General features: G+C 40.9%; 2 protein-coding genes and 1 long non-coding RNA gene across 10 annotated transcripts; all 3 read right to left on the bottom strand.

Annotated features, from left to right (window-relative positions):
- Window positions 1-27493: 27493 nt before the first annotated feature.
- LOC122051147 lies at window positions 27494-41134 on the bottom strand. The gene is made up of 3 exons (XR_006131349.1): window positions 40471-41134; window positions 40311-40404; window positions 27494-28033 (listed from the first exon to the last, which is right to left on the bottom strand). It is a non-coding gene; the product is annotated as an uncharacterized LOC122051147 (long non-coding RNA).
- A 3291-nt stretch (window positions 41135-44425) lies between these two features.
- LOC122051146 lies at window positions 44426-46637 on the bottom strand. Of its 8 annotated transcripts, none has more exons than XR_006131343.1 (5): window positions 46266-46637; window positions 46106-46168; window positions 45919-46011; window positions 45761-45834; window positions 45616-45675 (listed from the first exon to the last, which is right to left on the bottom strand). XR_006131343.1 is itself a non-coding variant. In XM_042612106.1 (4 exons), exons 1-4 carry the CDS (start codon window positions 46393-46395, stop codon window positions 44619-44621), a joined length of 330 nt encoding a protein of 109 aa, XP_042468040.1. In that variant the 5' UTR covers window positions 46396-46637; the 3' UTR covers window positions 44426-44618. The 8 variants fall into 8 exon arrangements, 1 of the variants encoding a protein (XP_042468040.1); XR_006131342.1 differs by having other exon boundaries at window positions 45775-45834; XR_006131345.1 differs by having other exon boundaries at window positions 45761-45824.
- Window positions 46638-46903: 266 nt separating this feature from the next.
- Window positions 46904-47460, bottom strand: LOC122050187. The gene is made up of 2 exons (XM_042611118.1): window positions 46974-47460; window positions 46904-46914 (listed from the first exon to the last, which is right to left on the bottom strand). The coding sequence occupies exons 1-2, from the start codon at window positions 47458-47460 to the stop codon at window positions 46904-46906; spliced, it is 498 nt and encodes a 165-aa protein (XP_042467052.1).
- Between the last annotated feature and the right edge of the window lie 24629 nt (window positions 47461-72089).

Raw genomic sequence — 72089 nt, 5'->3', positions numbered from 1 at the left:
CCAAATACATAAGTATATTAAAAAGTTTTAAGTGAGCAAGCTTAAGTATATAAATTCAAATGAACGCCTAACTTAAGCTAACACTTAAACTTTTGTGAAGCTCCCCCTTAATACAGGGTTTCCTTTTTGAATTTTTACTTTTTTACTTTTGATTTTACCTTTTTACTTTTGAATTTTCTACTCTCCCCCTTTGCCATTTATCAAAAAATAGGCCAGTTGAAATTTTTTTTTCAATTTTTCTTTTTGAAAAGTAAATTAGGATATGAAAAAAACGGGATAAGTGCTAAGTTAAAAAATAAATTTTCACCTAAAATTTTGAAAGCACTGAATTAAAATTTTGCAAAACTATCTGAAAGGTAACTTAGAAAATATCTTAGCAAGAATTTATAAAGTTAGGTTTCAAGGTTGGCTAAGTTTGAAAAAAGTTTGAAAGTTGCTCTATGAATCACTTAGCTAAGCCTTTTGCAATCATTGAATTTTGAAAATATAGCTTAAGTGAAAAGGGACTTAGCTTAAAAAAAATAATACTTATTTTTGAAAAAAGAACTTGTTAATTTTTAGGTTGAAGAGAGAGAGTAACTAATATTTTAATTTAGGTTATTTATTTAGTTGGTCCTTAAGTTCAAGCATGAGTCAAGTTAAATAGCAATCAAATTTAATTTGATTAGGTATCAGAGCCCTAAAGTCATTGGATCAGGTATAGAGCCTTAAAGTACAAACACACTTAAACCAGACAACCTAGTATCCTTTACCAACTGTTTAACTTTTAGCTACTTGCTAATTGCCTATAAATATAAGTCTGAATGTCAAAATAGTAAATATATACCTTTGAGACATGTACGAAATAGCTGATTTGAAAAGTTTTTCAAAAGATATTTAATTAAATTTGAAAAGCTTTAGTTTGAAAAACTTAGCTAAGTTTGAAAAGATTTTCAAGAATTACTTAATAATTAGCTTGACTCCGCTTACTCCCCCTTAATTAATACCAAATTAAATCCTTAGGGTCTTAGAGTAAAAGCATAAGAAGAACTTTATATTATCCTAATTCCATTTCACCCATACTAGATTTTCAAACATGTTCAGTTTATGGAGTTCAAATAATGTTTAAAGAATTTTTAAAATGTTTTGAAATGATTCTTTAAAGAATTTTGAAATGATTTTCAAAGAATTTTTCAAATAATTTTTAAAGATATTTTCAAAATGATTTTTTAAATGAATTTTTCAAATAATTTTGAAATGATTTTTAAAGAATTTTTAAAATAAATTTTAAAGATATCTTCAAAAAAAAAATTTAAATGATTTTTAAAAATTTTCAAATAATTTTGAAATGATTTTGAAATTAAGAAGATTTTGAAATGATTTTGAAAAGATTTTTCAAATAAATTTTAAAAGAATTTTGAAATTAAGTTTTAAAGATTTTGAAATGATTTTGAAAAGATTTTTCAAATAAATTTGAAATGAATTTTGAAATTAAGTTTTAAAGATTTTGAAAAGATAAAAGAATTTTGAAATTAAGTTTTAAAGATTTTGAAATGATTTTGAAAAGATTTTTCAAATAAATTTTAAAAGAATTTTGAAATTAAGTTTTAAATATTTTGAAATGATTTTGAAAAGATTTTTCAAATAAATTTTAAAAGAATTTTGAAATTAAGTTTTAAAGATTTTGAAAATATTTTTCAAATAAATTTTAAAAGAATTTTGAAATTAAGTTTTAAAGATTTTGAAATTATTTTGAAAAGATTTTTCAAATAAATTTGAAATGATTTTGAAATTAAGTTTTAAAGATTTTGAAATGATTTTGAAAAGATTTTTCAAATAAATTTTAAAAGAATTTTGAAATTAAATTTTAAAGATTTTCAAATGATTTTGAAAAGATTTTTCAAATAATTTTGAAATTAAGTTTCAAAATAACTTTGAACTTATGTTTTAAAATAATTTTTAGGTTTTAAACTCATTTAAGTTAATTAATTTGATTTAAGTTCAAGTCAATTTTAATTTCTAATTTCTTCGTCATCTCACCCGATCTAAATTTGCAATCAGGGAACCCTATAATTGTTGTGAGATGAATTATGGTTGAATTTTAGGGTAAGGTTTAACTTTGTGTTAGATTCAGATTTAGCTTTTGGGTTCAACAAGTAAGCATTCTTTGGATAAACTTCTGGGCTATGGTGAGTCACAGCGAACTCATTAAAGTAACCAAGCCTTCGAGGTTTTGCAAATAGTCCTACCCATTGAACTTAATACTAAACCTTGGTCTAACTAGTTAGGATCCATTTAAGGGTAGCTTCGGTCAGTTCCACTTGGCCAAATGCACCAGGTCGAAGCCATATCTTCCTAGACATACGATGCCCAAGCTTCGCTAACGTACTATCATCCAAAAACTTCACCAGTACCGTGGGTCAAGTTAAACCTAGTCCTTTTAATCTATCCTTAATTACCCTACCGGGTAGTCTACTCTTGTTTACCCATTTTGGGTAGATTAAGTTCGGTTACCCAGTCGGGTAAGTAAATTTCGGAGGTGTCAGCTATTCTGGACCCTCCTTCCATTTTAAATTTTGAATTTTTTAATTTATAATTAATTTAGAATTTTCAATTTATAATTAATTTCGAATTTTTAATTTGAGTTATGTTCTTAATATTATTTTTCTATTAGCTCCCCCTGGATCATAGCCTCGATATGGTCTATCAAGGTAATAGACTTGATCCTTGGGGACCCAATATTGACCAAGTCCAACTTGATTGACCAAGTTGGACCTAGGTACCCATGCTTAGACTACCTTTCTATTATTTCTATTTACTAATGATAAATATGATTTGTATTTTCTTTTAGTTTTAAATCCAAGTCCGGATTTGTTGTAAACGGCTCGCTGTTTTCCAAGAATCAGATCCAGATTCTTGGAACCCAAGGTGAACCGTTCCAACGTGTCCTTGAGTTCTTTAACTTGAGTTTTCAAATTGAAATTTTCTTCCTCAAGTTGTTGAACTTGAGTTGAACTTCCAATTTGAACTGGCTCATTTAAAGGACCTGAGTCAGTTGCTTCCTTAAGGGCTATTACCTCCTTTTAGAGTGACTTGACCCAGACGTTGGATTTAGCCAATTTCTTTAATAAGTAAAGAATTAAGTTTTCCGTATCATCTAAGTTAATACTAGAAATTAAAGAACTTACAGTGTGTCTGGGTCCCTCGGAAATGGATATGGATCCGTGGCTTTTCTCGGACTCGGATCCGGATTCACTCTCGGTATCTGTCTCGTATTCGGACTCAGTTTCCGCCACAGATGCTAGTACCGGTAGTGCGAGGAAGCTTGGCGGTTCTTCTTCGTCAGTCTCAGATTCGTTTGAAGACTCGAACCATGTTGCCTTCATCATTTGTTTCTTTCTAGCTTCCTCTGTCTTGCTTGTACCTGCAACCGACATAATACCTTCCTCGGCCGAAGTAGTATCATACTGTTCATCTAATTCAAATAAATCATCTATTAAATTATTCTTACTTACTTGGCTACCTTCGTGTAACTGAATTAGATTCTCCCACAGCTCTTTTGTGCTTGAGAATGGGCTGGCGCGATTCAGCTCCTTATTCGTTAAGCCGCACTGAAGTGTATACATTGCTTTTGCGTCTGTTTCTACCTTTTTGATAAGGTTCGCTTCCCAGTTCTCGTACGGTAGTGGCATGCCGGCTTTGTCAGTTGGTATATCGAGCCCGGTCTTGGTGATCATCCAGACATCGAACTCGGTTTGTAAGTACGACTCCATTCGGTCTTTCCAGTAGCCAAAGTCTTCGCCGGAGAAGAGCGGTGGACGAGTAGTGCTATAGCCTTCTTGGAGAGCCATTGAATCTTGCACGAAAAAGTGAATGCAAAACTTGTCCCAGGACTTAATCCTGGATTAGTAGTGTGGTAGAAAAATAGAAATAGAAATTTACGAGTTTCGAGAAAAAATAATAAAATAATAATAAAATATTGTTAAAAAATATAAAAAAAGTATTATTTCAAATTTTGCCAAATTCGATATTTCATTAATCCCAACCAATTGTGAAAAGCTAAAAATGAATTTTTTGAAAACAGTTTTGGAGGGAAAAAAAACGAAAGGCGTAAGGTTTTATTTTTAGCCTAAATAGACGAAAAAGCCACAAAAGAAATGCTCTAATGGTGGTTTCACCTATTCGAAGCGACCCCGCTCTTATACCAATTGTTGGATCGAGACCGCACTAGAGGGGGGGTGAATAGCGCTCGTGGCTATTTCGTTCGTTTATCGGAGTTAAAAACAAAACGCAGCAGAATAGATAAAGAAAACAACACAAAGACACAGGTCGGTTTTACTTCGTTTGGAGCCTAAGACGACTTCTACTCGAAGACCCGCGATCCTTGATCGCTTACAGTGGGCAACAACTATAAGTTCGAAAGTTTACAAAGATGATTTACAATTAATGCATTAAATAATCTTATACCGACAATGGGAAATACTAAATTGAAGCTTCGGGTTGTCGGTATCGAGTTGCAGCACTTCGGGACGAGTTCGTTAGCAGCTAAATGCAGAAGGAAGACTTGGAATGCGTTGCACACAAGCTGCTGGTCGAATCCCCTTTTAAATAGTGTTCAAGGCGCCTTAAACAATCTCCAAGGCGCCTTGAATAGGCCGAGTCAGCCACGGAGATAAGGAGCGAACTGGTCGAACCTTATCACAGATTCAAGGCGCCTTCCACTGTTCACAAGGCGCCTTCATCTATTCAAGGCACCTTCCACTGTTCATCAAGGCGCCTTGAACAGCTTCTCGCAGCCAGCTCCAGCCTTGCACCCGAGGCGCCTCCAAGCTCCATGAAGGCGCCTCAGACACTGTTCATCCGAGGCTTTAGGTTGCTTCTTTGCACCTGCAAGATACGTTAGTCCCAAACACTAACCTGCAGCACAAAGTTAGCACATAATACAATAAATATGATAAATGAAGTATAGACAGTCTCCGGACTATCCGGGTCTGACTTCGGGTTTCCAACCGGAAACCCTAGGTCGACCTGACGCCTACTGTTCCCTCTACGGGGAACGCGTCCTCACCTACTCCACTCAGGAGATTTACCTGTTGCCAGTACGATCCTCCAGATCGACTGGACTTTTGCTCAGCCTTCGACGCTTCCGGACTTTCTGCTGGACATCCGCTTCCCGGCTAGTCCAGACTTTCACCTGGTTCGCGACACCAGGACTTTCCACCTAGGGTTACCTCCCCCTAGGACTTTTGCCTGAAGCCGTCGACCTGCCAAGACTTTCCGCATAGGGTTACCACCCCCTATAACCTAGAGTTACCACCCCCTAGGGTTTTCCCTTACCTAACCGCAGTTAGGACTTTTCTCCACCTAGGGTTACCACCCCCTAGGACCTAGGGTTACCACCCCCTAGGGTTTTCACCTACCTAACCGCAGTTAGGACTTTCCTGAAACACTTATTCAATATGTTAGATAACAACAACCCTTAACTTTGAATCCTTTGCCATTATCAAAACTCAGGTTCGATCGTCGGATGCTTTCTGCACCAACAGGTCGAATGTGGCCAAATACTAGGCATGGAGATCCAACAGGTCATGGTTGACTGAGAGTTGGGTTGGAGACCTTGGACTTGAGTTTGAGTCAAGTCCAGGTCGTTCAATTGATCGGGCGGTCAATTGAACAAGGCTCCAATCGATCGGTCGATCGATTGGAGTGTGCTGCGAGTGTGGGATAACTGCAATCGATCGGTTGATCGATTGGGAGCATCACTCGCGAGCACAGAAGGCATCCCAATCGATCGGGCGATCGATTAGGAGTCCCAATCGATCGGCCGATCGATTGTGAGTCCCAATCGATTAGTGGATCGATTGAGACCTGGAGTTCTCGCGCGAGGAGTCGCGAGAACAGCTAGATCGATCGGCCGATTGATCTAGCCATTTCCAGAGAGCACAGAATGGATCTGAATCGATCGGCCGATCGATTCAGATGGTCCCAATTGATCGGTCGATCGATTGGGAAGTGACCGTTGGGCAGGAAACGCGCGATGGATGGCTGCGATGGATTGATGCTGACTTGGCAATCGATTGGAGATGATTTGGATCGATTCGGTGCATTGTCTATAGCCGTTGCGGAGCGATTTCTTCGGCAGATCTTTGCGATTTCTCCTATAGTTTTTCTGCAATTCTTCACGCGAGCTTTTAGAGCTTCACTACCAGTTCTTGAAGGCACTTGTAGGTGTTTCTCCAAGGTTCAAGAGGCAACAACTAGCAACAAGTAAGCAAGAAGAAGTGTATTTCACTTGTGTTTCTGTATTCTCTTCTTGTAGTGGTGTTGTGTTGTTGTGTGAGTTTATACGAGGCTTCTCCGCCTCCGGCTGTGACCGAGAAGGAGGTTTCATAGTGGAGATTGTGTTGTATGTGTGGATCCTTGGATTAGTCACCTCATCTTGAGGTAGATACCAAGTAAATCCTAGGTGTTAGCATTGTTGAGTCTTGTATTTTATTTCCGCTGCATATTATCAAGATGAAGCAATCAACAAAGGGACGAGACGCTATACACCCCCCTCTAGCGGACATCACGGTCCCTACAAAGATGACTCAGCAGTTTAACTTGGTTACAACCAAGAAGGTTGTTAATCCAAGGCGGTTGAACAGGCGCACTAAGAGAGTCTCCTTCTCTGAAGGTAGAGAAGCCTTTTACACATTAAAAGCTCTTACAAGTTGCTAGGAATTGAATACTGAGTTGATTGATTAATTTCCTAGCTCCAGTGGACTTTATATAACTCTTGGAAAATCTATCCCGAGTGTTGAAGGCGCTTCCAAGAGGGTTGAGGGCGCCTCCAAGGGGTTTGAATGGATTAAACTTTATCCAGCTCATAAACAGCTATGAGACTGGGTCTGAGGCGCCTCCAACTAAGTTGAGGTGCCTCAGACAAGTGTTTAAGGTGCCTTAAAGGGAATGGAGGCACCTCCAAGCATGCAGGCAACGCAAGCGCCTTCAGCCCTTCGTTGAAGGTGCCTCCAGCTAGCTTTTCAGCTCCTTTTGACTTCCTTTCTCCTTCCGAAGCTCTGATTGATTGGGTGATTGCGGCCAACCGAAATAGGGCTCACTCGAACCTAATTTTCGGCCTTCTCCTTGAGCATACTTCCGACCCGGCTTCTCATCCCTCGAACGCCGCACACTTTTTTCTCGTCCACCGATGTACTCTTCCACATCTCTTTCGTCCTTCGGACGCACCGAGCCCGTCGCCTCCCTTCCCTTGTCATCCTTCTCGCTAGCTGCATCTTCCGCTCAACTTCCTGCGCTCCTAAGCTCCTGCACACTTAGACACAGGGATCAAATAACAAACAAGACCTAATCTAACTTGGTTGATCACATCAAAACAACCACAGGGTCCAACAATACGTAGCTTGGTTTTACTTGGTTCGGAGTCTGTGACGACTCCTACTCCAAGGCCCACATTCGTTGAGTGTTTACTTTGGGCAATTCACTATTAGTTCAGAAATCTTACAAAAGAGTATTAAAATTTAGAATGTTGTAAAGAAATTATACCGACTACAAAGGAATCGTAAATTCGAAGCTTCAGGCTGTCGGAATGTTGTTACAGTTTTGTCGGATCGTCTCATTAGTAGTGCGCAGTAAAAGATGTTCAGAATGTGTTGTTCTAAGATCCTACTCGAGACAGCTTTATAAAGCCCATTGAGGGCGCCTCCAACACCCTGGAGGGCGCCCTCAACCCCGCCTATTCTGCAGCGAAGATGAGATCTGACTCCTTCGCAGCTTATCCACCTGAGGGTGCCTTCAACCTCCATGAGGGCGCCCTCGCGCCAGTGTCCAGGGCTCCCTCAAGCTCCATGAGGGCGCCCTCACGCCTTGCAGCGAGGTTGCTTCTCCTGCAGGTTCACTTCTTGCAAAATATGTTAGTCTAACAAACTAACCATACTCTACAAAACAAAGTTAGGACAACAAAGATATGATAATTAACTCAAACAAAAGTATTTGACAGTCTCCGGACTGTCCGGTTCTGACTTCGGATTCCCGACTAGAAACCCTAGATTGAACCGACGCCTACTGTTCTCTCACTGGGAACGTGTCCTCACCTACTCTATTCAGGAGAATATACTTGTTGCCAGTCTGGTCCTCCACACCGATTGGACTTTTGCTCAGTGCTCGAGGCTTCCGATCTTCATGCTGGATGTCCGTTCCACGACCCACCCAGACTTCCACCTAGTTCACGACACCAAGACTTTCCACCTAGAGTCCTCGACTGTAGGACTTTTTTCCCGAAGCCCTCGACCCGCCAAGACTTTTCGCCTAGGGTTACCACCTCCTAGAACCTAGGGTTACCGTCCCCTAGGGTTTTCCCTTTTCCTAACCACAGCTAGGACTTTTCCTCACCTAGGGTTACCATCCCCTAGGACCTAGGGTTACCACCCCCTAGGGTTTTCCACCTATCTAACCACACCTAAGACTTTTGCCTAAGTACACTTAGGACTTTCCTGCAATCTCATTTAAACATGTTAGATAACAAATAACCTTAACTTTGAACCTTTTGTCATTATTAAAACTTAGGTTCGATCGTTGGATATTTTTTGCACCAACATGAATGACGTATGGAATGTCGAGCTGAGCGACGTAAGAAATAGTATAAAATACATGCCAAGTAAGCGATCGATCGAATGTCGAGTGATATCAAGAAGACGATCGGGCGATGCTAAGCAAAGGGATCGGGCGATTATGCAAATGCCGAGCGAGAAGTAAAGAAACAAGTGTCGACCGGGCGACGAATGTGGGGCAAAGTGATGAGTGAGACACGAACAGTAGGTGCCTAGTAGAGCGACAATGAGATGGGGGTGACAAGTGCAAGGCAGAATGACGAGCGAGTCATGAACTATGAATGTCGACCAGGCTATGAGTGTCGAATAGAACGACAACTGGGACCAACACCTGATCAAGGAGAGAATCCGGTTAGTTAGTCGTTGTGCCCGACCGATAGGTTGTTGGCCACTAGAACTTTACTTATAACTCACTTTCGGGCGAGTCTGACAAGCCGACCAAGAGAATTTGATCGGATGTCCGAATGGTACCTAGCGAATACCTATCGAAAGGAAGGATGCCGATCATGCGTATAAACGGAACAAAGTGAAAGACCAAGTAGTGCCAAGCAAGAGATAGAAGAAATGCCGACCGAGCACTCGGGAGAATGCCGAGCGAGTGGAAAGACAATGGGCGCATGGTATGGACCGTATGACCGAGAAAATGTCGACCGAGCGATAGAGAGAATGATGGACGAGCAAAGTCGTGAGTGCGACCGAGAAAAATGTTGATCGAGCGATAGGAAATCATGACTAGGCAATCAAAAAGCTACAGAACAGGCAACCGAGATAATGCCGAGCGAGTATACGAAGGAGGAGTGAGCAGAGCCGAGCGCGCAATTGAGAAAGTGCCGACTGAGTGACAATAAATCATGATCGGACAATCACACAATATCGATCGGGCAATAGGGAGAACCCCGAGCGAGCGGCAGGACGATGAATGAGCGGTGTCAAGGGCACGACCAGAAAAATGCCAGTTGGGCAATAGGGAGAATGTAGAACAAGTGGCACGACGATGGGCGAGCGGTGTCGAGGGCGCGACCAGAAAAATATTGATCGAGCGACAGTAAATCACGACCAAGCAATCAAAAAGCTGCAAAATAGGTGACCGAGATAATGTCGAGCGAGTAGACGAAGGACATGTGAGGAGAGTCGAGCGCGCGATCAAGAAAATGTCGACCAAGCACCATAGATAATGCCGATCGGGTAGAGAGATACTAGGCAAGCAGTGCCGAGTGTGCGATCGAGTGCCAACAAACCGCAATCAGCAGACAGTAAATCACAACCAGGTGATCGAGAATATTGAGTGGTGCAAAGCAAACAACCAAGCAGATGGCCAAGCGATACTGATCGGTCGAGTAGGAAAAGGCCGACCAGGTGATCGAAAGAATACCTAGTGGGGGCAGAGCCTGTGCGCTGGATAGATGATAACCATGATTTTACTACATTATTTTGATTCATTTATGCATGATTTTGATGTTGATTTCATAGGTTTAAATCATGGTTACATCATATTTCATGCATTGCCTTTATTTTGAGCTTAATTGCGAATTATCTTATTTTTGTGTTATTTTATGCTAATATTTGATTCTTATTTTATAGGCATCAAAGGATCTTGGATTTGGATATATTTGGACCGAAATTGGGCTCGAATCGGTGTTCAAACGAGAAGATCAAGCTTTGGAGCATTATGGATCGTTCATCAAGAATAGGAGAGATCTGAACCATCCGTTGAAGATCTGGCCAATCCAACTTAATGGGGAGCAGATCTGAGCCATTGATGAAGATCCAAAAGTTTTGATCCTGATCTGAGTTCATCTAGCCATTGATCAAGCCAAATTAATCTGGACCGTTCATTGAAGACTGGGCAGATCTGGGCCATCCAGTGATGATATGGTCGATCCAACGTAAGGGAGAGTAGATCCAAACCCTAGATCAACATCAGTACCTTCAGATCGGATTTTGGGCAAACTTTCACCGTTGATTTAGCTCCGAAGCATCTCAGACGTCCGAGCATATCTGGATCTGATTTAAATGAGAAGCTTCAGTGCTACAGTGCCAACGTCGATTCCTCCGCGCACAGCTCTGCGTCCCGACGTTTTTCTTCAGGATTCCGACCACCTTTCCTTCTCCGATTCACTCTTCCAAGCTTCGACCTCGGTAGTGAGCGTCTCGGCGGCATCATCCCGATCTTCTGGAGCCATCGAAGGGTGTTCTCTCCGGTGAAATTTGGTTCGCGGCATCTTCTTTGTTCACCTCATATTTGGAGGTGTTCCTCCAAATCTGAGCTCCAATTCCCATCAGCAACATTAGGAGGTGGTCTTCTGGTGTTCCTGAGTTCCATCCATCGTGCATCCACGGTCCACATCTTCCAATCAGATCCAGAGACCAGATTTTCAGATTTCGGCACTTGAGTGGGTTTTGGGTGTTTCCAGCGTATCGGGGGTGGTTCGTCGATACTGCTAAGCATACCTGGAACTGAGACGCCACTAAGATGCTCCATTGAGGACCGGAGTTGGGTGGTCTTGACTTTGGCACTCTTGTGTGACGGCAAGAGTGTGTAGCTTGTTAGATGATTGTGAGAATGGATTGGTTTACCATTTTAGTTCTTTTTCTTACTGTTTTATAGCTTAGACAGATTTCTTTTAATGTTTGTTACATTTTAGCAAGTAATCTAGCATTTCATTTCATAGTTGAAGCTTAATTTGTGTTTATTTGGTGTTTGGTTAATTGTTTAGTGTTAAGCTAGGGTTTAATTTCTATTTAGATCAGATTTAATTGCTTCTTGTTATTTCATTCTTGATTTAATTCAATGCTTTAGATGAGGTTTAATTTGAGTCTTGTTCTTTCATTCTTAGTTTGATGTGTGTTGATGGATTTATCAAACGTAGTGTGACAATGCGTAATGATTTGTTCATTGGCACATAGTTAGGTTTCACTCTTATATTAGATTAGTTTCTTATTTGTTGTGCTTTTCATTTATTAGATTTAGATTCAAGCTTAAATCCCCCCCCCCCCCAATTCCATTTGTATATTAAAACCCCCAAAATAGGAATAAAAGACGATCCTAAAATTACATTCTACCGTTGGTTCCTCGAGGTTCGATCTTGGGCTCGTTACTACAACATTATTGTAAAATTAAGGGGTTCAGTATAATATACATTATTAATTTGATAAGCTCATTCGTGACACGTAAACGTATAGGCATATCAAATTTTGGTGTCGTTGCCGGGGAGCTTATACACATTCTAGTAATTTTAGGATTGTTGTTTGATTGATTTCATGCTTATATATCCATGTGTTTGATTTTATTTGTTCCTAAGTCTTCTAATTTTATTTGCTAGTTGTCTGTGTAAGAACAGGAAATCTATTTGACCATGGATCCATATTATCCGTATTTTGGAGATTGGAGGGAGAGACAGTACTACCTACCTATGGAGCAGCGGAATAGGTATGAGGAAGTACAAGAAAAATTTACAGATTCAATTTGGAAATGTAATGAGGTTATGCAACAAATGAGAGAACATCAAGAGCAACAATTTGCAAGGATACAGAATATTCAGAGTCAGTTGGATCAGATTGCATCATCTATTAATCAGTTACAAGCATAAAACTCCAGTGGAGAGATGGAGAGTATTGATTTTGTCAGGCCTGACCCTACTTCCATTAATTCACAAGATTTATCTAATTTTATTTGTGATGATGATGTAGTTGTTCAGATTTCTGATTCTACTAATGTTGTTGCTTTAGATGATGTGAATGATGCAGGTATTGTTGCAGAAAATGATGTAAGTGTAGGGGAATGCTTACTGGAAGTATTACCTCAAGAATCACCTGGATTTGATAATGATAAGGATGTAAGTGTAGAGCCTTGTGCTATGGAGCCTAGCACCCAAGAATCACTACATGACGATGTACATTCACCAGAACTAGAGTCTGAGCTATTAGTTGATGAAGAGGAGGTAATAAACACCATTCTAGAACCTTTAGGTACCTTTCAACACGACAAGGTGAGAATTTCTTGTGAATTATCTGAAAATTTCATAGAGGTACCATTAATTGAATTTGTAGAATGTGATACCCATTTATCTTTTCATGATAGTGTTCGAAATGTGTTGCTTATCTTTGCTTTTGCAGGACACAATAGATGTTTGAAATGGGTACTAAATCTAAACCATCTACGACCTCCGGAAAAAGATTTCAAGGGAAAAAGGATGAATAAAAAGAATTTAAGTGGAACCATGATTACTCCATTTCCGGAGTGGCTTTTTCTTTTAGACCTTCTTCAACCACCGGGAATTAAAGGGGAGTTGGTTCTAATTTTGTTTTCTTTTGCATTTTAATTCATGCTTTGTGTTTAGTTTTTCTCTAATAAATTCGTTATACATTTCTTTGGTTTCATACTTTGCAATTGCACTTTGTTTTTACACTTTGCATTTAATTTTGCATTTTACTTTCATACTTTGCATTTTGTTAGTGCATAGCATTTCATTTGAATAAAAGTCTCCATGGGAATTTTCTAAGTAATATTTTTAAGATGGTAAAAGCTTCTTAAATTTGATCATCAATTTTAGGTCACTTGGCATGATTGGATGCTTTTCTTACATGATATTGGTTAAAATGGTAGTGAATTCCAATTTGATTAATTGAGCTTGATTGCAAAAAAAATGCCTAGAGAGGACCACTTTAAGCCTAATCATTATTTTCTTTTGTGTGGCATGCACTCATAGCAATTGAAACTCTAGAACTTGCTTAATTTCTTTTCAAGGTCACAATAACATTTGTGTGCATGGAGATAAAGGATATTTGTCATTCTTATTCCATTATTATTTCCCATTTCTTTCTCCACAATTTTCTAAGAACATTTTCATCTAGCATTCTAATTCTTAATTCTCTTTGTTTGTCATATTTCTTTTATTTCGTTGAGAGTTTTGGATTAATTGCTTGATGAGTTAGATTGCTAAGATGGGTAAAGGTTTAAGTGTGGGGGAGGATTGGTATACATTTGAAGAGATTGAAGGTTTTTGATGGCTTCATGAGAATTGACCGTTGATTATTGAGCATGACATGGAAGTGACAAGAGTTTCTTTGTATGATTTATTCAAATTGCTTAGGACAGTGTGCTCTATTGATAGGCACATTTTAATGAACGTGTGTAGTTGTTGGGAAGTAATTTTGAAGTGATTCATTGCATCTTAAAGAATAGTGATACAAAGTCTTTTAAGTTCTTAATTCTGAAACTAAGTATCTGCAGTGCAAGAAATGATGGGAAATCAGAATTTAGAAATCAGTGCATTTCTGAATGTTGCAGAATTTAATTGGATCTTAGAAGCTTCTTGGATACCACGAACTTTTGGCAGCTGCAAACCTTTGATTTCTTGCTGAATATGGATTTGGAATCTCTGAAATTTCAAGATTTATATGAAACTAGTGAAGTGGTGAAGACTCTGCTGTAAACAGAATTAAACAGAGCCTTTGATTTCTTTATCAGTAATGAGATTAACTCTCTGATTTTTGATCAGTTTGAAATATAAATTTCAAGTAATTTGTGTGTTGATATGATAGATTAGTGATGAACATACTCAAATGCTGAATTGCTGGAATTGTTGAAGATTAGATTCAGATTTGAATTCTGTCCAGAGACCATGAGAAATCAAAATGTATAAAAGAATGGAATCAAGTAGGAAACTGAAATCTGTTGCTGCTGTAAGTGAACAACAAGAAAATTCAGAAATTAAGACTAAATGCTATTGACTTTAGCAGACATTTTAGAAGCAACATTGCATGATTTTGATAAGTGTTGTAACCTAGTATCAAGGGTGTATCAATTCATTGGAGTAGCATGATCTGAAAGGCTGGGGAGCTTTGAGTATTGAGTTGCGAATTTCATCCAAAGAAACTGATTTTTACCATAATTCTTGAAAATTTAATCATTTCAAGTGGTAAGATCTGCCTTTTAATGAAACTGTCTAGTTCATCGCTGTGAAGTTGTAAGCTTTTGATTGCTGCCAATGAATTCAATAATCTGAATCAGTAGGAAACAGAATTAGTTCTTATCTTGAATTATGTGGCATATCTGTTCCAATCTTAAAAATGAATTGTAACAAACTAGAGCTACTGAAACCTGGAAATCTCAGCTGAAATCAGAATTCTAGAGCTTATGCAATATCTTTAATTGGGTGAGAGCTATTTTTGTTGAGGAAGTGATGGTATTTTGAACTGATCTGCAGGGAATTTGATGAGTTTAATCTGTTTAGTTAATACAATGGGAATGCAAACATCAAGATTTAATTTTTTATGTGATGAATCCTGAACTTGGAAGGGCTGAAGTTGATATGTTTGTCATCATGGAGAATTCAGGCTCTAAATACTCTCATGCTAATTGTAATCCTTTTCCAAGATTAACTCATCATGGAGTAAGAAGGGATTCTTTGGAATCAAATTTCTGAAACTCAAGTCTGATATTTTAAGATTGCAGCAGCTTGGGTATCAGACTTTAAATAGAGTAGGAGTGAAACTCTGATAAGAGATGTAAATGAAACTATCAAATTAAGCATGATGCATGCTAATTCGTATAACAATTTTTCATTAGTAAATTCTTCCATTTAGTTGGAACTTTGTGAGTTTACAATCTCTGAAACTTAATTCAAAGGTTGTTGTTGTGTAGGAATTTGAAATGTTGTATTTAGTTTGTATAGACAGATTTTGAATTGTTAGAGGTGCTGAAATGGAAATGTAGCTGATGGAATGTGATTGAAGAGTAGGATTGGAAATATGTAGAGGCAGGAATGAAGGAAGGCAGTGATACTTCATTCATGGAAAGTAATTTGAACTTGGAAGTCAAAATGTTCTACATTGCATGACAGATTGGAAACTGTGGAAGTTGCTGATTTCAGTTTGAGCATGCTGTAAAGAATGCTGTAATCACATCTGTTGTAGATGTTCAATGAAGCTTGCATTGGTTTTCCATCAATGCAATAGAAATGCATATACAGCTAATGAATTCAGAAAGTGATGTATCAATTTCAGAAAGTGAAAATGCTGATTTTGAAAAGCAGGCCCTAGAATTCAGCTTTGTAATGATTCTGTGCTAAATGAAACTTGCTGTGAATTTGTTTCCAGGAGCTGTTTTTGTTCTAGACTTTGGTTTGATTCATAAGTGATACAAGGTGTTGCAAATCTTCAAGATGCCCAAGACACAAATGACATTTGCAAATCTTCAGAAACTTCAGATCTTGTATCATGATGTAGAGCATCTAATTCCAGTGATGTAGAATCTGGAATTATTCAGTTACACTTCAGTTTTTGTATCAGTTTTAAATCAATGAATTGGAATGTTTAGAAAGGACTTTTAAGAATGATCTTTCTGCCTAGTGCTAATTCTGAATTTGTTTCAGATTTCGGATATTAGAGAATTTGTTTCAGATTTCGGACTGTTTAGTAATCCAGAACTGTGGCATTATGGTGATCATTCTACAAGTTGTGTAATTCATGAAGGAAACAAGAAAAACAGTAAGTAGAGATGCATCAAATAACTAAATGGCACAATATATTTCATTGTCTTAGACGACCAAGATTTTAAGTGTGGGGGAGGGAGCTCTTCTCTATTACATGATGTGATATTGTTAAGCTTCAAAATGTTAGGATTTAAGTGGAAAAATGGAAACACAGTGAAAAGAAAAAATTGAAAAATGGCACATAAAGAATGTATCAAAGGTGAAGATAGAGTATCAAGATTCTTTGTTGGTCATTAAATTGAAGGAGAGGTTAGCTTGATATGTTAAATTGGTAATAACAAATGGTATTCATCTCTTTATACATCAAATTGGTCAACTTATCAAGTATATTTCTCCAATACTCTCATCTTCTCATATATTTCATTGAATTCTTTTCTTTTGCCTATTTCACTCATTTTCATTGTTCTTTTTGCTTCCATTTCTATTCTTGATGATAAATCCTTTTGATTCATGTATGCTATGCCTTATAGTGGTGGAGAATTAGAAAATAAGCAAGCTTATGGTAGTGAAATGTTGTGAGTTGCATTGAGTGAGCTCCACTTATATACATGCTTGAGTGTGAGAGCTAGAATAGGTCAATTCCTTGTGAGATGCAACTTGCTTAATTTTTCAATTGGATTGAAACTACCATGCCTACTAATTATTGTTTGGATTGTATTCATGATTGTTAGTGATCTTTAGATGGTTTTAGTTAAATCCTTTTTACTATCTTTTAGGTATTGCTAGGGAATTTTCTATGGAGATGAATTTTAGTTTTCTTTACTTTCACAGGACGTTTAAGACTAAGTGTGGGGGATTTGATAACTATGATTTTACTGCATTATTTTGATTCATTTATGCATGGTTTTAATGTTGATTTCATAGGGTTAAATCATGATTACATCATATTTCATGCATTGTCTTTATTTTGGGCTTAATTGCGAATTATCTTATTTTTATGTTATTTGATGCTAATATTTTATTCTTATTTTGTAAGCATCAAAGGATCTTGGATTTGGATCTATTTGGACTGAAATTGGGCTCGAATCGGTGTTCAAACGAGAAGATCAAGCTTTGGAGCATTATGGGTCATTCATCAAGAATAGAAAAGATCTGAACCATCCGTTGAAGATCTGGCCGATCCAACTTAATGGGGAGCATATCTGAGTCATTGATGAAGATCCAGAAGTTTTGATCCTGATCTGAGTTCATCTAGCCATTGATCAAGCCGAATTAATCTGGAATGTTCATTGAATACTGGGTGGATCTGGGCCATCCAGTGATGATATGGTCGATCCGACCTAAGGGAGAGTAGATCCAGACCCTAGATCAACATCAATACCTTTAGATCAGATTTTGGGCAAACTTTCACCATTGATTTAGCTCCGAAGCATCTCAGCCATCCGATCAGATCTAGATCTGATTTAAATGAGAAGCTACAGTACTACAGTGCCGTCGTCGATTCCTCCGCGCATAGCGCCGCATCCCGGCATTTTTCTTCAGGATTTCGACCACCTTTCCTTCTCCGATTCACTCTTTCAAGCTTCGACCTCGATAGTGAGCGTCACGGCGGCATCATCCCGATCTTCTGGAGCCATCGAAGTGTGTTCTCTCCGGTGGAATTTGGTTCGCGGCATCTTCTCTGTTCACCTCAGATTTGGAGGTGTTCCTCCAAATCTGAGCTCCGATTCCCATCAGCAACATTAGGAGGTGGTCTTCCGGTGTTCCTGAGTTCCATCCATCGTGCATCCGCGATCCACATCTTCCAATCAGATCCAGAGACCATATTTTCATATTTCGGCACTTGAGTGGGTTTTGGGTGTTTCCAGCATATCGGGGGTGGTCCGTCGATATTGCTGAGCATACCTGGAACTGAGACGCCACTGAGATGCTCCATTGAGGACCGGAGTTGGGTGGTCTCGACTTTGGCACTCTTGTGTGATGGCAAGAGTGTGTAGCTTGCTAGATGATTGTGAGAATGGATTGGTTTACCATTTTAGTTCTTTTTCTTACTGTTTTATAGCTTAGACAGATTTCTTTTAATGTTTGTTACGTTTTAGCAAGTAATCTAGCATTTCATTTCATAGTTGAAGCTTAATTTGTGTTTATTTGGTTTTTGGTTAATTGTTTAGTGTTTAAGTATTAAACTAGGGTTTAATTTCTATTTAGATCAGATTTAATTGCTTCTTGTTATTTCATTCTTGATTTAATTCAATGCTTTAGATGAGGTTTAATTTGAGTCTTGTTCTTTCATTCTTAGTTTGATGTGTGTTGATGGATTTATCAAACGTAGTGTGACAATGCGTAATGATTTGTTCATTGGCACATAGTTAGGTTTCACTCTTGCATTATATTAGTTTCTTATTTGCTATGCTTTTCATTTAATAGATTTAGATTCAAGCGTAAATCCCCCCCCCCCCCAATTCCATTCTACCGTTGGTTCCTCGAGGTTCGATCATGTGCTCATTACTACAACATTATTGTAAAATTAAGTGGTTCAGTGGAATATGCATTGTTAATTTTGATTTACGCACGTGACAGTTGCTACATCAATAGACACGGAGGCTATAAGATCAAATGAGAATGGGAGCAAAGGCTCTGTGAGCTGAGTCGGGCGCCGATCCCGAGAGACTGAAAGCGATCAAGAGCAGATACTGTGGATTGGGCATGAATGTGAGCAGATCCTATGGATAGAGCACGAACGGGAGCCGAACAATCAGGCGGTTATATGAATGCTAAGTGAGGAAAGCGGGTATCGACCAAGCAGTAGATGTAGGGCAAAGCAATGAGTGAGATGCGAGAGACGAGTTCCGGGCAAAGCAGCCAGTGAGGCAAGAGCGGTGAGTGCCGGGTAGTGCGGTGATTGAGACGCGAATGGTGAGTGTCGGGAAGAGCGGCGAGTAAGGCGAGAATGGCGAGTGCCGGGCATAGCAGCTAGTGAGTCACAAATGATGAGTGCCGGGTAGAGCGGCGAGTAGAGCGAGTATGACAAGTGCTGGGGAGAGCGGCGAGTGAGGCGAGAATGGCGAGTGAGGCGAGAATGGAGAGTGAGTTGCGAATGATGAGTGCCAGGCATAGTGGCGAGTGAGCGGTGAGTGTCGACCTAGAGGTCGTTGGGCGTGAGAGCATGCTCACTTATAACTCGCGCTGAGACGAGAGTCTGGAGCCCAACCGGGAGGTCGTTGGTTATGAGAGCATGCTCACTTATAACTCGCGCTAGGGTGAGAGTCTGGAGCCCAACCGAAAGGTCGTTGGTCGTGAGAGCATGCACACTTATAACTCGCACTGGGGGGAAAGTCTGGAGGCATGAGAGCATGCTCACTTATAACTCGCGTTGGAGCGAGAGTCTGGAGCCCGATCGGGAGGTCGTTGGTCGTGAGAGCATGCTCACTTATAACTCGCGCTGGGGTGAGAGTCTAGAAGCATGAGAGCATGCTCACTTATAACTCACACTGGGGCGAGAGTTTGGAGGCGTGAGAGTATCCTCACTTATAACTCACGCTAGGGCGAGAGTCTGGAGGTGTGAGAGCAATCTCACTTACAACTCGCGCTGGGGCGAGAGTCTGGAGGCGTGAGACCATGCTCACTTATAACTCACGCTGAGGCGAAATCTGGAGGTGTGAGAGCATGCTCACTTATAACTCGCACTAGGGCGAGAGTCTAGAGGCGTGAGAGCATGCTCACTTATAAATCGCGCTAGGGCGAGAGTCTAGAATCCCGATCGAGAGGTGATCTAGAGGCCTGACCAGTACTTGATCTGGAGACCTGACAGGAGTTGATTTGGAGGTTTGACCAGGACTTGATCTAGAGACTTGACTAGGAATCAATCTGAAGGCCTGACCAAGAAACAATCTGGAGGCCTGTCCAAGAATTGATTTGGAGGTCTGATTAGAAATTGATCTGTAGGTCTGACCAGGAATTGATCTAGAGACCTGACCAGGAATTGGTCTGGAAGCCCGACCGAGAATTGATCTGGAAGCCCAACCGGGAAGTAGTCTGGAAGTCCGACTGGGAGGTCGTTGATGATACTCTAATCTGAGACCGATGGTGATACTCTGGTCCGAGACCAGTGGCGATAGTTCGACCCTGAATGGGGAAGATGAAGCCCTGAAGTCCATAAAAGTGGAGCTCGTATCAATATGAGGGAGGAGAGCCTTTATCATACTTGACCGCGGAGTGGTGTCGACCGATTGAGGATCTATCTCGGTCCCTCAACTCCAAAATGCTCGTGAAGTCAGGGAGAGAAATAGTGTCAATATCGTGACTCCCAAATGTCCGTGGTGTTAGGGACAGAATAATCCGAGCCCTAACCGTCAAAAGAAGTGAAGCCCATAGCCATATAAGGGAGCAGAGTCCATAGCATTAGAAGGAAGCAGAACACCGTGGCTGAAGGAAGCAGAACACCGTGGCTGAAGGAAGCAGATCTTGTAAATGTAAGAGAATGCAAAACAGGTGGAGGATGTAGAGCATATAGCAGTAATAGAGTGCAGCACCTATAGCAGTCCTATGGTGAAAGGTACAAAGTCTGTAGCAATAAGAGAATGCAGAGCCCATAGCACTAAGAGAATGCAGAGCCCCATGGTGAAGGGTGCAGAGCCCCATGGTGAAGGGTGCAGAGCCTGTAGTAGTAAGAGGATGCAGAGCCCCATGGTGAAGGGTGTAGAGCCTGTAGCACACTTAACTGGGGAGCTAGACCCCTAGTCCCTGATCAGAGAGTAAGGCCCCTAGCATGTAATCAAAGAGAAAGACCCCTAAATCCTGATCGGGAAGCTGTACTGCGAGTCACTAATTGGGAGGTTGTGTCCCTAGTGTTTGATCGGGGAGCTGTGCCCCTCATGTCTGATCTGGGAGCTGTGCCCCTAGTGTCTAATCAAAGATCTAAGGCCCTAGTTTTTTATCAAGGGACTAGGATCTTACTCTCTTATCAGGGAGATATAGCAGATCCTGTAACCGTAAAAAAGGAGCAGAGCTCTTAACGTACATGATGGAAGAGCCGGGCCAACCGGCTGAGGATCTATTTCAATCCCTTGACTCCCGAATACCCATGGAGTCGGGATAAAATTATAATAGAAAAACTAACCTGTCAGCCAGCTGAAGCTCCAACTCAATCCGTCGACTCCCAAATACCTGTAGAATGAGGGTAGAAGATAATATGTTCGTCAAGATCCTTCGAGACTGTGATAATGGCAGAGAACCTCCTGATGTCGTCCATCTTCACATTCCAGAACAGGTGTAGAAGATTCCCACAGACAGTGCCAAAATGATCCTATCCGGAAACTGAGTCAGACGGACCGTGGGGTGAGGTGGATGGAATGTTGACCGAATCGCGACGTCCCGAAGGGGGTATGCTGAGATGACTTCTGTGTTGACCAAGTCATCAGAAGTCCTCTGGTCAACACTACCTGCAGCCAGTGACCGGGTCGTCCTGGTCCTTGGTACCCCGAGGTCCGAGGCGGATCCAACGAATATATAAGTAACAACTAGAACTAGAATAATCAAATGAAGGGAGAGTGAATACTGAAAACATATCCTGGCCCGGGGGGCGCCCTCAGATGGGACGCTGCTCGAGTTGTTGTGACCTGGGAGCGTAGATGAATAAGCTGGATGAAGAGCTAGATCTGGCGGAGCAGAGCAGGATGCTGCACGGAGCCGAAAGACGAGCGGTAGGTCAAGAGATAATAGCGGCACGCAGGCCGGGAGGTAATAACAGCACGCATGCCAAGAGGTACTAACGACACGTATGCCGAGACACAATATTGGCACGTAGGTCGTGATACATTGGCAGCACGAAGGTCGGAATATGATATCGGCACACAGAACATGATATGACACACAACCAGACCGAAACATAGCAAAGACGAAGGACGATCAAATTGGAGCCCACTGGCAGTGAGAGCTCGGAGGCCCTATCAACCTCGAAGGCGCACAACATGTCGGACGACCTGGAGGTGGCCTATGATGAGGCAACAAGAGAGGCGAGGCTGTGGCATCCTAGAGGAGATCCCAAATGGGTGGCTGTGGACGCCAGAAAAGAGGGAGATGGAGGCAGCGCTTGGTTGCCAGCGGCCCGGAAGGCGACGCCCACTGGAAGCGGCTGTGGGCACTGGTGCGCTAAGGGGAGAGAGAGATGGCGACAGCTTGCTGAAGACAAGGAAGTAGGTGGTGACGGTGGAGAAGACCCCCTATGCTGGTGTTGGTGTCGGTGATGCCAGCGACGACAGAGGCGTGGAGAGGAAGAAGGGATCAGAGGCGGCTTCGGCGAGACGGGAAGCAATAAGGCGGCTAAGGCGTCATTGGCTGTGTTGGCGCGGAGAAGGGGAGATGGTCATGTGTGCCTGGCGCCGTTGGCATCGTGAGTCCAATGACGTTGGCCGAGAAGGGGGAAGGCTGCTGGCCACCTCCTTGGTTGCAACAGCATGGAGAAGAGAGGAGGTGGTGGCTAGAGGTTACTGCCAGCGAGGGAAAAGGGAAAGCATAGGTGACGTCGGAGGGTACGATGAGTGAGGAGGGTGTCGCCGAGTCCTTCCGGTGGTGGCGTCAGGAGGAGAAGGAGAGGAGCAGCGGTCGGTGCTAGCGAGGAGCGGAGCGTGAGGAAAAGAAGCTGGTCCCTTCCTCTGGCGGCGATAGCGAAAAAACTAAGGAAAAAAAAACCCTTCTCCATGGGTGAGAAGTACCCTTAAAGGAATGCTACAGTGCCTTGACCAAAATGCCCCTCCTTCCCCCTTAATTCCTCCTCTGCACCTGAACAATATCCACATCAAGAACAATGATCGAGGGTGCCAGAGCTCAGACGATCGCAGTAGCCGTCGACAAGAATAAGAATAGCCAAGTCGTTCTCAAGTGGGCCTTGGATAATGTCGTCTCTGAGGGGCAGGTCATCTTCCTTGTCCATGTTAAAACCAAACATTCATGTAAGTCAAACAGAGTTAGCAACTCAGCCAAATAGATCTCAATTAAGGCATCGATCTCTTTGTTATTCATGCCATGCAGCGGCTAGCTTTAATCAAGAAGATGCCGTGCCTTCGGCCAGAGACGTTCTTGTTCCTTACCGATGTTTCTGCAGACGAAAGAGTGTCAGTGAACTCCTGCTCTTCCTGAAACATTACATCGCCTGGTTGATTGATGGTAAAATTAAACAGATTAGTTGCAAGGATATCTTATTGGAGGATACTGACGTTGCAAGGGCAATTATGGACTTTGTCGTAAGTGCAGCAGTTGAGATTCTAATTTTAGGAGCATCGGTGGATTTATCAGGTGATGATAGATTATATTTGAACGTCCTCCTGCATGCACTCTTGAGGGGAGGGGATAACAGTGATGATTGGATTTGATCTTCAGGGCTGATTTATTCTCTGCTAGCGTAGACACAAGTACCATGATCCACAAACACGTGCCTGATTTCTGCACTGTGTACGTGATCTCCAGCGGGAGGATTTCTTACACGAGAAAATCCATCAGATCTGCACCAAGACAAGCAAATTCTCTTCTCGATATTGAAGACCACCGCCATGCTGATTCTGAAATGTGGAAACCGTCTGCAGAGCAAGAATCAAACAGAGGAATGCGCCACCAGAGGATGAGATATAGAGCAATTCGAGCAACTCATCATCGAACAGCTCCAGAGCGAGCATCGATCAACTCTTCACGCAACAAGCATCAGATCTTGATTCCAAGTTCTTGGATTCTGAGTCATTAGATGGCGAGGAAATCCCACCTAATATACCGGTGCGAGCATTGAGTATCCATCTCTGCCAGAGAATGACCCCAGGAATAATGCGGGGGCAATAGTTAGAGTCACTACTCTTAATTCACAGCCGACCGACCCCTAGGGCAGGCCTGCTCTCCTAGGACTCAACTTTCCATGCCTCGTGGTTATCAGTCTCAGTTCATAGTCAGTTGGCTTCCATGTCGATCGGACTCTCAAAGGTCAGTCTCTCACTTCTCATGGGCACAACTTTTAATTTACTCTCGATCGGCTCCCACATCGGTCGGACCCCATGGCTCAGTCCCTCACTTCTCATAGGCATAGCTCCCAATTTACTCTAGGTCGACTCCCACTCCGGTCAGACGCCCATAGCTCAGTCTCTCACTTCTCATGGGCATAACTCCCAATTTACTTCCAGTCGACTCCCACGTCGGTCGAATCCTCAGGACTAAGTTCGTCACTTCTCATGAGCATAGCTCCCAGTTTACTCCCGGTCGACTCCCTCGCGGGGCAAACTCCTAGAGCTCAGTCTCTCACTTCTCATGGGCACAACTCTAGTCTACTCCCGATTGACCCACCCACCGATCGGACCCCAAGGGCTCAATCTCCCACTTCTCATGGGCACAACTCCTAGTCTACTCCTGGTCGGCCCACGTGTCAGTCAGACCCCTAGGGCTCAGTCCCTCACTTCTCACAAACATAAGCTGGTAGTTCTTCTCATAGTCTTTGAGTTGTCTGGAAGCATAAGCTATAACCTTCCCCTCTTGCATGAGGACAACTCCAAGGCCTATCTTGGAAGCATCACTGTATATGTCAAAACTCTTGTCACTCTCTGGAATAGTCAGAATGGGAGCACTGGTCAGTCTTTTCTTCAATGCTTGGAAACTTTGCTCACATTTGTTTGACCATTTAAACTTCTTATTCTTCCTAGTTATGGCTGTTAGTAGAGAGGCTATCTTGGAAAAGCCCTCCACGAATTTTCTGTAATATCCAACTAACCCAAGGAAGCTTCTGATCTTCCTGGCGTTCTTGGGTCTACAACAGTTGTTGACCGCCTCTATTTTGGCAGGATCCACCTGGATACCTTCTTTAGAAATGATGTGACCTAGAAACGCCACCTGCTCTAACCAGAACTCGCACTTTGAGAATTTGGCATAAAGCTATTTTTGCTGTAAGGTCTACAGTACTATTCTCAAGTGCATGTCATGCTCCTCTAGGGTTCTTGAATAGATCAGAATGTCGTCGATGAACACGATAATAAACTTGTCAAGGTATTCTCCGAACACTCTGTTCATTAAGTCTATGAAGACCGCAAGTGCATTAGTCACACCAAAAGGCATGACTACGAACTCATAGTGTCCATATCTGGTCCTAAAAGTCGTTCTGGGTATATCACTTTCTTTCACTTTCAACTGATGGTACCCAGAGCGCAGGTCTATCTTAGAGAAAATTGTTGCCCCCTTCAACTAATCAAATAGGTCATCTATTCTGGGAAGAGGGTACTTGTTCTTAACTGTTACTTTGTTCAGCGCTCTATAATCTATGCACATCCGCATAGATCCGTCTTTCTTCTTAACGAACAACACTGGAGCTCCCCATGGTGAATGACTAGGACGGATAAAACCTTTGTCAAGCAGCTCCTGGAGTTGTTCTTGTAACTCTTTTAGCTTTGCTGGAGACATCTGGTACGGAGCTTTTTGAAATTGGACTGGTACCAGGAACCAATTCAATCTCAAACTCCAGTTCTCTGTTGGGAGGTAGTCCAGGTAGCTCTTCTGGAAATACCTCTGGATACTCACAGACTATCTGAACATCTTCCTGCTTGAGTCCTTTTCGTTCTCCTGTATTCACTATGTATGCAAGAAAACCAGCACACCCTTTAGCTAACATTTGGTGAGCTGTTAAAGAAGATAGGAACTTCTTAGTCCTCCTCATTGGGACTCCCGTGAATTCAAAGGATGGTTCACCTTTTGGGCTGAAAATCACTTTCCTTCTGCGGCAGTCCATCGAAACACTATACTTGCTGAGGAAATCCATGCCCAGAATGACATCGAAATCCTACATCGTAAGGACTACTAAATTAACATATAGCTCTCGGTCTAAAATTTTGACTGGTACAACCCGAAACCACTGGTTAGACTCCATGACTTCCCTAGAAGGTAGGGTTGTCAAGAACTTGGAGTTCAAGCTCTCTGTAGGCACCTGAGATTCCTTGTCAAAGGGTACTGATATAAAAGAATGGGTCACCCCAATATCAACTAGTACAGTAGCTAAATGATGAAAAATAACTACTTGACCTGTTACGACCGCGGAGGCACTAGCAGCTTCCTCTTTAGTGAGGGAGAATACTCTGGCACTGGCTGAAACTAGTGGGGCTTCCAACCTCCCTTGCCTGAGCTGAGGTCCGTCTAGAGTTGCAGGCATGTAGTGTAACTGAGGCTTGTTCCCATATTGCGCTGCCTGTTGCTAAGGTGCTTTGAGCTTGTTAGGGCATGCCTTAGCCAGGTGTCCTTCTTGACCACACGAATAACATCCAGTCATGCCCAAAAGACAGGCTCCTGGATGTAGTCTCCCACATTTAGGGTAGGGAGGGAACTTGGCCTGCTTGTCTACTGGACCTCCCTTTTGGCTGCCTCCTATATTCCATCGTTTCCTTTTGTTATCCTTGCCCTTCCAGCTCTGCTTACTTGCCTGGGGTTTCTGATTCCCTGCTGTCTTGTCCTCTATCTTGACTGGCTTGAGTTGCATTTGTTGTGCCTTGATGTTGTTTAGATAGTGCTCAGTGACTAATGCCCTACTGACCAGCTCTTCACCAGTCTATGGTCGGTGAGTTCCACCACTCACGTTAAGTGCTATTTCTGGCCTCAGCATTCGGAGCATCAGTCTGACTCATTCTTTTTCTGTACTTACTAGCTCTGGGCAGAGCCGAGCTAGCCTGTTGAATCTTTTGATTGCTTCTTCTACTGGCAGGTCACCTTGTCTGAATTCTATAAACTCCTCATAATGTTTATTGGTGATCCGTTGGCGGAAGAATTCTTCGTAAAACTCTATCTCAAAGTCAGCCCAGCTCATCTAGTTGGCTGCTCTCTTGCTCTTAACTCTCTCCCACCACATACGAGCATCTCCAAATAGGCAGATAGAGGCACACTTGACATTCTCGACTTTTGGCCAGTCAAGAAGCTCCATTGTGCTCTCCAGTGTCTTGAACCAAGCCTGGGCATCCCAGGGCTTAGTCGTGCTTGAGAAGCTTTCTGGCTTCAGCTTCAGCCACTGTATCAGATATGCTTCTTGTCTTTTAGGTGCTATGGCGACTTCCAGGGCAACTGGTGGAACCTCAGTCACTACTGGGGTCTCCACATTGATAGTTGGGGGAGTGGGAGGAACTGGCTGTTGATTGGCCATCAGGTTGGCAATCACTTGTTGCTGCTCTGCTACTTGTCTCTGAAGTTGAGCAACAACTTCAGAGAGATTAGGTTCAGTTGTTCTGGGCTTTTCGTTCTCCTGAGCTCGGTCCTCAGTACGAGCGGTACGGGGACGTCCTCTTCTTGCCATCTAGTTATGCAGGAAGAGAAAACTAAGCATAATTCTTGACTTTAAACATATATGAGCAAGTACTTCTAAACATTTCTCTATACTACACATAAATAATAAAAGAAAACATTTATAGAAAGTATAAATACATTCTTACTTGAAGACGGCAAGGCTGATGCTGATGTGTGTGTGATGTTGGAGAATGGGGACTGCTCTGATACCACCTTGTAACGCCCACCCTCTTTACTACTAGTCTGTAATGGTGGGACGTTACTTAACTATAAACTTTACTTAAGTAGTCTGGCTCACGCTATTGATAGTGATATTTAGAACTCTCAGAAATTCGAAACATGCAATCAAGTAGTAGTTGAAACATAAGGATATAGGTAGTTCATCTCAATACTCTACTCAAAAGAATAAAAGGAGCAACTGAATACCAATCTGCACATGCATGCTACAGTTATACAACTCAAGGAATGGAACTAATGTGCATAGCAATTTAAATGGAAGAATTCTAAAAACATAAAAACATTCTATGAACAAACCAGCAACACTAAAGAATAATTCCAACAATGCAAGAAGGACTTAATCCACCTAAATTTCACTAACAGTCTATATACAAAATATTAATAAATTCTTTAGTAAGGTCCCAAGGCTTCCATAGTCTAGACATCACACATCCATCACACATCTCCTTGTCGCCTTCCTTCACTATAGCTTTCCTTTTCCTTTATCTGTAGTAAGAGGAAATGCAACTATAAGCGGATGCTTAGTAAACGCTGTCTACTCACAAAACTCAATGTGCATATACATATAAATATATACAACAAAACTACAACTGAATGCTTCATACAAAACTGTAATGCTTAAACAATTCTAAAACTGCAATGCTTAAACAAGTCTAAAACTGCAATGCTTAAACAAAAATCTGCACACAATGCTTAACAAAAATCTGCACACAATACTTATTTCTTAAAGCCGTTCACACTAAACAAAGCCAGCAAGTAAAGGATAAATCTGCACTCAATGCTTAACAAAAATCTGCACACAATGCTTATTTCTTAAAGCCATTCACACTAAACAAAGCCAGCAAGTAAAGGATAAATCTGCACTGCAATTAGTGGTTTTTTTTCTTGCTCGTGGAAATACAAAACAAGCAAATATGGGCTGCACACTTGAATTAAAGTTGTTCATGCTCAGAATTAACAAGGTAGTCTGTACTGGAATGCTAAACTTCACAATCAATGGTTCCAAAACTGCATGGGAAAAACTAGTAACAAAAGGTCCACTGAATACTCTCAAAACTAAGGTTGTTCATGTCAAATGCATAGCACAAACAAAACTAGAACCTGCTCAAGTTTAAAATCTATGTAAAGCTTGTTTCATTTGTTCAAAGCTTATACTTTTATTACTTCAAAATAATTATAAGCTTCTCTTGGGCCCAGGCGTAGTACCAAATCGCGCTCCCTAATAGAGACTGGGGTGGCAAACCACCAGTCCTACGAGGGTGAAGACCTTGGTCTTACCAGGGCCGAGACCTCGGAACCGGTCACCTGGATTTGTTTAACGACAACCTTGGAAGTCGGGTACTAGCCTCTTCAAAAAAATACTTATTACTTGTTAATACTTCTAATAAAAAGAATACCTTGGAAATTAAACAGCAAGCTAAAAAAAACTGTTCATATTCAATGCATATCACAAACCGAAACAAGTAGTAAGGGTTGTTCGTGCCCCTTTCATAGCACAACCCAAATTGCACAACAAACTCCAAAGGGAGCTGCTCGTGCCCCTTTCTTTGCACAAATCGAACTGCATATTAAAGTCACCAACAAAAAAATCTAACTCAAAATCTGAAATACTATTTACAAGGCCTGAAGAAATCCAAATCACATACTTAACCTATACCATTTATTTTCTTTCTTTGAGATTCACGGCAGCAAGCTCAAAAGCACCGCTCCTTATAGCATGCTTCGAAAAAAACAAGACTCCAAGAGCTACTCCTACTGCAGGTGAGAAGCACTTACCTTTGTTCTTGGACTTACAACCGAAATCGGCTTCTAGGGTTTCGGAGAGCTCGAAATTTCCGGTGACTCCTCGCGTCTATGCGTTCTCCTCGACAAGAGGACCATGAGGATGTGAAACAACCCTTAGATTGGCCCTTAGCCGGCCGCCGGAGACGAAGCCCTAGCTTCCTTCTTCGTTTCCGCCCAAGCAGGGACGCCGCTCGAAATCGGGAGAAGGGGAGGTTTAGGTCACGAGAATAAAACCTAAGTTCCTCTCTTAACTTATCTCTCTTTATACCTAATTATTTCTGTTATCTATTACCACATAAATATATTTTCACCCTCTATTTGATCAGCACACATGCTTAAGCGCCTGGCTATTGTGCTTCGCTTAAGTCTTGGATCGGGTCGGAGGTCGCGGGTTCGAACCTCGGCTGAACCTCTTTATTTTTTGTAACTTCTTTCTTTTGGTAAAAATACCAAACGAACTCCGAAAATTACATAAAAGTACTCTAAAAATTCCTAAAAATATCTAGAATATTCCTAAAGCATTTCTAAATATTTATAAACACTTTTAGAACTTCAAATAATAAAATTTAGGGTGTTACAGGGGTACACATCTGAAGGATCGATAGGGACCGATAGAGGAGGGGAGTGAATATCGCTTGTTTAAAAACCTTTTCTTTTATCGTAAAAGTAAATCAGAATAAGCAGTGGAAAATAGAATAATAAAAGAAAAATAAGTGACTTGGGTGGTTACTTAGTTTAGAGCCTAAATCGACTCTTACTTCAAGACCTGCGATCCTTGATCGCACCGTTGGGTAATTCACTATAACTCTTCTTCCCAAAAACTTCAGAAAGATGTAATTCGTACAGATGAAAAGATAGTAATACACTACTATCTTTTATAAAGTAAATAATGTAAACTTAACTAAAATATACTGACAATAGAAATAGATGTTGAAGCTTATCGGCACTTCTCGGTGTAGTAGCTTGCACGTGACGTTGAGGCGCTGAATGGTAGAAGCACGAGTAGAGAGAGTTTGTATAGAGATGAACAGAAAACTTGATACTTACCTCAGACCTTAAGCTCCCCTTTTATTAGCATGGTCCGGTCGACTGATAAACCTTTTGGTCGACTGATCGGTTCGGTCGACCGAATCCTCTATCGGTCGACTGAACATTGTGCTTTCTTTCTTCATTGAGATCCGATCTTCGAGCAATAATGCACAATTAATGTTCGGTCGACCGATCACCTTGTTCGATCTTCGAGCTTTCCCTATTCGTCGAAATTCTTCATTAATGAGCCTTTAATTCTCTGATTATTGGATCGACCAATCCCTGGGTTCGGTCGACCAATCAGATTGGCTTCCAACTTTTCTTTAGATAGATTTGAAATGTGTCATGTCATCAAGGTTCGGTCGACTGATCTGCTTGTTCGGTCGATCGATCAAGTATTTGACCCAACGCTGCTTTGGTCTGATCTCTGGTCTGAGTCAACCTGGTTCGATTGATCGATCCCTAGGTTCGATCGACCGATCAAGTTGATTCATGTAAAATAGAGTTAAACAAAATGTGTTCTTGTAAAACAAAAATTAGCATAGTATAGTATGATGCATGAGTAGTAAAGTATGAGTAGACAGTAAACCTGTCTTGATCTCAACTTGGAAACCTACTGGTTTCTTCAGTTGGATTAGTGACCTAGGGTTTGTTCCTTTCTGAAACATGACCTCACCATCGCTCCTCTCTAGTTACTTAACTCAACTTACCTTCTTCTAGGGCTTTCTCCACCTGGCTTCACTCACCAGGACATAAGGTTACCTCCCACTATAGTTTTCTCCACCTGGCTTCACTCACCAAGACTCAGCATTGGATCAACCCACCATTGATTCGATATCGGGTCCTCCAAACCTACCGAATCCTTCTACTTGGCTTCCATGATCTACCGAGATTTTCCTTGCTTAGCCGCAACTAGAATTTCTCTTGGCTAACTGCAGTTAGGACTAGTCACTCGGTTGACTTCTCACCGTTGTCTAACTGTGACAAGGACTTCCCTTAGCCGTAACTAGAACTTCTCTTGCCTAACCGTAGTTAGGACTGGTTACTCGGTTGACTTCTCACCCTTGTCTAGCTGTGACTAGGACTTCCCTTGATCAAGCTCCATTAAACATATTTGTTAGACATTAAAACCTTGGAAGTTGATTGCACCAAGAACGCCATCCAAGAGGAGCCTCTGCCTCTGGTTAAGGGGCTAGTCTAATAGGAGGAAGTGCAGCTATACTCCGACTAGCCCGAGAGCATCACAAAGATAATGGATGACCTACCCCCGGAGACTAATAAGAGACTGATGGATTTCCTAGTACGGAACTGGGATGTCTTCACCTGGTCTCCTAAAGAATTGACAGGAGTAGTCTCGACAATGGCAAAACACAAGATCCACCTTATACCTGACTCCTAGACGGTCAAATATACGATGATAGATTTCTCAGCTGACCAGAATAAAATTATCTGAGCAGAGGTGGACCAAATCCTCGAAGAAAGGCACATCTAGTAGATACAGTTCCTTCCTTAGTACGCCAACAGTATCCTAGTGGCCATCAAATCCCTCTAGTATTGGAGGATCAGGAGAAGATTAGTTTCATCACCCACTTTCTATCATACAGTTATGTTGTTTAGACTAAGAAATGCAGGAGCAACATATCAATGGATGATGGACAAGATCTTTCAGAAGCAGATCAGGAAGAATGCCGAGTTCAACATAGATGACATTCTCATCAAGTTTGTTCAGGCAGTAGATCTTATTGTGAACGAATCCTGCGGCAATACTGGTTAAAGCTGAACCCCTTGAAGTGCATATATGGAGCTAAAAGGAGAAAGTTTTTGGGATATCTGGTCACCGATTGGGGAATTAAAGCCAACCTAGAGAAGGTGTAGGCACTCCAAGATATGCAGGCTCCGCGGAATCTCAAGGAGGCCCAGAAGCTGGTGGGTTATATCACGACACTCTCAAGATTAATGTCTCGATCGGCTGACCAGGGCCTTCCATTCTTCTAAGTGCTCTGCCAAGTGGCAAGGTTCTAATGGAATGAAGAGTGCAACAAGGCCTTTGAAGAACTGAAGCAGCAGTTGGAAGCCCTGCCTTCTCTTTTTAGACCTATCGCTAGAGAATCGCTCTGGTTATACTTGTAACGTCACGGCCCCTCGGCCCCTTGGGCGGCCACACTAGCAGCCCAACTGGCAGCCCCTGATGGTCCCTTGGGCGGCTACAATTACGGTTCAACTGGCGACCCCTTATGTCGTCGACCCACGACCCTCGGCCGTGCCGTTACTCACAAAGTCTTCCCACCCCTGGCTAGTGGAATTTTCACTACAACAAAAACCCTCATAGACATTAGTGGAACAACAACGGTTTTAAGCAAAAATCGATGTCTTTGAGTATTTTACACTGGTTTTTCCAAAAACCGATGTCTATGAGAGCATATTTTAGCTCATAGACATCGGTTTTTTAGGCGATGTCTATGAGCGCCCTTTTTTTCGTTAATAGACACTGATTTTAACCGCTGTTTTTAAAATCCGGTGTTAAAGAACCAAAATAAAATATTTTAATATTCCCACAGCCAAAATTTGCAACACCGTGAAGTTCCCTCCAAACCTAAATCTATATCGCGCCCCTTCCTCCGCGCAACCATCTCTCTCGCCTAAGCCTAAATCTAAACCTCCGACCATCTCTCTCAACCTCATCTCCCTCTTCTCCTTCCTAGATCGACGCCCCTTCCTCTCCCGATCAAGATCAAAATACAATGCCCTTACTTCTCTGTCCAACCATACCACATCTCCTCCAACTCCACCCTTAGGTTGAGAAGAGGAGCCCTTCATTTTATAGAAATGCTCACAGTTAAAAGGGCAAGTTGGCGACAACAGTGGAGCTTTTACTCACTTAAGCTGTTTTCCCTGTCTCAGCCCTCGTCGGAAAGAAGCGAGGTGTAGAATCGAAGACAGCGGTCGTTCCCGGCCCCGTTCGCATTTCACTGCCGATCCTCCTGGTGGCCGCCATCTCTAAACCCTAAAATCTCTTCTTTTGGTCGGCGCAATTTGATCTCTCTTCAAAACACGTTTTTTTTTTTCCTTTGCGCTAGAGAATGAGAAGTCGGCTCCATCCGACGGTGGCGAGAGGAACAAATCCGTGAGAAAATTCACCTTCAGAGATCTCGCCGCGCCCACTCACAACTTTAGGGAGTCGAATCTAATCGGAGAAGGCGGCTTCGGGAGAGTCTACAAAGGGCGACTCGATTCAGACCAGGCAAGTTGCTCACTCCTTCTCCCCTCCTCCTTGCTTCTGCCATCTTGCGGCTTCATCTGAACACCGGAACTCGGAAACCAGATTGTGGCCATCAAGCAGCTTAAGCAGGATGGTTATCAGGGGAGCAAGATCACTGTGACCTCAGAGGGCCCCTTCTCAAAGAGGTAGTTGTTTTTTCTTCTTCTCCTTGGAATCTATTTAATTCGTTATTTTCCCTTTTTGTTTAAATTTTTTCCGTCGCATGAATTTCCATTCTGCCGAGATCTGTCTTTTGGTGTTTTAGGTTAAAATTGCACTTACGCTGCATTGGTGAATAACCATCTTCATCTGTATTAGTTTCTCATCATTTGTGGCTGGAATTTGAGTAATTATTGTTTCAATATTCACTTTTAAGGCACTTTGCGCCGTGTTCTCAAGAAAAAGGTTTATTTTTGCGTGTGAATAATGGAGCTGCACAACGCTCGATATATTATGTTTTATAGGTTGGACTCCTTATTTTGAGGCCGTGTTCATCTTTAATTTGTCTTGTTTTAAATAGTTTGGAGGTCAATACTATTCATCTTAGAAATCCATTTGCTGCAGAGATTGTAAGTTGTGACAACATGAACTAGTGTTTGTAGGAGGCAAAAGTAGGTCGAGATTTGGGTCTTTCCTGCATTTCCTTTTTCCATGGAAAACATTTTACCTAGTACAAATTTTAGGTTTCGATGTATGAAGTTGGTATCTCTGTGTGTGATTTATGTGTCTTTTGATTCCCCTGCTCATAGAAAACACTAATTTGATTATTGTCTTATTCTCTAAGAATTTCGTCCTTGCCCCACCTTTTCTTATGCCTAACCTAAAACCTAAAACCTAAAACCTAAAATTGAAGTGTGAACTGACCAATCAAAAAATGGAATATGCAAAGGGGCTCACGTACTTGCACGACGTTGCAAACCCTCCCGTAATTTACAGGGATATGAAGGCGGCAAACGTGTTGTTGGATGAAAACTTCAACCCCAAGCTGTTTGATTTTGGACTTGCGCCTAAACTTGGACCAGTCGACGACAAAACGCCTATTTATCTTAGCTTATAGTTTGGAAATCGAAACCTACTTCTATGCCTTTGATGTTGAAATTCTTATTTGCTCTTCACCATTGTTTCTTCTTGTGTCGAAATTGAAACCGCGACTTGTATTTCTCTTTAGAAGATACACTTGAAATGCACTATATATGGTCGATTCGCATAACTGATTGTTTGCCAAGACTATAGAAGATGAATGTAGACTCCATTAAGTATCCAGTTTAAAGCAAAGGATCTCCATGTGTATGTATTTTAATTGCATAATTTTAACCCTTCTAATACCATTTTGTCGCAGGTGTGAACACTACAAGAAGCTTGCCCCTGAATATGAAAAGCTTGGATCGAGCTTTAAAAAGGCTAAATCTGTTTTGATTGGGAAGGTTAGTATCGTTCTAAATCAGGCCAAGAAGCATCATCTCTTTTACTGAATAGGACATGCTCAGATTCCTTTTTTCGTTTTATCTTTTCTGATCATTTTGAGTCTAAATGTAGCACACTACTAGTGTGCTATACTGCCATGTAGTGATTGAGTCTAAATGTAGCACACTACTAGCAACTATCCCTTCTAATGTAGTAGTATTGACTCCAGACATTTGATCAGATTGTTCTTGATGTAAATAAAGATGTTCTTGTTGAATTCTATGATCCATGGTTAGTGTATTTGCTGAGGTTCTTTTTTTTTCTCTCCATTTGTAGCATTAGATACTTTTCCTTATCCACTGTAGACGACTAAGTTTCTTATCTTCAAACAGGTGTGGCCACTGCAAGCATCTTGCTCCTGTGAGTATTTTTGTTGAGACAGGGCTTAAGACCTAGATTAGCCTAAGGTCATATTTGCCATGTTTTTAATTATGAGATTACTAGATCTAACATGATTCATTGATGTGGATTTAGTCAATTGTGTACCTTGAATGCTTCATTAGTTCTGCTACCTATTTAGATTTTGGAGAAATATTATATGATGTTAATTTAGAGTAAGTTGAAAGTAGGTATCATTTATTGAATTATATGTATTTTGAAACTTACATATTGCTAAATAGTTGTCAAACTGAGAGTTCTGTATTTCTAATCACCTATGTACTAGATTTAGATTTGGGGAATTGTGGTAGTGTGATGTCAGTTGATACCTTAAATGCAGAATCAACATCTGATTGAGAGGAGGATCAGATTCATTCACAATTCTTGTTTTCTACAAATTTAATATTTGAATTCGTTGATGTTTGAGAAGAAGTGTAATGCTAAAATGCTTCCAACCTTATCCAACATTCATCTGACATGAAAATTGTGTGAAAAATGTGCATTATGACCTACTATATTTTGTGCTTAATCATTATTATTTCTCAAATTATCATGATGAAGTCCTCTTCGGTCATTTTTTTTGGTATATCATCCTTACTATGATAGGGTGTTAGCAATAATTTGGTTTGATATGAATGATTCCATCTAAAAATTCACTATACTAAAGACTATTTAGTCATTTCCTATGTGGGAGGATCAGAATTTTCAACTTTGTCATTCTGAAATTAGTTTGTTAAGCGGGATGCCTTCTGCATTTCAGGTATGGAGTTAGTGGTTATCCTACCTTGAAGTTTTTTCCCAAGGAAAACAAAGCTGGTGAAGATTATGAGGCTGAACGGGAGTTGGATGGTTTTGTTAAATTTATTAATGTGAAATGTGGCACTAGCCGTGATGCGAATGGTCAACTTACTTTCCAGGTGAGTGATAGATTGTGAAGGATCATATTGACAAACTTTGTTCTTCAATCCGTAGTTGTATATGATAGTTACTATCTTGTCTAACATTGCATACGTATCTTCATCAAGATATGTAAGCAAATCATAAATGCACATCTTAATTTAGGTCTTATGCTAGGCTAATTTGCTGTGTCATAGATTTCTCTATCCAATATATCCACTTATCGACATCGCAACAATGGCTTTCATTGATAGTTTCCTAGATCTTTTACTGTGTCACATATTTATCTATCCAATATATCCACTTATTTGCATTGTAGCAACTGCTATTATTGGTAGTTTCTCAGATCTTTTTCGCAATAAGTATGCAGTGGAAGACTCATTGATTGTGATGGTATGCTCTCCCTTTCTTAATATGGTTCATTGTTTAAGCAAGTAACTATACTATGTTTGATTTCTTCTTGTCTATCTACACAGATTGCTAAGGGACTAAGACCCATTTTTCTTGGCCTTATATTGTGTGCATCCCATAGTCGTACGCATATGAAAGTAAGTAACTTTGTTTGATTTCTTCTTGTCTATCTACATTATTGATGCTCAAGGTGATCAAATTTTTTCTTTATTCACAATTTTTGTTTTGAAAGTCTGGTTGATTACTCATATTGTTTGATTAGATTATAGTTTTAAATTTGATGGAATGCTTGCCTTTATGCACAGAGACTATGCTTTGCATCGGAAGTGAATGACATCGTTACCCTTCTTCATTTTTTATGCCTTCGTACATTAAGGAAGTTCAATGGATAAATGAAGGATTTAGGGGTCTTCTCCCATATCCTTTTAATTCAAGTTTGGGAGGCATGACAACTACCCCACCTTATTTCAATGACAAGAACAAGGGTTCTCATGACCAATATATGTCTATTAATGGGATTTTCAATGTCTTGCTTACCATGCTAATCCTACTTCTGATTGGATTTGCAACTTCAAGATATCAAACTCTACACCTTCTATATGGAGCTAGATTTGCAAAAGTCATATACAACTCGAGGAAGTGACTTATTGACATGGGAGGTAGGTGTACCTCTTTAGTTCCGCTTTTGACCAAATATCCCTATAAAGATTCATTTGTGTGCTCTTAACAGATCTATTCCTACAATGTTGTTATCTAGGATTAGCATTTATTATGTTAAATGTGATTTATGCACCTATAATTATTCTGGTGAAGTTAGCATTCTATTAAACTAGATTATAACCTTTGCAGAGAACTTTTTAGTAACCAAGGACTTTGTGAAGATAGCAAATTTTGACCTTGCTCGTGAAGTTCATTCGAAGCCACCATTCATAGAATAGGTTTCAATACGCTGGTAAGCATGTTTATGACAAGCACTTGTGATCTTATATTTTTTATTTGATACATGTACACATTTGTTTTAGTTATTTGACATATGGTAGATTTATGTATTTTTATAGTTTACAAATCTCAAGTACTCCAGAGTTGAAATTGATGAAGTGCGGTTCGAGTGGGCTGAATGCATGCTAGATTACATTTGAAGTGCGGTTCTACCTTGATGTGTTAAAAGAATGTTCTACCTTGATTTTGATATCTATTAGCTAGCTTTTGATGTAAAAAGAATGTTTGGATATTTTATGGATATTGTTGTAAGAAGATTATTTATATAATTTATGAATATTTGTGTATTTTATGGATATTATTGAATGAAGAATATTTGTATAATTTGTGTATTTTTTTTGTTATTGTCGGTTTTTCATTGTTTCGGAAATCAAATTTGTGTTGTTAAAAAATATACATATTACATCGGTCTTCCACCGTTACAAAACCGGTGTTATTAACTAATATTACATCAGTCATTTACCGCTGCCAAAACTGGTGTTATTAACATACAATATTACATCGATTTTACACCGTTGATGAAACGATGTCGTTAAGTGATACTACACCGGTTTTAACCCGATGTCTAAAATGACAGACTTTTAACATCGGCTTCATAGACATCGGTCGAAAATGAAATAGACACCGGTGGAAAACCGATGTCTATGAAGGTTTTTGTTGTAGTGTTTGCCTTCCCCAGGATTCGAACTCTAGACCTCCAGGATAAGTAATAGAGTTTATGAATCCTGGTAGCCAAGTGAGCACCAAATTGTCACGCCCCGGGAGAGTCCCTATCCGAAGAAATTTCGGTAACATCTCCCCTGTACGGATGACAATCTGAATCATTTCTACAGACATAATATACATTAGCCACAAGCAGCTGGAATATACACACAACCACGCAGTTTATATACAGCTCACTCGGTTGATACAATACAAACACAACCACGCAGTTATATGTAAAATCTAATAGCCCACTCGGCTGTACCAAAACTAAACACAGCGAAAAATACCATAGACAACACGTACAAATCAAAACGGAAACTGCTAGCCGGCTAGGCTTACACCCCACAACAAAACAACACTCCAGAAAAACAAACTGGAACACAAAGCTAAATACGCAAATTCCATATACCAAAATAAAAATGAACAAAATGCGAAGACAGGTCTTCTGATGTGACGTGGGGACCGGTAGGCAGGATACTCCAACCAACTCCATAAACAACCTGGCACTTGAAAAAAAATAGTGTCCACGGGGGTGAGTTCAACAACTCAGTGAATACCAATAGACATGCCTTGTAGGATATATATCTAACAGCAATAAACATGGAATACAACTTCCTAATCATATATAGGAAAATGCAAAACTAAAAGGTAACTGAGGAAGCTGTACTCACCAGGACCTCCTATCCAGAAGGTCGTCAACCAGATACACAACATGCCTCCTGTATGCATGTCAAACAAATGCATCCACCAAAATGCAGCATATAAGTGCAGCAAATACAAGAAAATAAATGCAATAAATGTATATGATGTCAATGACATGTCCTGGTCACTGACCGAGTGGACGGGATGCTTTCGGAGTACACCTATCCTCCTTACCCCAAATCATAAATGGGGGCTCAATGCTCTCATCTCCCGGTACATGATGACGGGGAGGATCCCTGTCCGGAGCTCTTGACAGAGCACCTGCTGCAACACACCCTGCCTGAATATACCACTAACCCATGAGTAGTGATGTGTGCAGATCCATGTAACTGGCGATGTGCTCAACAATAATGGAGCCGACAATCGCGCAGCATGCAATCATGCGAGATGATGCATGACACTAAGCATGACAATATCCTGAATTCATCCACACACACACACACACACACATATATATATATAATGTGTACCATAGGACAATAAACCAAATCACAGGTCTAAGTACACAGATCAGATAAGGTATAAAAACCTAGGTATCAATAAATATAGATACACATGCAGATAATAAAATCCAAAACCTAGTCCTAAACTCAGTAAAGCTTGGTATGTCACTTACTCTAGAAACTAGGTACTCATGGCAATAATCACAAGGCATAAACATGGATACATAACAAGCGACAAATAGAACATGCTATGAGTATCAAACAGTGACATACCAAAGGTAAACATGATAATTGCTTGTAACTATAAAATACTATGCATATCCAATTGACAATATCATAAAAGATAAGTTAAGAGGTACCCGCCTCCAATGTAGATCGAGCTCAACAATCAAAATGTCGAAGTGCTCGTCCCGAATCAATGTCATGTAATATATCGTACAGTTTAGCTAAGTTTTATTGTAAATAAAATAGCTAAACCAAAATCCTAATCCAAATAAAACTATGTTTTTTTTATTTCCATCGGATTGTCCATATTTTCCTACATAGCTAATCTCAATATGAGTAAATCTAACTTGATTAGCTAATCCTATTAACCAGGAAACCTTAATCCACCGATCGATTAACCAATAACCATCCATCCCTAAATTATCAATCTACTGCATAATAAATCAAACCAATCCAAACAACTCACCCAAATTTAAATGCTCTGATATAGGACTCGCAGCCCAAGAATCATACTGCTGGCCTGAGCTGGGTGGATCTAGTGATTTCCCCAAATAAGTACCCTATATTACAATCATCACAATTAGGCAAATATCACATAATAAACTGGGACCTCAACCAACACTTACCTAAATCCAAATATCCTTCTGTCAACTCACGATCGAAGGGTTCTTTGTCGGAATAGGGTGATTAGAGTCGTGGCTCGCCTATGAACGATGCTGGCCTCATGGAAACGACTATGGCACCAACCAATCAGGACCGTGGCACCTTCCTAATGAAATCACTGATTCTTGTTCAGATCCGGCAGCAAGAGTAAATATAGGGCATGGGAACAGAACCAAAAATCTATCGTCGATGACTCCTTGCTCTGCTCGGATCCACAAGCGAAGAAGTCAGCACGAGAGATCCAAAGATAGGAAGAGGATCGTCGGCTTGGTGCGTGATGAAGAGGAATCGGGATGAAGAGGAAGAAGATCGACTGAAGGCTAGCCTCGTCCTCCGTCACGACCACACCTGATGCTGGTGGCAGTGAAGATCAGTGCCGTCATGACCTAGCCGAAGCTTGTAAGGGTCGGCGATCGCGTGAAGAGGTTAGGGCAGAGACGAGCAAAGGAGATGGCCAACTGTGGTGGCGGCGGCGCGATGAAGAAGATGAAGAGAAGGCTTGGCGTCACGGAAGAAAAAGGGGAAGAAGAGGAGAAGAACCATCTCAGATCGGTTAGGGCACGACACAGTGCGTGAGAGGAGGGAATCGGGCACACAAGGGAGAAAGAAAGAAACGGAGAAGAATAAAAGAAAAGGAGAAAAACAAAAGAAAAGATAATAAAAAGGAAAAATCAAACATTTCCTCGCTAAAACGGGGTAGACTAAACAGACTTTTCCGGGGCCCAGTTTTTATCCCCATAAACTCGTTCATACGAGCTCCGAAAAATTTCCGAAAAATTTCTAAAAATTCCAAAAAATTCCCTTATGGAGTTTTGCCCATTTTCGGTATTTTACAATACTTGTCAGCCACCTAAGAGGCCATGGGGGTGGTTTTAGTCAAAGAACATAATAATGTACAATGACAAGTGTATTTTTTCAGTCATCTATTGAAAAGAGCTGAGGCTCGCTACATCTCACTCAGAAGTTGGCATACAGGTTAGTCCTTATCGTTTGCTACTTGAGGCCTTACTTTTTGGCGCACTCGGTAATGGTGTTCACCAATAGCTCACTTAGGAGAGTCCTCACCAATTCTGAAGCATCCGGCCGACTCATTAAATGGACCACTGAGCTGAGTGAATATGATATACATTATCAGCATCGGACGACCATCCAGGCCCAGACTTTGGATGATTTCTTAACTAAAGTTCATCAACCTGAGTACTAGGGAATGTAGAAAATTTATGTAGATGGGTCCTCCACTTAGCAAGGAAGCGATATAGGCATTCTTATATCCCGACAAGAAGACATCAAGCAGTTGTCTATCTGGCTAAACTTGTAAACCTCTAATAATGAGGCTAAATACAAAGCCTTATTAGTTAGGCAACAAGCAGCCAGACATATAAGAGCTACCCGGGTAATTCTCCACTCGGACTCTTAGCTTGTGGCTCAACAGGTGGTAGACAACTTCGAAATCAATAGTGAGAAGTTGCAAATGTACAAAAAGGCCTATGAGAAACTAAAAGAAAGTTCTGTGGAGGTCACACTAGTCAAGATACCTTGGTCTAATAATCGCAAGGCGGATGAATTGGCCAAAATGGCTAGCTCATTGTCCACTTTGGGGCATGGACCGTCTGATGGCACAAAGCCTACTAGTAGTTCAAATCGACTTGCAAGCCAATGTGGGAGAGCCAATCGATTGGAGATTCTCGATTACTTTATATATACAACAAGGTGTTTTGCCAGTCGACTTCGAGTCAACTCGGCTAGTTATGAGGAGGGCCAGCTGCTTCACTTTAATTGGAGATCAATTATATAAGCAAGCATTTTCACAACCCCTACTCAAGTGCGTCGAGCCAGATAGAGTTGATAATATTTTACAGGAAATCCATCAAGGTTATTATGGTAACCATGTAGGGGGAACGCTAGCTCACAAGGTGATACTAGCTAGTTATTTCTAGCCCATTATGCACGTAGACGCCATCCAGCTAGTAGCTATTTGCGTTTCTTACCAGAGACACCAAAATATATCTCACCGACAGACCAAGCCGTTGAAAACATCATTAGTCTTTTGCCCCTTCGATCAATGGGAGATAAATATTGGGGGTCTATTCCTCATCGCCCAGTTTAGAAGAGGTTTCTGCTCATAGCAGTTGATTATTCTCTAAATAGGTGGAAGCGAAAGCCCTAGCCAAAATCATTGAGCGGGCCATGATCAAATTCTTATGGATTAACATTCTGTGATGATTTAGAATTTATAGTATCCAAAATCACTTATTTAATTAAAGAAGTTTATGGAATTAATTACAATTTAATTGGAATTCAGATTTATTTGATTAGGGAGATTTATGGGATTAACTGTAATTTAATTAGAATTTGGATTTATTAAGTAAATGATTAAAAATAAAGGTTATATGATTTAGTAGGTATAAAAATTTATAAGACTTATAGATATAAATTTTTATATAAATTTATGTGATTTAATATGTATAAAATTTATAAGATCCATGGATATAAATTTTTATTAGTTATATAAAAATTTATATGAATTAGTAGTATATAAAAATTTATATAACCTATAGATATAAATTTTTATTATGGGTATAAAATTTATAAGACTGAATATGTATATAAAAATTTAGATAACAGATGAATATAAATTTTTATATAAAATTTATACGACATAGTATAATAAAAATAAAATTTATATGAATTAGCATATATAAAAATTTATAGAACTTAGAATGTATAAAATATTTATAAGACTAGGTATGTATAAAATTTATATAACTCATAGATATAAATTTTATTATATAAAAATTTAAAAGACTTAGTATATATATAAAAATTTATATAATGTATGAATATAATTTTTCATAGGACTTAGTATAATAAAAAAAATTATATGACTTAATTGATAAAATTTAGATGTTTTTTTAAATTTGTTATGTGGTAATTTTAATAGGACTAGGTCCAATATTTCTTGTAAAAGAAACAAAGAAAGACAAAGCCCTAAAACTTCCACCTTCCATAAAACCCTTACAAAAAAAAAAAACTCCATCTTGTTGATGAATCCTACCGGCCCTAAGCCCCTCACCCTCACTAAGTTCTGTCGGTTCTAGAGCTCCAAGGAAAGACAAAGAAGAGGGAATTAGTAGCTAAAGATTGAAGTCATGTTCCCTACTTGTATTATGTGTTAGTTAGTCTCTATAATTAGTGAAATTCGGATCCTATTGTCCTTGATGTTCTTTGCTGTTTTTAGGAAGATGACACCTTAGTTTAGGTTCTTTTCTTAAGCTCCAAAGGGTTTGTATAAGTGAGGGCTTCGGATTACATGAGGGGTAGTTTCCTCACAAAGTTTTAAGGGTGTTCATCATGTTTTTACTTTACAAGTTTGTGCATGTTCTTTACCTTCTAGTTGCTTTAAATCCTTCTTATAATATGTAGAATTAAGGGATAGGTAAATAAAACATTTTAGGGAAATTAATCTGAATTTAATGTCATTTAATTACTAGTAAAAACGTTTAGGATTCTTTACACTTCATGAAATCGGATTCTTGATCATAGTTTTAATATTTCATATAGTTGCTTCATTATTTTGATGCATACAATGACCCTTAAAATTAGTAAACTCGTGGTTAATGCATAGAGAACATTTTAGGTGAATTAATCTAAATTTAATGTTATTTAATTACTGATAAAAATGTTTATGATTCTTTATACTTCATGAAATCGGATCATTGTTTGTAATTTTAGTGTTTCATGTAATTTCTTTATTTTTTTTTATGCATACAATGTCACGCCCCGAGAGTAAAGTTGTCCGACAAAAATCGGACAACATCTCCCCTGTAACAGTGACATATGGAACCAATATATATAGCCAACAGACATACATATGTAGTATATAGCCAACACGACTAGAATAAACCACAACCACGCAGATAATAAATCGCCCACTCGGCTGGTAAACCAAACACAACGGAAAATGAACTACAAGTACCAAAAATACCAAAAGAACTCACCACGGGCCGACCCGGCTAGACTCCTCGACAAAACGAGCAACCACAAAATACATCAAGTCCCAAAAGGGTTATTACAATACCAAAATTAAAAAGTTCAACTCACAACTAGAAATCTAAACAAAATCGGAAACCCGTCCTCGAAAGTGACGTGGGACTGGCAGTCGGGATCCCCCAAGTGTACTGGCATCACTATCAGCTACCTGGTGAAATTACCAATGTATAGGGTGGTGGTGAGTATGAAACTCAGCGAGCAAAGAATAGATAGTGGATGAGTAACATAAATAGTTAAGAGTACAACAGGATACAGTCTCGGAAAGATAAATAGCAGATACCACTATGTATGACAAAGAATCTATATATATATACATACCTGATACCATATCCTAAGCTAGTATAAGGTCTGAGGTAACATAAACTGCTGAAGAACTACTCATAAACACCCAGATCACATGTGAGGTATACTGTCGAAGAAATCCGTGTACGAGTATACATAACAAATACATGATAACAGAACTGCATAAGTAAACATATAACAGCAGAAACAGGTATAAAAGGAACAGCGTATGCACGTATGGTCACCCCGCCCACCACTCTGCACCACGACCCCTGTATGGTCGAGAGGCCGGATCGATGACAACTGTACGACACTCCAGCCGTCACTACCCATGAGTGACCGAGTGCAGCGCGGCAGGACAAGCGACACGCTCCAGCCGCCACTACCCATGAGTGGCCGAGCGTACGACTTTGGCCAATGACCGTCTCAACCACAAGGGAGCCTAGGTCATCGGCGATGCATGCAATGACATGATGCAAATAATGCAACAATCATCATATATACAAAATCAGGTACGCTACATGAAGCCACATGCTCAATATGAAGCATAAATAAACAATAAGCTAAACAGGTAACATGGTATCTAGTATCTGCTAATTATCAGGTATAACAACGGGAGACTGTATAGATACGAATATGAGCATCTCAAAGATTGCGTGGATAAAGTATCAAGCACAAGAAGCAAATACGAGTGGAGTCAAGATAGATACTACATATCGGAAACTAACATCATGCACTAAGATCATAACTAAAGAAACAGGTCTAGAAATACCCGCCTCTATATGTAAGCTGGATCCGACGTCAACTTCGTCACGTCTCCTGTCTCGATCAAAGTCCTGCATCAACATATCAATATAAACCATCTACCGAATAACTAAACCAATATACAAGATAGGTAATTAATCCGAATTCGTTCATTACCCGAATAAACTCACCCAATCTACTAATCCCCATTACTGATCCACACCAACCAACCACAACTCCCCTACATTATACTATCAAAATTGAGCTAGCAAATCATGCATTCATTCCTCAAACCCAACTACCACTGATATAGCTTATCTTATATCAAAACTTACCTCTGATGATTCCCTGCCCGAAGGTACAATTACCGGCACAGGTCCTCTAGTGATACCTGCTACCAAGAACCACAAATAGAGCTCCTATAGAGCCTACATCCATTGCCATCACACAATTCAACACAATACGAATCATGTCCAAAACCTAGAGCCACAGATCTACCATTTAGAGCTGTAGAGTCCTTACCTTCTTATCTCCGGATGAAGAACAACAGCCGGCAGTTGTGGCTGGGACTGCCACCATGAACCACTGCCAAAACAACACCCCAATCAATCCAATCCTCCTGAACTGACATCAACCCACAGGTCTTCATAGCTAAGAAAACCCTAATTTACACCATCCTCACCTCAATTTACCTCAACGCCGGAAATCACCTCAACGACACAGAGATCCTGATGGAGAAACTCAGCCTTAGGGCTCGGGAAGGTGGGGTGTCTTCCTGAGGTGCAGATCCTCGGCCAGCATCGCTCCGGCATAGGCGACCCAACTCCGGTGTCTACCGAGCTCCGACTACCTCACCCGACCAAAGGCTCTCCACGCGACGCAGGAATCCGGAGGGAAGAGCAGGACCTTAGTGACTCTGTAGGCGAGGATAGGGGACTGGGAGGCTTTGGTGAGACCTCGGCGCACCACCCGTCACCGTGAGCGCGGAGTGAAGGGAGTCACAGCGCTAGATTGGGGAAAACTTGAGCGACGGCCGCAAGGTAAGGGAGTCAGCGTTATTAGGGTTTTGCTAGGCACTGTAGCTTCTTATACAGGTAGAGGTTTAAGTTCGGTTAGGTCCTCATTACCCCTTAATTACACCTCCTCTAATGGTAATTTCATTTCCCTCTTAATCCCAATAATATATCCCCTTAAACATCGTCATACATCCTCTAAATAAATCCAGAAAAATGAATTAAAATTCCCATAAATTATTATGGGTTTATTTATTTTGCCGTATTTAACATTCTCCCCCTCTAATAAAAAATTTGGTCCCCAAATTTACGACATAACTGCATCAAACGGCAAACAACACCCGTGATCATTTTTATTAAAGAAATAACTTACATACCTTCATTAAACAAATGTGGATACCGCGCTCGGATCTCATCCTCCAGCTCCCAGGTTGCCTCGTCATCTGAATGGCGCTCCCATCCAACCTTGACCAATCGGATTATCTTGTTTCGCAGCTGGCGGTCCTTGCGATCCAATATCCGCACTGGAACCTCCTCATATGTCACATCTGGCTGAAGGGTGATCGATACATCTGTCAAAATATGCTCAGGATGTGGCACGTATTTTCTCAACATAGATACGTGAAATATATCATGCACTCTGACAATGGATGGTGGTAGCGCCAACCGATAGGCTACCTCACCGATCCTCTCAAGTATTTGAAAGGGTCCGATGTAACGAGGAGCTAACTTCCCTCTCAATCCAAACCTCCTAACTCCCTTGGTGGGAGACACTCGCAAGAACACATGATCGTTCACAGAGAACTCCAACGGTCTCCGTCTCCGATCTGCATAGCTTTTCTGCCGGTCCTGGGCTTCTGACATTCTGCGTCTGATGGTGCCAACCAACTCTGCATCTCACTGAATACGCTGGGGGCCCAAGACTGATGATTCTCCAACCTCGTCCCAAAAAGTAGGAGATCTACATGCTCTGCCATATAATGCCTCGAATGGTGCCATCTGAATCGCTGAGTGGTAACTATTATTATATGCAAACTCCACCAAGTGCAGATGCTCCTCCCAGCTACCACCGAAATCCATAACACAAGATCTCAATAGATCCTCCAATGTCTGAATAGTACGCTCCGACTGCCCGTCCGTCTGGGGGTGAAATGCAGTACTAAAACGAAGTTCCGTACCCATGGCCTGCTGAAGACTCCGCCAAAATCGAGAGGTAAATCGTGGATCTCTATCTGATATAATACTCAGAGGTATACTATGCAATCTGATGATCTCCATGCAGTATAACTCCGCCAATCGATCCAACGAATCCGTCCGACGGATCGGTAAGAAGTGTGCAGATTTGGTTAACCGATCAACGATTACCCAAATCGCATCATGACTCTTCCGGGTTCGGGGTAGACCTACCACAAAGTCCATCGTGATATGCTCCCATTTCCATTCTGGTATTTCTATCTTCTGCAGTAACCCAGCTGGTCTCTGATGCTCTGCCTTAATCTGCTGATAAACTAAACACTGTGCCACGAATGTCGCAATATCTTTCTTCATACCACTCCACCAGTATGATCATTTCAGATCTCTGTACATGCGAGTACCTCCTGGATGAATCGCAAATCTAGACCGATGTGCTTCCCGTAATAAGCCCTCCTGAACAGGATGTGACTCAGGGACACATAATCTTCCGCGAAAATACAGAATTCCACTATCATCACAAGTAAACTCTGTCTGCTGCCCTGAGGTAACTCTGCTACGTAAAAACTGTAAATGCTGATCTGTAGCCTGAGCCTCTTTGATACATTCTACTATAGGTGACTGAGCAACCATGGTGACCAGTAGACCTCACTCTGTCTGTGCTCGCTCCATCAACCCCAACTCAGAAAAGCTCTGTATCAACTCTGTAACCATCACTCGGTGACAAGCCAACACTCCTCGAGATTTCCTGCTCAAGGCATCGACCACCACATTGGCTTTTCCCGGGTGATAATTAATTGTACAGTCATAATCTTTCAAGATTTCTATCCATCTTCTCTGACGCAGATTCAGTTCCTTCTGGGTAAACAAATATTTGAGACTTTTATGATCTGTGTAAATCTCAAAGGTGATCCCATATAAATGATGTCTCCAAATTTTCAGTGCAAAGATGATAGCTGCCAACTCCAAATCATGAACTGGATAGTTCCTCTCATGATCTTTCAGCTGATGTGAGGCATATGACACCACCCGATCGCGCTGCATAAGTACAACACCCAATCCCTGATATGATGCATCCGTGAAAAGTACAAAGCCATCCATGCCAGAGGGAAGTACTAACACTGGTGCAGTAACAAGCCTCCGCTTGAGCTCTTGGAAACTCTGCTCACAAGATTCTGTCCAGCTAAACCTCTCTCCCTTCCGGGTCAATCGTGTCAATGGCAAGGCTATGCTGAAAAAACCCTCAACAAACCTCCGATAATACCCAGCTAATCCCAAGAAGCTACGAATCTCCTGTACCGTCCTCGGCTGCTCCCAACTAGTGATGGCCTCAATCTTCTGTGGATCTACAGATATACCTCTGCTGGAGACAACGTGTCCATGGAAACCCACCGAAGGTAGCCAAAAGGCGCATTTACTAAACTTCGCATAGAGGTGTTCTCGCCGTAGCGTCTCCAAAACTATGCGAAGATGTCGCTTGTGTTCCTCCTCAGACCGGGAATATATCAGAATGTCGTCAATGAACACGATGATGAACTGATCCAGATATTCAAGGAATACCCTGTTCATCAGATCCATGAACACAGCTGGAGCATTGGTAAGCCCAAATGGCATTACCAAGAACTCGTAGTGACCATAACGAGTGCGAAAAGATGTCTTCAGAATATCTGAGTCTTTAACCCCGAGCTGATGATAACCTGACCGTAAATCAATCTTGGAATACACACAGGTATCCTTCAGCTGGTCGAATAAATCTTCTATACGAGGTAATGCGTACCTGTACTTAATAGTCATCGCATTCAGCTGCCGATAATCAATGCATAATCTCAATGATCCATCTTTCTTCTTGACGAAGAGTACTGGGGCTCCCCACGGGGAAACACTGGGACGGATGAATCCTCTATCCAACAGCTCCTGCAACTGCACCTTCAGCTCCTCTAACTCCTTTGGTGCCATACGATAAGGAGTCTTGGATACCGGTGTAGTACCCGAAACCAACTCAATAGTAAACTCGACTTGCCTTTTAGGAGGCAAACCGGGGAGTTCGTCAGGGAACACATCTGGAAATTCTCGAACAACAGGAACGTCCGAGAGCTGTGGTAATGCTTATGAGTCAGCTTTAACCATGGACAGCAAATATCCCTGACAACCCTGTGCCAACAATCTCCTCGCTTGCATTGCTGATATGACTGCTATTTCATCACTTCCGGTTCCAAAGAATACCCAAGATGGTAGACCAGGAGGTCGGAATGTGACTACTCTAGCTCCGCAATCGACAGTGGCATGGTTCATGGCCAACCAATCCATGCCTAATATAACATCAAATTCCACCATCTCTAATACCTGCAGATCCACTATAAGAGTCTGTCCATTGAAGTCCAAAGGACACCCTTTGACTTCCAGACCAATACTTAGTACCTCGCCAAATGGTAGAGATACCGTCAACCCATAAGTCCGACGAGAAGGCAGCCTCCCGATTTTACCCGTGTCACGGCATAAACACGACCTACCTCTGAGCTCAACTGTGGCATACCTGAGGTGGTCTACGCTGGAATCGAAAATACAAGAGATGGCTGCTGATACTGAGTCTGAGGCTGATATGCTGAATAAGGATGAGGTGGATGAAAATCTGGCTGTACTGGAAGGGTCTGATGAGAAGACGTCGCAGTAGAATACTGTGTAGTCACTAGTTCCTGACCCTGAATATGATATATCTGTCCCGGAGAATGCGGTGGTCGCTGCTGATGTGGAGCACCCTGACTCTTCTGTGCTCCTTTCTGTGGTCGTGTCTGTGAGGGTTGTCCCCCCTGTGAAGTACCCTTAGTAGCCTCCAACTGTGCCTTCAACGTACAATCCCGACTCTCATGCCCTGGTTGCTTGCAATAATAACAAATGGAGTGATCCAAGGGGCAATGAAGTTTGGTATGACTTTTGGAGCCACACTGGTAAAATCTAGATCACGTTCTATCTTTCTTCTAATCATGCTGAGGAGGACGAGATGTTCCATCCGATGTCCGCCTTGACTTCTGCGGCCGTGAAGATCCTCCAGAGGTAGCCTGTGAACTCTGACCCTTGTTCCCTCTCTTTTGTGATGACTGCTTGTCATGGCCTTTCTCCTGATTTACCTGCTGCTGAGTCATCTCGATAAACAGTGCACGATCCAAAACTTCTCGATAGGAGCTACTCGGAAATCCTGACATCCTGAGCCGAATATATGCTGCTAAACCCTGGGTGAACTGCTGCATCCGGTCATAATCCTGTGCCACTAAATGAGGACAAAACTCTGCTAATCTACAGAATTCAGCGTTGTATTCCATCACCGTTCGATCGCCCTGCTTGAGATTCAGGAATTCCTGGCGTCGAGCTAGACAGGATGTGGCTGGAAAATACTGTCGCTCAAAAGCATCCCGAAACATCACCCACGTGATGCGCTGTTCCCCAAAGATTGTCTTCTGCATCTCCCACTATGTGACCGCCTAATCCCGGAGGTGATACGTCGCCAATTCCACTTTCTCTTCATCTGAGCAACTCATGTATCCGAAAGTGTTTTCCAAATTCTTCAACCAGCTATGAGCAGCCCAAGGGTCTGCTCCGCCCTGGTATAGAGTAACCCTGTCCTTGACGGACCTCGCCAACAGCGGTATACGCGCTCTATCCCTCATCCAGTCAGTAGTAGCAGGTGCAGGTTCTCCTGATGGTATCACAGAAGGATATCCCTGAGTATGAAATCCCTGATCTCTCACAGGTGGTACTACTGAAGGGATCTCCTGAGGCTGACGTCCCTGGTCTCTATGAGGAATCGATGGACCTGCCCGCGACTAACCATCTCAACATCAGTTGGATCCCTGGAAGAATCTGTTGGAGCAATCCCAATGGTCCGCGGGACCATGTGTTTTGGTGTTTGGGCAAAGGGTTTAAGTTAGGATTACCCTTGTTATTTGATATGTGTACTTGAGTTGTGCAGGACTGCAGGTGACACATGTGACTCAGGTTGACGGCTTCGGGTCCGGTAAAGGATGGAGCATCCGAGGGACCATGGACAAGGCAGCAAGGACAATGGCCGAGGGATGGCATTGGAGACAAGCCGCGGGCTTGGATGCATCCGAGGGACGAGAGCCAAAGGAAGTAGGCTTGAAGGCAAGAGGTCAAGGCTTCAAAAAGAGTCAAATGAGTCATGAGGGTACGAGTGCATGAGAGATTGTACTCGGAGTAAAATCCAAGTTTTAGGGTGTTACTGTAGCGGCACTGTAGCAGTTACTGTAGTGCAATGTAGCAGTTACTGTAGCAGTCGACTGGTGCAAGGACCAGTCGACTGGTAACGGGCAAATCAGGTTCTGATTTGTTCCAAGCTCTATAAGAAGGAGCTTGGTATGACCGGCCAAGGCGACGAAATTAGACTTGGTTAAAGCCTAATTAGTAGTCACAAGAGTTCTCAAGTGCTTGTGTAATCCAAGAGGTCTTGGTGAGTTTGTGGCGAGGTTTCTCCACCCACAAGGAGCGACTTGAGATAGCCGGAGTTTGCCGGGGGTTAATCCACCGACGGATAGGGATTGTCCACCTCAAGGATAAGCCGTGGAGTAGGAGCCCTAATCTCCGAACCACGTTAAACGAACGTGTTAGCGGTTTGCTTTCTCTTTCTTATAGTGTTTAGCTTTCTACTTGTTTGTATTAGTTTGTATTTCCGTTGCGCACTAACAAGTGTAGGGTGAAAGCGAGTATTTGTGGGTGCCGTCTATCCAACCCCCCTTCAAGTCGGTCACCGATCCTCCAACAATTGGTATCAGAGCGAGGACGCTCTCCATTGGACTAACCGCCAAGGAAGCAAGAAGATGGCCTACTTGATAGAACCACCGAAGTTCGAAGGAGGAAGCTTATGGGACATCACCTTTTGGATGGTGAAGATGAAGAACTTCTTCGAAACGGATTGGGACACAATGATAGTGGTGGAGGAACCATTCGAAGTCCCTAAAGACAAGAAAGGGAAGAAGCTCCGACCACGACATTGGACGGAGGAGCAAATCACACGGTCAAAGGCAAACGATAAGGTAATATCAATTTTGGTAGATATTTTGCCTTCTAACGTGTTAAGTGATGTAGGTGAGTATGAAAATGCCCATGAATTATGGAGCAAAGTGAAGAAATTTCCATGGGAGGAATTTTTGCCTACACTAGAAGAAGAAGAAAAAGAAAAATCCGAAGAAACGGATGTAGTTGCTCAAGAAGAGGAGGTGGAGCAACCGGAAGTTAAGCCATGCTCAACATCCGAGGAGGAAAAGGAGGAGAAGGAAGATGAGGCATCATCTACATCCTCAATAATTGAAGAAAATTCCAAGGCTAGTGAAGAAGAAGAAGAGGTCTTGGAAGTGGTTAATCTAGCAAGCACCTCCACCGAAGCGAAGTCAAAAGACCATATAAGAATAGATGTCCTATGGGTAAGAAGAAGGTAACTCCTAAACCCAATCAAGTTATTTTGAATACTAACATGGGTTGTAGGAATAAAGAAGCCCAAAAGAAGGAGAAGAAATGGCACATAGTGTGCTTTACGTGTGGTGAGCAGGGTCATTACCACACCAAATGCCCAAAGAAGAAGGAAATCAAGAAGTTGGCGCATTTGAAGAAATGGGAGAAGAAGAAGAGGAGCTCAAATCAAGGGGGAGCTTCAAGGGTAAGGGAGGTATACCCTAACTTGAAGGTTAATTCAAATTCAAATTCTTACGTTCCCATGCATGCTAGGAGAAATAATGATTATCATTATGTAGCAATGAAAAATTTTGGATTTAAATATCATGATAAGAATAGGGTTAATGTAGATCATAACCCTAGGAGACCTATACATGATAGACCTAGACACGTTAAATTCTCATTACCTAAGGAGAAGAAGGTAATGGAGAACCAAGGCATTAATCCCAAGAAGGGGAGACACATGCCTAGGAAGGGTAGGTCTAGGAATGTCCAAGGTGGACAAATTAACTCTAGGGTTAGGAACCTAGAGAAGGAGAATCAAGCTTTAAGGGGAAAGCTTGATAAGTTAGAACAATTCCTTAAGAGATTCAATGTTGGATCTAAGGGATTAAGTATGGTGTTGGGTAGCCAAAAACCCAACAATGATAGATCGGGCTTGGGATACCAATCTAGTCCCTCCAAGGTCAAAAGGAGACCATGTGCTAGGGTGGCATATGATAAGGGAAAGGGAGAGTCATCCAAGGCCAATAAAAAGAAATATGCTAGGGTTGCATATGATTATGGCAAGGATGATGTGTCCAAGGTCAAGAAGATAAGGAGATCTTCTAAGGGACATCATTGTGGTTTAGCCACAATAGATGAGTCACCTAAGGAGGTGGCTAAGGTTAAGAGCTCTAGGGGGAGCTCAAAGAGTCAAATTGGGACCCATGGCCAATGGATCTCAGGTGGCTTTTACTTGGGAGTCTAGAGGAGCCATGGAGTGTGTCAAATGGTTTAGAGACGGACTTGAGTCTCAAACCTGGGGATTTGGCGCACATATGGATTATGTTTCATACAAGGAAATATGACATTAAGGGTCATATTTCATGATAATTGGTTTTGGATGTATAGATGCCATATAAACCAATGCTAGGGATGCATTGTGGGTTGGTATGGGCAAATACATCAAAAGGAAGCCAAAACTAGGACTTTAGGTCAAAGTTCAATTGAACCATTTAGCTAGTTTTGGATTTTGTGTCAATATTGGGATTGGTGATAGATATATTTTTTAATATATTTTTCCCAGGTAGACAAGGGTACAATAGACCTCTCCACAAAATTTGGGAATTTTTGGAGGTCTAGGGAATTTCTGGTGCATTTCTGAAGTTGACCTGAAAAGGCTGATTTTTGCAGAATTAAGGTACCAGTCGACTGGAGCAGATACCAGTCGACTGGTAACAATGTTTTTGAGCACAGAATAGTTCTGTAAGCTCATTTTGACGAGGGCAGTCAACTGGTACCGACACCAGTCGACTGGCACTTGGGGCAGTCGACTGGCACTTGGGGCAGTCGACTGATACCAGTCTGAAACTGTTTTCAGCATTGGTTTGTGACCATGTCAACTCACTTAGATGTATGGGATCCATGGGGGATAGATACATGAGTTTAGGGTCAGTTTGGATGATAAGTTTTCAACAATTGGGATATTGTTGGAGAACTTTTTGGATGTTAGGCAAAGGGGGAGAAGTAAGGTTTAAATTGGGAAAACCTTAAGTGTCTTTGCATAGGGGGAGCCTTGGGATAGGTTCTTAAAAAGCCCGTGGTAAAATCTTAGCTCAATGGGGAGCTTAGGTATAGGGGGAGCCTTGTGATAGGTTCCAATGCTTGGTGCATTGTTTCGGCGGTTGCCAAGTGTGTAGCCTTGGCAATGTAAGTCCATTCGGTGGTTGCCAAGTGTGTAGCCTTGGTAACGTAAGTCCATTCGGCGGTGTAAGTCCAAGTGTGTAACCTTGGCATCGTTAGTCCATTTGTTTTAGCATGTTTGTTTTGCTATATGTTTTCCCTAACTTAAACGTATTGCCAAACACCAAAAAGGGGGAGATTGTTGGAGCAATCTCAATGGTCCGCGGGACCATGTGTTTTGGTGTTTGGGCAAAGGGTTTAAGTTAGGATTACCCTTGTTATTTGATATGTGTACTTGAGTTGTGCAGGACTGCAGGTGACACATGTGACTCAGGTTGACGGCTTCTGGTCCGGTGAAGGATGGAGCATCTGAGGGACCATGGATAAGGCAGCAAGGACAATGGCCGAGGGACTTGAGGCATACGTGAAGGATGACATTGGAGACAAGCCGCGAGCTTGATGGACGCGAGCCAAAGGAAGTAGGCTTGAAGGCAAGAGGTCAAGAGCGAAGAAGAGTCAAATGAGTCGTGAGGTTACGAGTGCATGAGAGATTGTACTCGAGTAAAATCCAAGTTTTAGGGTGTTATTGTGCGTAGCGATTCTTGTAGCGTCTTGTGATCGACTAGTGTATGGACGATGTCGATGCTGTATGTGAATAACCGTTGAGAGAGTCGTTGGGTGGCATCGATCGTGGTGCAGGACCGGACAGGCAAATCAGGTTCGATTTGTTCCAAGCTCTATAAGAAGGAGCTTGGTATGGTAAAAAATTAGACTTGGTTAAAGCCTAATTAGTAGTCACAAGAGTTCTCAAGTGCTTGTGTAATCCAAGAGGTCTTGGTGAGTTTGTGGTGAGGTTTCTCCACCCACGAGGAGCGACTTGAGATAGCCGGAGTTTGCCGGGGGCTAATCCACCGACGGATAGGGATCGTCCACCTCAAGGACAAGCCGTGGAGTAGGAGCTCTAATCTCCGAACCACGTTAAACGAACGTGTTAGCGGTTTGCTTTCTCTTTCTTATAATGTTTAGCTTTCTACTTGTTTGTATTAGTTTGTATTTCCGTTGCGCACTAACAAGTGTAGGGTGAAAGCGAGTATTTGTGGGTGTCGTCTATCCAACCCCCCTTCAAGTCGGCCACCGATCTTCCAACAGAATCTGCCTCCTGAGTCACAGGTTATGGTTCCTCAGCCTCAATGGGTTGTTTCCGTGGTCGACCCGGACCACGACGAGAATCGGCTGCTGACCGACCTCGTCTCATACCTGATAGCAAAAATTAATAAGTACTACCACCAATATAATTATACTTATAAAACTTACAGCTTATAACTTGGAGGTGTTCTGCCACTGCCTGGTCCCAAATCCTAAAAAGTCACTTCGAGGAATAAAATCGTGAAAAATCCAAAACGTACGATTTAGGCATCGTAAACCTGTGGCTCTGATACCAATAAATTGTCATGCCCCGAGAGTAAGGTTGTCTGATGAAAATCGGACAGCACCTCCCCTGTAGCAGTGACATATAGAACCAATATACATAGCCAACAGACATACATATGCAGTATATAGCCAACACGGCTAGAATAAACCACAACCACGCAGATAATAAATCGCCCACTCGGCTAGTAAACCAAACACAGTGGAAAATGAACTATAAGTACCAAAAATACCAAAAGAACTCACCGCGGGCCGGCCCGGCTAGACTCCTCGACAAAACAAGCAACCACAAAATACATCAAGTCCCAAAAGGGTTATTACAATACCAAAATTAAAAAGTTCAACTCACAACTAGAAATCTAAACAAAATCAGAAACCCGTCCTTGGAAGTGACGTGGGACTGGCAGTCGGGATCCCCCAAGCGTATTGTCATCACTATCAGCTACCTGGTGAAATTACCAATGTATAGGGTGGTGAGTATGAAACTCAGCGAGCAAAGAATAGATAGTGCATGAGTAATATAAATAGTAAAGAGTATAACAGGATACAGTCTCAGGAAGATAAATAGCAGATACCACTATGTATGACAAAGAATATATATATATATATATATATATATATATATATATATATACATACCTGATACCATATCCTAAGCTAGTATAAGGTCTGAGGTAACATAAACTGCTGAAGAACTACTCATAAACACCCAGATCACATGTGAGGTATACTGTCGAAGAAATCCGTGTACGAGTATACATAACAAATACATGATAACAGAACTGCATAAGTAAACATATAACAGCAGAAACGGGTATAAAAGGAACAGCGCATGCACGTATGGTCACCCCGCCCACCACTCTAAACCACGACCCCTGTATGGTCGAGTTGCCGGATCGATGACAACTGTACGACACTCCAGCCGTCACTACTCTCGAGTGACTGAGTGGATAGTTCGCTTAGTAGCTATAAAGCTACGTACCAATAGGGTCCCTGCGGCTCACAACTCCAGTCGCCACTACCCATGAGTGACCGAGTGCAGCGCGACAGGATAAGCGGCACGCTCCAGCCGCCACTACCCATGAGTGGTCGAGATGACCATCTCAACCACAAGGGAGCCCAGGTCATCGGCGATGCATGCAATGACATGATGACAACAATGCAACAGTCATCATATATACAAAATCAGGTACGCTACATGAAGCCACATGCTCAATATGAATCATAAATAAACAATAAGCTAAACAGGTAACATGATATCTAGTATCTGCTAATTATCAGGTATAACAACGGGAGACTGTATGGATACGAATATGAGCATCTCAAAGATTGCGTGGATAAAGTATCAAGCACAAGAAGCAAATATGAGTGGAGTCAAGATAGATACTACATATCAGAAACTAACATCATGCACTAAGTGTTGGTTGCTACTCGGAAAACCTAGAGGTTCCACTGTACAAAAATTTTGTACAAAGGTCTGAACCTTTTCCTAGCTACCATGTGTTCTTTTAAATTAAATTTTGGATCGCCTGCGGAACTTAACACGTTTGATCCAAAACTTAATCTATTTGTTCTTTTAGGTTTAAACTTGGATCTCCTGCGGAACTTAACATGTTTGATCCAAATCACCTAAGTTATTAATTCCATTAAATATTAATTTCCATAATTGGTTCCCAGTACTGACGTGGCGAGGCACATGACCTTCTTGGATATGGGAGCAACCACCACCGACTAGACAAAACCTCTTATAGAAAGCTAATATTTAATTTCCTAAAATAACTTTAGGTTAACCGAAAGGAACAATCAAATCACAAGGAAAAAATAAACAAAAGAACACAACATCGAAAAGCATATTCGAAATACTAAAATCGTAAGCCTCTTGTATTTGGTATTATTTCCAAAAATAACTAGTATGATGCGGAAAGAAAAATTTACTAGTTATACCTTTTAGAAAGACCTCTTGATCTTCTACCGTATTCCTCTTCAAACCTCGGACATTGTGTGAGCAACGATCTTCCGAGATGAGAAACCACCAAACACCTTCTTCTCCTCCTAGCTAGGTTCAGCCAAAACAAGAGAGCTTCACCAAGGAAGAAGAAAAACACCAACCAAGCTCCAAGGGACGCAAGCTTTTCTCTCCTTCTTCTTCTTCTTCTCCAAGTAGTATTCGGCCTCCACAAAAACTCCAAGCAATAGAGGGTTTCGGCCACCACAAAGAGGAAGAGAGGGGGAGATGATGATGGCCAGCCACAACAAGGAATAAGAGAGGGAGGAAAAATAATAGAGGTTGTTCTCTCATGAAGGCACCCTAACCCCCTCTTTTATATTCCTTAGCCTTGATAAATTAGGAAATTTAATTGCAATAAAATTTCCTTAATTTTCCTTGACATGAATTAATTAAGAAAAATAAAACAAAATTTCCTAAATCATCATGTCATGGCCGGCCACATCAATATAGCAAATAAGGAAAACTTTTTCCACAAGAAAAATTAAAGTTTCCTTATTTGCTTCAGGAAAAATTTAAAATAAAATTTTTCCATAATAATCCCTTCATGGTTGATCAAAAGAAATTTCCATAATTTTAATTTTTCAACATGTGAATAATTTTTAAAGAGAAAATAAAATCTCTCTCCAATCTACAAATAAGGAAAGTGATCTAATCTCTTTCTTTTAATCTTTTGTAGATCCTTTTAAGAGAGACATTTTAATTTTAATTCTCTTTAATAAATTATATCTTTCACATAATAAAAATTAAAATTAAAATTTCTTTTTAATTAATTATGGCCGGTCCCTCTAGCTTGGGTTCAAGCTAGGGCCGGCCACCCACAAGCCAAGCTTAGGCCGACCCTAGCTTGATTCCCAAGCTAGCTTGGCCGACCCCATTAGGTGGGTATAGAAGGTGGGTATAGGTGGGTATAGTACTCTATAAATAAGAGGCTACGATAGGGACCGAGAGGAGGAATTAGTTTTGGTCTCCCGATAAAATTAAGCATCACGTGTTCGCCCCGAACACACAACTTAACTTTATCAATGATAATTCATTCCACTAGAGAACTATCATTGAACTACCGCACCAATCCCAAATTACATTTTTGGGCTCCTTCTTATTATGAGTGTGTTAGTCTCCCTGTGTTTAAGATATCGAATGCCCACTAATTAAGTGAGTTACTGACAACTCATTTAATTAATATCTTAGTTCAAGAATAATACCACTCAACCTCATCATCATGTTGGACTAAGTCCACCTGCAGGGTTTAACATGACAATCTTTATGAGCTCATCTTGGGGACATTATCAACCTAGATAACTAGGACATAGTTTCCTTCTATAATCAACAACACACATTATTAGTGATATCATTTCCCAACTTATCGGGCTTATTGATTTATCGAACTAAATCTCACCCATTGATAAATTAAAGAAATAAATATCAAATATATGTGCTTGTTATTATATTAGGATTATGAGCACATACTTCCATAATAACTGAGGTTTTTGTTTCTTTATAAAGTCAGTATAAAAGAAACGACCTCTAATGGTCCTACTCAATACACTCTAAGTGTACTAGTGTAATTAAATAGTTAAGATAAACTAATTCCTAATTACACTACGACCTTCCAATGGATGGTTCCTTTCCATTTTGGTCGTGAGCTACTGTTTATAATTTATAAGGTACTGATAACATTATCTTCTATATGTGACACCACATACTTTGTTATCTACAATATAAATTAATTGAACAACTACAAGCAAATGTAGATAATTTGACCAAATGTGATTCTCTATTCAAAACAAATGTTTACAAAAGCTTAGGCTTTGAGTATACACTCCAACAATCTCCCACTTATACTAATGACTAAGCTGCCATATCTTCTGCCATACATCTGATTCTCATTCCCTCCACATGCCGATCGAAAGCTTTCACCGGATGGGCCTTAGTGAAAGGATCTGCCAGGTTATCTGCTGATGCAATCTTGGCGATGACAACTTCTCCTCGCTTCACGATATCTCGTATCAGGTGGTACTTGCGCTCTATATGTTTACTTGCCTTATGAGCTCGTGGTTCCTTCGAGTTTGCAACTGCACCGCTATTATCACAATAAATTGTGATGATTTTGGGCAAACCAGGAATCACATCTAAGTCCATTAGAAAGTTCCTAAGTCATACTGCTTTTTTAGCTGCCTACATACTCGACTTCCATGGTTTAGTCCAAACGTATTTCGCTTAACACTCCTCCATGAAATGGCTCCACCTCCTAAAGTAAACACATAGCCTGATGTAGATTTCTGTTGTCCCTATCTGATTGGAAATCGTGTAACCGACAGGGAGCAAATCATCTGCTTGGTAAACTAGCATATAATCTCTAGTCCTTCTCAGGTACTTTAATATATGCTTTACCGCAGTCCAATGTCCTTGTCCAGGGTTACTCTGATATCTGCTGACCATGCCCACGTCAAAACAAATATCAGGTCTCGTATATAACATTGCATACATAAGGCTTCCTACAGCCGAAGCATAAGGAACTGTTTCATGTCTTCTATCTCTTTTGATGTCTTTGGAGACATCTCTTTAGATAGAGTTATTCCATGCCTAAAAGGTAAGAAACCTTTCTTGGAATCCTGCATGCTAAAACGAGCAAAGATTGTATCTATATACGAAGCTTGGGACAGACACAATATTCTTTTCTTGCGATCCCTTATTACTTTAATCCCAAGAATGTGTGCACACTCTCCTAAGTCCTTCATATCAAATTATTTGGACAACCATACCCTTACGTCTGATAATATCTTGACATTGTTTCCAATTAACAAAATATCATCTACGTATAGTACAAGAAATACCACCACGTTTCCGTTACACTTCTTATATACACAAGACTTATCCAGACTTTGAATAAATCCATATGACTGGATTACTTCATTAAACCGGATGTTCCAAGATCTTGAAGCTTGTTTCAGTCCATAAATGGACCAATTGAGCTTGCACACTAGATGCTTTTTGTCTTTTTCAATGAACCCTTCTGGTTGCTTCATATGAATGTTCTCTTCAAGACTTCCATTAAGGAAAGCTGTCTTGACATCCATTTGACAAATCTCATAATCCATATGAGCAGCAATGGATAAGAGTATCCGAATATACTTAAGCATGACTACCGGTGAAAACGTTTCCTCATAATCGATTCCCTCTTTCTGAGTGTACCCTTTCGCAACAAGCCTAGCTTTGAAGATTTCTACCTTCCCATCTGTCCCTCTTTTCCTTTTGTAGATCTACTTGCATCCAACGACTTTTACACCATCAGGTGGTTCTACAAGCTCCCAGACCTTATTAGAGTACATAGACTCTATTTCAGTATTCATCGCCTTTTGCCAATATGCTGCATCTATATCTTGGAGTGCTTCATCATATGTTCGGGGATCAGGTTCATGTTTACCCGGGACTAAGTCCGAAGACTCTCCCAAAAACATGAATCTATCAGGTTACTCCCACTACGACGAGGCACTGTCTGTGGTTGTGTATCATGTGTGACACGTGTTGCAGTCTCTTGTGGTACTTCATCTTGTACTGTTGGTACTAAGGTAGACGTGTCCTCTCTTAGTTCTTCTAAAACAACTTTGCTACTGGGCTTGTGATCCATTATATAGTCTTCTTCTAAAAATTGGGCATTGGTGCTAACAATGACCTTCTGGTCTTTAGGACTATAAAATAAACCACCTTTCGTTCCTCTGGGATATCCTATAAACACGCGAACTTCTGTACAAGATTCTAACTTATCAACATCTGGTTTCAGCACATGTGCTGGACTACCCCAAATCCAAATATGTCTTAGACTGGGTTTTCGCCCATTCCACAATTCTGTGGGAGTAGAAAAAACTGATTTAGAAGGTACTAAGTTCAGAACGTATACTGCTGTTTCCAGAGCATATCCCCAAAACGAATTTGGTAATTCTGAGTAACTCATCATCGATCTAACCATCTCCATAAGAGTCCTATTCCTTCGTTCTACCACACCATTCTGTTGGGGTGTTCCAGGTGCAGACAATTGGGATTGAATCCTGACCTCTGATAAGTAATTCCTAAACTCTCCTAAGAGGTATTCGCCACCACGATCAGACCGTAGTGTCTTGATACTTTTACCTAGTCGTTTCTCCACATCAGCCTTGTATTCTTTGAACTTATCAAAGCACTCGGACTTGCGGCGCATTAGGTAAATGTATCCGTATCTTGAATAATCATCTATAAAAGAGATGAAATATTCAAAACCACCTCTTGCCTGGACAGACATAGGACCACACAAATCAGAATGAACCAATTCTAACACTTCTTTGGCTCTATACCCCCTTGGTCTTGAACGACCTCTTGGTCATTTTACCTTCCAAGCATGATTCACAAGTTGGAAAATTTTTCAACTCTAATGAACCCAAAAGTCCATCGGCTATAAGCCTCTGAATCCTGCTTAAGTTAATATGACCTAGCCTTAGATGCCAAAGATATGCTTGGTTCATTTCCGAAGGTTCTTTTCTCTTATTTGAATTAGAAGATGAGTTATAAATTTCCATGTTTTGCTTTGTGGGAGAAATTGGATTTAAAGTATACAAATTGTCAACTAATGCACCAGAATAGATAATCACTTTATTTCTCTTAATAACTACATCGTTACTAAAAGAAACTGAATATCCATCTAAAAACAGTTTAGAAACTGAAATTAAATTCTTTCTAAAATTGGGTACATAAAGACAATTTCTTAAACCCAAATTTTTATTTCTACTAAAAGATAAGTAGACGTCTTCTACTGCAACAGCTGCCACCTTAGTAGCATTGCCCATGTGGACGATAATCTCTCCTTCAGATAGTCGTCGGGTTTCCTGGAACCCCTGCAAGGAATTGCAGACATGATCAGTGGCTCCCGTATCTACATACTAGGTGCTGGTAGATAACACCGCTAAACATGTTTCAACAGCTAGAGCATGAGATATACCTTTGTTTTGATTCCTACGAGGGCAGTCCGCCTTCCAATGCCCTGCCTTCGGCTTCTTCACTCCAGCTTTAAATCCTATACTCTGAGATTTATTCACCTTCTTTCTTGAGCCAACTTGTTTCTTCTTCTTCTTTCCTTTCGGTTTAGAAGTAGAACCATTTTAGCATAGTGAATTTGAATCCTTCTGCTGCCTGGAGTTCTGTCAGTAGTTCCGCTAATGAATATATCCTCTTATTCATATTATAGTTCAGGCGGAACTGCTCAAAACTTCTAGGTAGTGTTTGGAGGATCATATCGATCTGGGTTTCCCCATCAATTTCACCTCCAAGGATTTGTATTTCGTTCAGATAAGCCATCATCTTTAGGATATGATCCCTTATAGGAGTACCCTCTTGCATGGTGGCTGTCATTATCTTTCTCATGGCTTCTTGCCTAGAAGCTCTATCCTGATGACCAGAGAGTTCCTTGAGATTGTTCATGATATCATAAGTTGTTGGTAAATCTTGATGCTGATGTTGCAATACATTTGACATTGAAGCCAAAATATAACACCGCGCCATCTCATCTGCTTTTACCCATTTCTTATGATATTCAATCTCCTCTTGGGTAGATTCACCAGTGGGTGCTTCAGGGCAAGGCTCAGTCAGTACAAATTTATAGCTTTCAGCAGTAAGAATAATATCCAGGTTTCTTTTCCAATCTATGTAGTTAGGACCAGTAAGTCTATTCTGTTGTAGTATGATGGATAGTGGGTCGAAAGTCATCCTAAGAATCACAAATAACTTTTGGTCATGACTCTAAATTTAGAATAATATTGATTCCTCAAACAATACTATTTTAAATTAACCAACACCTCAAAACACCGTGAATTTTGTATGTCACGTTAGTGTGGGCGTATACAAATTCAACATTTGTAAAAGGAGGGTTTTAACCCATTAATTTTATTATCTTGTCAACCTAACTTTTTCACAAATAAAATTAATAGTTGGTGTCTTTTTAGTCACACAAATAACAGCAGTGGCTCCGATGGGGAGGATACTATTAGATGTGTCTAAGTGTATACCATTACTTGACACTAAGTCCATTAATAAGATTATGCCCCTTCCGATGGGGAAGATCACATGCTCTTAATTAACTTCCTATAGTCATCCAAAATGGAAGTCTGTTCTAGTGATCCACAAACAAGCTCATCCGATATGGAGGAAGGCACTCAGAGCCAACGCGCAAGCTTGTTTGCATCACTTACAAACCAGTAATGGAGACCATGAGATTTACTTAAAAATCCCTCTCCCACTTAGTTATTTATAAATGAGGAATTTTAACTATGCTAGCCTACTAAACACGTATACTAACATGCACACACAGCACAATATAAAATCAATAAATAGAAAAAATCTAATTTTCAACTATTATGGCTTTTATCTTTAGTTGTCCTCCGTGTGTTGTCATCCCAAGCTGCTGCCATATTTGGCCACCGCCACCGGGTCTAGCTGTCGCATCCATCTTGCTCCTTATTCCGATGCACCTCTGGTCCTTCGAAGGTTCCACGCTTTACAAGATTCGATCCGCGACATAAATAGAATTTTACAATTTTGATCCTATATTCCATAAAAGGAATGTACATGTATCTAGATCAAAAATAAAATCCTAATAAATCTAAATACAGCTCCTGCTGTATTTTATAATACAATCATGCACACACATATAAATGCCCTTGACATGTCCAAGGGTCCAATCACACACATAATAACTAAAAGCCATAATAGTTGGATCCTGCATCCATAAAGTTAGCACATCCTACTATTAACCTGCCTAAATTATGTATGACATGTGCATAATTAAACTAATACCAAATACACAGAGGCAAAACCCTAGATCTGATACCAATTGTTGGTTGCTACTCGAAAAACCTAGAGGTTCCACTGTACAAAAATTTTGTACAAAGGTTTGAACCTTTTCCTAGCTACCATGTGTTCTTTTAAATTAAATTTTGGATCGCCTACGGAACTTAACACGTTTGATCCAAAACTTAATCTATTTGTTCTTTTAGGTTTAGACTTGGATCTCCTGCGGAACTTAACATGTTTGATCCAAATCACCTAAGTTATTAATTCCATTAAATATTAATTTCCATAATTGGTTCCCAGTACTGACGTGACGAGGCACATGGCCTTCTTGGATATGGGAGCAACCACCACCGACTAGACAAAACCTCTTATGGAAAGCTAATATTTAATTTCCTAAAATAACTTTAGGTTAACCGAAAGGAACAATCAAATCACAAGGAAAAAATAAAACAAAAGAACACAACATCGAAAAGCATATTCAAAATACTAGAATCGTAAGCCTCTTGTATTTGGTATTATTTCCAAAAATAACTAGTATGATGCGGAAAGAAAAATTTACTAGTTATACCTTTTAGAAAGACCTCTTGATCTTCTACCGTATTCCTCTTCTAACCTCGGACGTTGTGTGGGCAACGATCTTCCGAGATGAGAAACCACCAAACACCTCCTTCTCCTCCTAGCTAGGTTCGGCCAAAACAAGAGAGCTTCACCAAGGAAGAAGAAAAACACCAACCAAGCTCCAAGGGACGCAAGCTTTTCTCTCCTTCTTCTTCTTCTTCTCCAAGTAGTATTCGGCCTCCACAAAAACTCCAAGCAATAGAGGGTTTCGGCCACCACAAAGAGGAATAGAGGGGGAGATGATGATGGCCGACCATAACAAGGAATAAGAGAGGGAGGAAAAATAATAGAGTTTGTTCTCTCATCAAGGCACCCCAACCCCCTCTTTTATATTCCTTAGCCTTGATAAATTAGGAAATTTAATTGCAATAAAATTTCCTTAATTTTCCTTGACATGAATTAATTAAGAAAAATAAAACAAAATTTCCTAAATCATCATGTCATGGCCGGCCACATCAATAGAGCAAATAAGGAAAAAATTTTCCACAAGAAAAATTAAAGTTTTCTTATTTGCTTCAGGAAAAATTTAAAATAAAATTTTTCCATAATAATCCCTTCATGGTTGATCAAAAGAAATTTCCATAATTTTAATTTTTCAACATGTGAATAATTTTTAAAGAGAAAATAAAATCTCTCTCCAATCTACAAATAAGGAAAGTAATCTAATCTCTTTCTTTTAATCTTTTGTAGATCCTTTTAAGAGAGACATTTTAATTTTAATTCTCTTTAATAAATTATATCTTCCACATAATAAAAATTAAAATTAAAATTTCTTTTTAATTAATTATGGCTGGCCCCTCTAGCTTGGGTTCAAGCTAGGGTCGGCCACCCACAAGCCAAGCTTAGGCCGACCCTAGTTTGATTCCCAAGCTAGCTTGGCCGACCCCATTAGGTGGGTATATAAGGTGGGTATAGTACTCTATAAATAAGAGGCTATGATAGGGACCGAGAGGAGGAATTGGTTTTGGTCTCCCGATAAAATTAAGCATCCCGTGTTCGCCCCGAACACACAACTTAACTTTATCAATAATAATTCATTCCACTAGAGAACTATCATTGAACTACCGCACCAATCCCAAATTACATTTTTGGGCTCCTTCTTATTATGAGTGTGTTAGTCTCCCTATGTTTAAGATATCGAATGTCCACTAATTAAGTGAGTTATTGACAACTCATTTAATTAATATCTTAGTCCAAGAATAGTACCACTCAACCTCATCATCATGTCAGACTAAGTCCACCTGCAGGGTTTAACATAACAATCTTTATGAGCTCATCTTGGGGACATTATCAACCTAGATAACTAGGACACAGTTTCCTTCTATAATCAACAACACACACTATAAATGATATCAATTCCCAACTTATCGGGCTTATTGATTTATCGAACTAAATCTCACCCATTGATAAATTAAAGAAATAAATATCAAATATTTGTGCTTGTTATTATATTAGGATTAAGAGCACACACTTCCATAATAACTGAGGTCTTTGTTTCTTTATAAAGTCAGTATAAAAGAAACGACCTCTAATGGTCCTACTCAATACACTCTAAGTGTACTAGTGTAATTAAATAGTTAAGATAAACTAATTCCTAATTACACTACGACCTTCCAATGGTTTGTTCCTTTCCATTTTAGTCGTGAGCTACTGTTTATAATTTATAAGGTACTGATAACATCATCTTCTGTATGTGACACCACATACTATGTTATCTACAATATAAATTAATTGAACAACTACAAAAAAATGTAGATAATTTGACCAAATGTGATTCTCTATTCAAAACAAATGTTTACAAAAGCTTAGGCTTTCAGTATACACTCCAACACTAAGATCATAACTAAAGACACAGGTCAAGAAATACCCGCCTCTATATGTAAGCTGGATCCGACGTCAACTTCGTCACGTCTCCTGTCTCGATCAAAGTCCTGCATCAACGTATCAATATAAACCATCTACCGAATAACTAAACCAATATACAAGATAGGTAATTAATCCGAATTTGTTCATTACCCGAATAAACTCACCCAATCTACTAATCCCCATTATTGATCCACACCAACCAACCACAACTCCCCTACATTATACTATCAAAATTGAGCTAGAAAATCATGCATTCATTCCTCAAACCCAACTATCACTGATACAGCTTATCTTATATCAAAACTTACCTCTGATGATTCCCTGCCCAAAGGTACAATTGCCGGCACAGGTCCTCTAGTGATACCTGCTGCCAAGAACCACAAATAGAGCTCCTACAGAGCCTACATCCATTGCCATCACACAATTCAACACAATACGAATCATGTCCAAAACCTAGAGCCACAGATCTACCATTTAGAGCTGTAGAGTCCTTACCTTCTTATCTTCGGATGAAGAACAGCAGCTGGCAGTTGTGGCAGGGACTGCCACCGTGAACCACTGGCAAAACAACACCCCAATCAATCCAATCCTCCTAAACTGACATCAACCCACAGGTCTTCATAGCTAAGAAAAACCTAATTTACACCATCCTCACCTCAATTTACCTCAACGCCGGAAATCACCTCAGCAACATAAAGATCCTGATGGAGAAACTCGGCCTTAGGGCTCGGGAAGGTGGGGTGTCTTCCTGAGGTGCAGATCCTCGGCCAACATCGCTCCGGCACAGGCGACCCAACTCCGGTGTCTACCGAGCTCCGACTACCTCACCCGACCAAAGGCTCTCCACGTGACGCAGGAATCCGGAGGGAAGAGCAGGACCTTAGTGACTATGTAGGCGAGGATAGGGGACTGGGAGGCTTTTGTGAGACCTCGGCGCACCACCCGTCACCGTGAGCGCGGAGTGAAGGGAGTCGCAGCGTTGGATTGGGGAAAACTCGAGCGACGGCCGCAAGGTAAGGGAGTCGGCGTTATTAGGGTTTTGCTAGGCACTGTAGCTTCTTATACAGGTAGAGGTTTAAGTTCGGTTAGGTCCTCATTACCCCTTAATTACACCTCCTCTAATGGTAATTTCATTTCCCTCTTAAGCCCAATAATATATCCCCTTAAACATCGTCATACATCCTCTAAATAAATCCAGAAAAATGAATTAAAATTCCCATAAATTATTATGAGTTTATTTATTTTGCCGTATTTAACATACAATGACCCCTTAAAATTAGGGAACTCATGGATAATGTATAGAGAACATTTTAGGTGAATTAATTTGAATTTAATTTCATTTAATTAGGCATGAAAACATTTAGGAGTCTTTACACTTCATGAAATCATATTCTTATTTGTAGTTTTAATATTCATATAGTTTCTTCATTCTTTTAATACATATAATGACCCTTAAAATTAGGGAACTCATGGATAATGTATAGAGAACATTTTAGGTGAATTTAATTACATTTAATTCCTAGTGAACACGTTTAGGATTCTTTATACTTCATGAAATCGGACCCTTGTTTGTAGTTTTAATATTTCATGCAGTTTATTTATTTTATTGATGCATACTGATCTTGTCTGAACGCTTAGGAGATGTCACGCTGGCTCTGGTGGACGGCTCCTTGACGGCTAGAAGATCTTCCGATGAATGATGAGACTCCTCCAAGATCCTGCACACAATCAGACGATCCGACGAAACGTTAGTGCCCAAAGCCCGAGGTGGGAATCTCTGGTAAGGCTCTTCGACGCTCAAGTTAGTTTCTCTCCAGTAAGGTGGAAGAAGAATAGTAGAGAAAGTGCTCACGCAACGATTAGGGTTTAGATGCAAATGCTTGCGTACCTTGACAACGAAGAGTGTCCCCCCCCTTTTATGCCGCCTCACCTGACCTCTGCGATCGTGAGGTGGCCCCCAGGGTCCAAAGTTTGTTAGGTAATAGAAAGAAGTACAGCCTAGACCCTGTTCAATAATTATACGAGGAATATTTTACTTACCCACAGATGTACCTTTTTGTCGTTTCTGTGCCTTATCATGGTTGAAGTTTGTTACAGGCATATGCTGTCATCATCTTCCAGTTTGTGAGTAACACGATATCATCTAAAGAGAGCTTTGAAGGGATATTCCCCGACAAGTTGTGCCACATTGTTAGAACATTGTCAAATGTTGTCTCCTAAGCATATCCCAGCTGATCGTTAAGGTCGGTTGCCTTCCTATCTCCCTTTGGCATCATTCTGCTCTATCATACATCACATTCTGTATAAACCTGCTTAGAAACCTAATGTGATACATTAAGCAACATAGCAATTCTGTGTTAGTAGTATAAAATCAAGTATCTATGAATCTGGTTAGTTTTTAATGAGTCAAACGAATGCTAAGAATCTTGTGCAAGTATATTTCGATCCAGCCGGCCTTTAGCTCGGCCGGGCATATATGGGCATACTCCTAAGACTAAATGTCTTTGAGCTCAGATGACCTTTATCTCGGTTGGACTTCTATAGAAATACATAAAAGGCTAAGTGCTTTTGAGCCCGACTGGCCTTTATCTCGGTCAGGAGTATATGGAGATACATAGCTAAGCGCCTTTGACCCCGACCGACCGTTATCTTGGCCGGGTGTCTATGGAGATACATAAAAGGTTAAATGCCTTTGAGCTCGGCCTAGCCCTTAGCTTGGCTAGACGCATGTAGGAATACTATGAGGCTAAATGCCTATGGGCCTAGCTGACCGTTATCTCGGTCGGGTGTCTATGGAGATACATAAAAGGCTAAGTGCCTTAGAGCCTGGCCTAGCCTTAAGCTTGGCCAGACGTATGTAGGAATACTATAAGGCTAAATGCCTTTGGACCCGGCTAGCCGTTATCTCTACCGGGTGTCTATGGAGATAGATAAAAGGCTAAGTGCCTCTGAGCCCGGCCTGACCTTAAGCCTGGTCGGACGTATATAGGAATACTATAAGGCTAAATACCTTTGGGCCCGACCACCATTATCTCGGCCGGATATCTATGGAGATACATAAAAGGCTAAGTACCTTTGATCCTGGTCTGACCTTAAACTTGGCTGGACATATGTAGAATACTATAAGGCTAAATGCCTCTGGGCCCAGCCGACCGTTATCTCGGTCGGGTGTCTATGGAGATACATAAAAGGTTAAGTGCCTTTGAGCCCAACCTGACCTTAAGCCTGGCCGGACGTTTGCAGGAATACCATAAGGCTAAATGCCTTTGGGCCTGAGCGACCCTTATACGCTCAGCCCTTTATAAGGCTAATTGTCTCTAAGCCTGACCGACCTTTAACCTAGTCGGGCACATACCAAAGTACGTAAGAGCTTTCGAGCCCGGTCGGTCCTTAACCAGACCCAACATGTATGGAGGGCTCTATTAGGCTAAATTCTTGATTCTTGTCCGATCGCTTATCTATCACCCTTGGCTATTTCTTTTAGTGGGAATAAAGTATTAGACCTTTTACGTCCAGCCGACCTCCAAAGCTAGTAAGATTCTCCCCGAGCAACCTATGTTCCGCTCAGGCTAGGCCTTTCCCCTGACCACCACATTGTTAGAGTGTATACTAAAAGTCTAGTTTTTGTATATACACTTATTTAGAAATAAAGAATTACAATGGTCAAATACCTAGATTTATATGTTAAGTGTAGTTGTTCAATTAATTTATATTGTAGATAACATGGTGTGTGATGTCACACACAGAAGATCATGTTATCAATTCCTTATAAATTATAAACAGTAACTCACGACTAAAATGGAAAGGAACAAACCATTGAAATAGTCGTAGTGTAAATAGATATTAGTTTATCTTGACTGATAAATTACACTAGTACACTCTGAGTGTATTCAGTAGGACCATTTAAGGTAAGTTCTTTTTATACTAACTTAATAAAAGAGCAAGACCTTAGTTATTATGGAAGTGTGTGCTCTTAATCCTAATATAATAACAAGCACATATATTTAGTATTTATTTCTTTGACTTATCAAAGGGTGAGATTTAGCTCAATAAATCAATAGACCCGATAAGTTGGGAAATGATATTACTTATAGTGTGTGTTGTTAATTATAAAGGAAACTGTGTCCTAGTAATCTAGGTTGATAATGCCCCCAAGAGGAGCTTATAAGGATTGTCATGTTAAACCCTGCAGGTGGACTTAGTCCGACATGACAATGAGGTT

Source organism: Zingiber officinale, chromosome 3A (genome assembly GCF_018446385.1).
Source record: "Zingiber officinale cultivar Zhangliang chromosome 3A, Zo_v1.1, whole genome shotgun sequence".
NCBI classification, from domain to species: domain Eukaryota; kingdom Viridiplantae; phylum Streptophyta; class Magnoliopsida; order Zingiberales; family Zingiberaceae; genus Zingiber; species Zingiber officinale.
This window is presented reverse-complemented; position numbering and strand designations above follow the sequence as displayed.

What these genes read in the sequence shown, in the direction of transcription:
- LOC122051146 (XM_042612106.1), bottom strand. Translation starts at nt 46,395, where the DNA reads ATGCCGGAGCGATGCTGGCCGAGGATCTGCACCTCAGGAAGACACCCC. An exon ending in CTTCATCCGGAGATAAGAAG is followed by an intron (nt 45,676 to 46,105) that starts GTAAGGACTCTA and finishes ATGTTGATGCAG; the next exon opens with GACTTTGATCGAGACAGGAG. An exon ending in GATCCAGCTTACATATAGAG is followed by an intron (nt 44,706 to 45,615) that starts GCGGGTATTTCT and finishes TAATTTCACCAG; the next exon opens with GTAGCTGATAGTGATGCCAG.
- LOC122050187 (XM_042611118.1), bottom strand. Translation starts at nt 47,460, where the DNA reads ATGTCAGAAGCCCAGGACCGGCAGAAAAGCTATGCAGATCGGAGACGG.